The following is a 72,089-nucleotide window of genomic DNA, read 5'->3' on the forward strand; positions in this document are numbered from 1 at the left end:
AGATTGAGTTCCTTGTTGGACTTGTGCTGACCATGAGTCTGCTTAAGATTGTCTCTATCTCAGCCTGGGTGTCTCAGTCGGTTGAGTGTCCGACTTCGGCTCAGGTCATGATCTCACAGCTTGTGAATTCAAGCCCCTTATCGGGCTCTGTGCTGACAGCTCAGAGCCTGGAGCGTGCTTCTGATTCTGCGTCTCCCTCTCTCTCTGCCCCTCCCCCACTCATGCTCTGTCTCTCTGTCTCAGAAATAAATAAACATAAAAAAAAATTTTTTAAGTAAATAAAAAAAGATTGTCTCTGTCTCATAAACTGAGGGTTGCTGGAGGGAAGATGGGTGGAGTTATGGGATAAGTGGGTGATGGGCATTAAGGGGGGCATGTGTTGGGATGAGCACTGGGTGTTATATCACTAAATTCTACTAACGGATACAAACTATATGTTAACTAACTTGAATTTAAATACAATCTTGGAAGAAAAAAAAAATGGCAGAGAACTGAACAGGCATTTTTCCAGAGACAGACAAATGTCCAGCAGGTACCTGAAAGGTATTCAACATCTCTAGTCATCAGGAAAATAGAAATCAAAACCACAATGGGATATCACTTCACACCTGTTAGAGAGGCTGTCATCAAGAAGAAAAGAGATAACAAGCATTGGCAAGGATGTGGAATAAAGGAAACCCCTGTGCACTGTTGGTGGGAATGTAAATTGGTACAGCCACTATGAAGAACAGTATGGAGGTTCCTCAAAAAATTAAAAATAGAACTACCATATGATCTAGCAATCACACTTCTGGGTATACATCCACAGGAAATGAAAACAGGATTTTGAAGAGATATCTACACTGCCATGTTCTTTGCAACAGTATTCATAAGAGCTAAGGTATGAAAATGAACTAATGTCTAAACTTTTTAAAATATTTATTTATTTTGAGAGAAAGAGAGAGCTTGAGCAGGGAAGGGGCAGAGAGAGAGGGAGAAAGAATCCAAAGCAGGCTCCACGCTGCCAGCACAGAGCCCAACGTGGGGCTCAATCCCATAGACCATGAGATCATGACCTGAGCCAAGACCAAGATTCAGATGCTTAACCGACTAAGCCACCCTGGCACCCCTAATATCTATACTTTTAATTCAGATCAGAGGACCTGCCTGATTTGGAGAAATTTAAATGGTCCTTTCATGCCCGGCTCTTAGTAGAGATGTTATACCAGGAATATCAATCTCTGGTTCTACCAGGGATCAGCTGACTCCTCTCCTTTAGGCCCTAGTAAGGTCCTACTTGCTGGCCTCATCAGAAAGTCAGAGTTCTTGAGTCCTAGAAACAGTATTGGTCAGATGCAACTTTAGTTTGGAACTGGGGGAAACCTTAAAGATTTTCTAGCCTTCATTTTATTTATTAAAAAAATAGATTCAAAAAGGCTCAGTGACTTGTCCAGGGTTACTTTTCTTAAGTTTAATTTTTTTTTAAAAAAAGTAAACATTTTTCAAGTTTTCTTTGAAAACTTTTTATGGGAAAAAGAAGTAAAAATCTGCCCAAAGTTTTAAATACATTCTTTTAAAAGTTGCCATTTTCAAATTTGTCCAATACAGTCTGATTGAAAGACATTAAAATAAAGGAAGATGAACTTGCCCTTCTGTTTAATAAAAAAAGAACAGAGAGGAGAAATCTATTTATCAACATATATAATACTTTATGTTTCGGCAGTGTTCCTAAAACCAAGAAATTTAAGGAAAATAAAATAATGGAAAATGCATTCCAAATTTCACAGAATTTTTTTTAGAGCTTTCTGGAGAAAGTAGGTAAAGACAAGTCCACTTGTGAATTATGATATTCTCAGAAGATTGTTTAAAAGATAAATGGTTTTGTTCTATTTTTCTACAAGGAAAAAAGAAATCAGACTTTATGAAACACAGTGGAAAGTCCCATCCTTCCCATGCCTATCCTCATTAGTACAAGATAATGAAAGCCAGAGTATCACTGTTTATGATCCAAACTGCATGCTTTGGTTTCCACTAGGAGTTACTCTAAATTTCCTAATAAAATGTTTTTGTATTTCCATTTATTGGGGTGATTTCTTTGTAACTGCTACTATCGCACATGTTTATTGACAGTTAAAACGGTCTGTGGCTTATACTTTGTGTTTGAGATCACTGTTTTGCCGTCTTTTCATTGTCCCTTGCCCCATTTTTTTTATACATTAAGAATATCCAGTGCCAGGGTGCCTGGATGGCTCAGGTGGAAGAGCATGCTACTCTCGATCTCCAGGTCATGAGTTCAAGCCCCATGTTGGGTGTAGAAATTACTTAAAATAAATAAATTAAATTTTAAAAAAGAATATCCACTGACTACATCTTCATTAACTTTACCAACAGACCCAAAAATGAAAATATACTAGAACTGACCAAGTCAGAACTTGTAATCCTGAAGTAGTGTATAAGCATGAGAAAACAAACTAGTAATGAAGACAAGTATGATAGCCAAAAAAACTGAAGAAGGCTCTTGAAGCCAAGCTTTATTGCCAGAGAAAGTAAATGTAACATTCACTTTGGTTTTTGTATTCCTGGAATGCATTCCTCCTCTGAGGAAGAATAACAACAGTAATAAACCTAAATCAAGACAAAAAAAATTTTGAGGACAACTAATTATATCTTTTTTCTTCATAATACAGAGCAAATCTTAACACTCATGGTGTAACATATAACGGAAAAAGATCTCATTAATTAAAATATCTCACTACTATTTAAAGACTGCCTCTGGTGGCTTAGGTGAAACAGATATATAGTATCATTTTAAAAAGCCTATAATAGCCCCAAAGTTTTCTGCAAGTATTTTCAATCTTCTTTGTTTGATAAACTTAACTCTTTTTCTAAAATATAATTTGTAATTAATTTTGCAAGTATTTGTCATAACACATTCAATGTGTGGACCTCTGTCCCTAAAAAGAAAATTCTAAATTTATTTTATATAAAATATGAATTTATTTGGTTGTCTCATTTATATACTTAGCTTCTATAAAATTCCTTGCATTTTCATAAACTTCAGACAGCAGGACACACACAGAAGAGTGAGAAAAAGAGAAGAGGATTTTGTAATAGAATCCTGCCTGAGCCAACTCTCAGTAGTCTTTTGGCAAAAGGCCTTGTGTGAACTATATCCAAGACCTCAGTCTAAGGCAGCCAAAGGTTTCCGAAAAGAATAGGTCCAAAATGGCTTATTACCTTTCACATTTGACCTTCTACCTAGTTGCCTCATACTTTGTGAACTTAAAATCTTGTGAGAGAATGCTTAGCCATCCTGTTTACAAACACAGCCTATTTATTCCACAGGAACAGTTTGGCAGGACATATCCAGGTCAACTGACCTTGAGTTGTCACAGAAACGCTAGGCCTCAGACTCCTCTTATAATTAAGCCAAACTGCAACATTGTGACCAGCTGAAATCAGTGCTGGACTGTGTAGCAATCATTAATTATTCAGTTCACTTTCATGTTGTATACTTCCAAGTATTAACATACAAAATGTGAAAGCAATCATACATAAACTAGAAGTAGTATAAATGAGGCCTACATGGAAAAGAGAAAAAGCAGAAATTTTTAACTGGAATATTACAAGCTATTCTCAACTATTACACTGCAAAATTTGTAAACACACAACAAAAATCACACAATCTTTTAGTTATCTATGTGTTTTCAAAACTCCAGTCTGTCTTAGTCAGGCTTTGCCTTATATTAAGCATTTACCTGAAGAAATTACTTGATTAAATTAATTATCTCCAGAGGCAATCCAAGATGGCAGCACAGAAGATCCTGAACTCACCTCCTCCACAGACCAAATTTACAGATACATTTGGAACGATTCCCTCTGAAAAAGATCCAAAAAGTAGCTGTACAGCTCCTTCACAACAAATGGTAAAAGGGCCACATTGAGATGGTTAAGAAAGGTAGAAAGAGTCTCACCAAAAACCCCACCACCAAGTTGGTAACCCACAATTGGGTCAGATCTCAAAAATCCCAAGCTTCTCCCCGAGAAGTAAGGGGTTTGTCATTCTTCATATAAGGCACCCCAATCCTTGAGACCTACAAAAAAGAGACAAACCCCCAAAATGTGTGGCTTTGAAAACCAATAGGGTTCACATCTAGGAGACCCAAAGAGCTGTAGGGAACTGAGATTCTTCCCTAAAAGGGCTTATGGAGGGGTGCCTGGGTGGCTCGGTTGGTTAAGCATCCGACTTCGGCTCAGGTCATGATCTCATGGTCCGTGAGTTCAAGCCCCGCGTCGGGCTCTGTGCTGGCAGCTCAGAGCCTGGAGCCTGTTTCAGATTCTGTGTCTCCCTCTCTCTCTGCCCCTCCCCTGTTCATGCTCTGTCTCTCTGTCTCAAAAATAAATAAACGTTAAATAAATAAATAAATAAATAAAATAAAAGGGCTTATGGACAGACTTACTCCCTGTAGAGACCAGTACAAAAGCAGCAGTTTGAAAAGTTCTAGATTCTATGTAAAGGAGATTCATTTCCTAATCTTAAAGTGTCTGCCAGAGGGGCAGACGCCTGCTGAGACTATCTCTAGGGACAAAGGTGCTACAAGTCACCGTTTTTGTGTTCTTCTAACTTGCTAATGCCAGGGAGAAAATCCCAGCCCAGTGCTTTCTTGCTGCTCTGCAAAAGCCAGCAGGTGCATGCTGGCCCTGCATTCTCCTGATGCCTCACTAAAGCCGGCAGGCATAAGCAGTACACACAGGAGACACTCTGTGATCACCTGGCTCTGGTGGGTGATCTGGCTTCTGGGGGGAAAGGGGGTGGGTTACATTTCTAGGCTCCATGGGACTGAAAGAATCAGAGACAGTTCTTGGCAGGCTGCCACCCCAAGGGTACTGCACAGACACAAAATGAAACACACCCCAGTCCTCCTGTGAAAAGACCTATTTACTTTCCCTGGAGCTTCAGCCTGAGGGGCAGATTTCAGGTTTGCCACATATTCAGAGGCTACAGAGCCACTTAGGCAATCAATGTATGCAGGGGAATGCCATCTTCATACTCTCCCTCAGCCTCAATATAGTTCTGCAGTAACCTCCCAAAAAGGACTTACATATTCATCTGAAGCCCTGATATTTCCACCTGTCACCCAGGGGTCACCTCCAGATCACCTTATCTGGAAGCCAGCAAGGTTTAAGTTCCACAAGGATGTATATATCTGAATACTTAAAAGCTGCTGCCTGAGGGTCTCGTTTTCAATCAGCCGGAAAATAGGTGCTGACTGAGATCTCTCCCTTTGGAACATTGACAAGTCTTGGCACACCTTGACCTATCAAGTATAAATCAGGCTGCTTAGACAATCACGAAGGTTTGAAAGACAACCAGGTTTACCTTCCAGACTGAGAGAAGTACTATTCTGCGTAATACACAGAAACAAAACCAGAGTATTTCCCAGAGGAAACAAAGGAATATCTACCAAATGAAAGACCAAGATAAAACCTCATTTAAAAAAAAGAAACAGAAAAGAAAGAAACCTCAATGAAACGGAGATAAATAAGTAATATACCTGATAAAGAATTCAAAGTAATAGTCACAAAGATGCTCAACTAACTGGGGAGAAGAATGAATGAACACAGAACTTCAATACAAAATATATGAAAATACCAAAAAGAAGTCATAGAGATGAAGAATATAACAACTGAACTGAAGAATACACTAGAAGGTTCAATAGCAGACTAAATCAGAGCAGAAGAAATGAACACTGAGCTCATAGACAAGGCAGTGGAACTCACCCACATAAAGCAACAGAAAGAAAAAAGAATTTTAAAAAGTGAATGTACTTTAAGAGACCAATAGGAAAACATCACAAGAAACAACATTCACATTACAGGAGTCCCAGGAGGGGAGAGAGAGACAAGGGCAGAAAACTTATCTGAGGAAATAATGGCTGAAAATTTCCCTAACCCAAAAAAGAAACCAATATTGAGATCTAGGGAGCCCAGAAAGTTCCAAATGAGAGGAACCCAAAAAAATCCACACCAAGACATATCATAATTAAATTGTCAACAATTAAAGAGAAAGAGAGAATCTTGAAAGCAGCATGAGAAAACAATTTGTCACATATAAGGAAATCCTCATAAGACTATCAGCAAATTATTGAGAGAAACTATGAAGGCCAGAAAGGAATCGCATGATGTATTCAAAGTGCTAAAAGGAAAAAAAATGCAACCAAGAATACTTTAACCAGCAAGGTTTTCATTCAGAATACAAAAAGAGATGAGTATTCCAGACCAAAAAAAAAGCTAAAAATTGTTTATCACGACTAAACCAATCTTACAAGAAATACTTCTTAAAGCTGGAAAGAAAGGGAACTAGTATTAAGAAGATGAAAGTATAAACCTCACTAGTATAAATATATAATAAAGGTAGTAGATTAATCACTGATAAAGCTAGTATGAAGGTTAAAAGACAAAAGTAGTAAAAATAAGTGTGACTACAATTATCAGTTAAGGGATATACAAAACAAAAAGATGTAAAATGTGACATCAAAAACATAAAATGTGGGAGGAGGTAAATGCAGACTTTAAAATGCATTTAAACTGAAGCTGCTATCAGTTTAAAATGGATTTATATAAATATATAGGCTGTTACGTGTGAGCCTCATAATAACCAAAAATCAAAACCTATCATATATACACAAAAGATGATAAGAAAGGAGTCTAAGCAAAACACTAAAGAAAGTCATCAAACCACAAGCTAAGACAGCAAGAGAATAAGAAAGGAATATAAAGGAACTAAAAACAACCAAAAAATAATTAATGAAATGGCAGTAAACACATACCTATCAATACTTATTTTAAATATAAATGAACTAAATTCTTAAATCAAAAGACACAGAGTGGCAGACTGGATTAAAAAACAAGACCAATCTATACGCTGCCTACAAATGTAAGGGCACACACAGACTGAAAGTGAAGGGATGGAAAAAGAAGTTCCACACAAACAGAAATGAAAAAAACAAGCTGGAGTAGCTATATCAGACAAAATAGACTTTAAAACAAAGACTATAAAAAAAAAGAAAAAGAAAATATTACACAATGACAAAAGCGTCAATCCAACAAGAGGATATAACATTTGTAAATACCGATGCACCTAAAATAAGAGCACCTAAATATATGAAGCAAAAGTGAACAGACCTAAAGGGACATGTCGACAGCAATACAATGGTTGTAAGGGACTTTAATACTCCACTTACAACAATTGATTGCTCATCCAGAGAGAAAATTAATAAGGAAACAACACATTAGACCAAATGGACTTAATATATAGAGAATATTCCACCAAAAAACAGAATACACATTCTCTTCAAGTGCACATAAATTATTCCGTAGGATAGATCATATGCTAGGCCAAAAAATAACACTCAATACATTTAAGAAGACTGAAACCATAATATGCATCTTCTCTGAACAAAATAGTATGAAACTAGAAACTAATTACAAGAAGAAAACTGGAAAAAACAAAAACACATGAACAGTAAACAACATGCTATTAAACAACCCATGGGTCAACAAAGAAATCAAAGAGGGGATTTAAAAATACCTTGAGACAGAGGCACCTGGCTGGCTCAGTCAGTTAAGCATCTGACTTATTATAATAACATCTGGCTCCACCAATGTTTTCATAAGTTTCAAGATTTTATTCTTTCACGGGCGCCTGGGTGGCTCAGTCAGTTGACCATCTGACTTTGCCTGACCATCTGACCAGATGTCTGACCATCTGACATCTCAGAGCCTGGAGCCTGCTTCAAATTCTGTGTCTCCCTCTTTCTCTGCCCCTCCCCTGCTCATACTCTGTCACTCTCTCAAAATAAATAAACATTAAAAAAAAATTTTAAATACCTTGAGACAAATAAAAAAGCCAATACAAGTCAACAAAAATCTTTGAAAAGCAGCAAAAGCAGTTCTAAGAGGGAAGTTCATAGCAATACAAACCTACCTCAAGAAACAAGAAAAATCTCAAATAAACAATCTTTTACCTAAAGAAACTAGAAAAAGAAGAAATGAAGGCCAAAGTTAGAAGAAAGGAAATAACAAGCATCAGAGATGAAACAAATGAAATAGAAACCAAAAAGACAATAGAAAAGATCAGTGAAATTAAAAGATGTTTCTTTGAAATGACAAACAAAATGACTCACCTTTAGGAGACTAAGCCAGAAAAAAAAAAAAACAGATGACTCAAAATCATAAATGAAAGAGAAGTTACAATGATATCACAGAAGTACAAAAGATCATAAGAGACTACTATGAATGGTTATATGCCAACAAACTGGACAACTGAGAATATATATATTTCTAAAAACACAATCTTCCAAGATTGAATGATTTATAATCAGAAAATGTGAACAGACCAATCACTACAAATGAGATTGAATCAATAATCAAAGCTTCCTAACAAACAAAAGTCCAGAACCAGGCAACTTCACCACTGAATTCTAGGAAACATTTAAAGAATATTTAATACCTAGACTTTTCAAACTCTTCCAAAGAATTAAAGAGGAGAGAACATTTCCAAACTCATTTCACAAAGCCAGCAATACTCTGATAACAAAACCACCACAAAAGAACTGTAGGTTAATATCTCTGATGGACACAGATGCAATGAAATATTAACAAACCAAATTCAAAAACACACCAAAAGAATAAAACATTGTGATCAAGTGGGATTTATTCCAAGGATGCAAAGATAGTTCAACATCTGCAAATAAATCAGCATGATACACATTAACAAATTAAAGGATGAAAATCACCCTATCATCTCAACAGATGCAGAAAAACATTTGATAAAAGTTAACACCCATTTATGATTTTAAAAAACTCTCAACAAAGTGAGTATAGAGGGGCATCTGGGTGGCTCAGTCTTTTGAGCATTCAACTCTTGATTTCAGCTGAGGTCATGATCTCGTGGTTCCTGGGATCAAGCCCCATGCTGGGCTCTGCACTGACAGCATATAGCCTGCTTAAGATTCTCTCTCTTCCTCTCTCTCTGCTCCTCCCCTACTTGCATGCACACTCTCTCAAAATAACTTAAAAAAAAATAACTTAAAAAAAACTTAAATAAACTTAAAAAAAAAGTGAGTATAGAGTAAATGTACCTCAACATAATAAAGGCCATATACTTAAAGCACACATCATAAACTTTTCCTTCAAGATCAAGAACAAGAGAAGGATATACATTCTCCCCATTTTTATTCAAGATAGTATTTGCAACCCTAGCCACAATAATAAGGCAAGAACAACAAATAAAAAGCATCCAAATTGAAAGGGAAGAAGTAAAACTTTCCCTATTCATAGACAACATGATTTTATATGAAAACCCTAAGTACTCTGCCAAAATCTGTTAGAACTAATCAGCAAGTTCAGTAAAGTTACAGGGTCAAAATCAACATACAAAAATCTGTTGCATACACTTAACAACAAACTATCAGAAAAAAAAATTAAGAAAACAATCACTTTAAAATTACAATAAAAAGAATAAAATACCTAGAAATAAATTTAACCAGGGAGGTGAAAGACCTATACACTGAAAATTTTAAGACACAGATGAGAGAAATTAAAGAAGACACAAATAAATGGAAAGATATTCAAGCTCATGCCCTGGAAGAGTTAATACTGTTAAAATGTTCATATTATCCCAAAACAATCTACAGATTCAATGCAACCCCTATCAAAATCCGAACAGTAAACAATCAATCAACAAACAATCCTAAAATTTGCATGAAACCATGAAAGACCTTGAATCCCAATGGCAATCAATCAATCAATGAACAATGCTAGAATTTATATGAAACTACAAAAGACCTCAAATAATTAAAGCAATCTTGAGAAAGAACAAAGCTGCAGGCATTTGCAACCTGATTTCAAACTATATTACAAAGTTATGGTAACCAAAACAGTGTGGTAAAAGCATTAAAACAGACATATAGATGAACAGAACAGAATAAAGAAGCCAGAAATAAACCCACACGTATATATGGTCAACTAATCTGCAACAAAGAAGTCAAGAATATACAAAGGGGGAAGAATAGACTCTTCAGTAAACAGTGCTGGGAAAACCGGATAGCCACATGCAAAAAAATGAAACTAGACTGCTACCTTACATCACTAACAAAAATGAAGATGAAATGGATTAAAGACTTAAATGTAAGGCCTGAAACCATAAAACTCCCAGCCTACCATTACTAAAAATCTTTGGCCAAAGGTTAGCCTTTATGGGGATTTGCTCACCAGGTTCTCATTACCTTAAATGATAGGAAAACTCAAGCTGTGATTTTTGGTTAAAATGGTCCTAGGTTCTTTGGCAAAAGTAAATGCAAATCCTCTCTATAGAAAAGTAGCTTTATTCTAAGCCTCCAGGATTCTCCAAATAATATTTCAAGGGCAATGAGAAAGATAATACAAGGACACAAAACACAAGGAGACAAAAGCCTACACAAATAAAAAACAAATGCAAGAGACCCATTAATACTTTAAATATTAGAATTATCAGAGACAAATTATAAAACTATGCTTACTACATTAAAAAATGAATGGCATGCTTAAAAATATCTGCAGGTGTAAGAAACTACAAGAAGTGAAAAAGCAAATTAGGAAAAGAATCAAATGGAATTTCTAGAAATTAAAATGACTGTATTTATAAATTAAATATTTGCAAATCACCTCTCTGACAAAATATTAACACCCAGAAAATATAAATAATACAACTCAACAGCATAAAAACAAATAACTTGGTTTAAAAATGGGTAAAAGGGGCGCCTGGGTGGCTCAGTCGGTTGAGCGTCCGACTTCAGCTCAGGTCACTATCTCACGGACCATGAGTTTGACCCCCGCATCAGGCTCTGGGCTGATGGCTCAGAGCCTGGAGCCTGCTTCCGGTTCTGTGTCTCCCTCTCTCTCTGCCCCTCCCCCGTTCATGCTCTGTCTCTCTCTGTCTCAAAAATAAATAAACGTTAAAAAAAAATTTTTTTAATAAAAAATAAAAAAATAAAATAAAAATGGGTAAAGGGTCTGAATAGACATTTTTTCAAAGAAGACTTACAAATGGCCAACAGTTATATAAAAATACTCAACATCACTAATTGGGAAAAGCAAATCAAAACCATAAGGAGATATCATCTCATACCTGTTAGGATGGCTATTATCAAAAAGATGAGAAAAGGGAATATACATTGAAATATAAATTGATACAGGTATGGAAAAAGTATGGAGGTTTCTCAAGAATCCAAATTGGAACTACAAACTGTGGGATGTCTGGCTGGCTCAGTCAGCAAAGCAAGTGACTCTGGATATTGGGGGTAGAGTTTATCCAAAAAAAAAAAAAAAAAAGGAAGGAAGGAAGGAAAGAAAGAAAGAAAGGGAGGAAGGAAGGAAGAAAACAGAACTACCTTATGATCCAGCAATCCTACATCTGTGTACATATTCAAAGAAAATAAGATCATCTCAAAGAGCTATCTGCATCCCCATGTTCACTATAGCATTATTCACAATAGCTAAGATATGGCAACAACCTAAGTGTCCATCATGGATTTTTAAAAAGGAATATTATTTAGCCAACAAAAAAAGGAAGGAGGAGCACTGGGGAGGCTCAGTTAGTTGAGCATCCAACTCTTGATTTCAGCTCATAGTCTCATGGTTCGTGAGTTCGAGAGCCCTGAGGGGGGTTCTGTGCCGACAGCACAGGACCTGCTTGGGATTCTCTGTCTCCTCTCTCTCTGCCCCTCTTCTGTTCGTGTTCTCTCCCCCTCTCTCTCAAAAATGAATACATAAATATTTAAAAGAAGAAAAAAAAGGAAGGAAACCCTGCCATTTGCAATAATGTGGATAAACTTGGAGGACATTGTGCTAAGTGAATTAAGTCAGGCAGAGAAAGACAAATACCATATGATCTCATTTTTATGCAGAATCTAAAAAAGTCAAACTCATAGGCTAGAAAGTAGAACAGTGGTTGTCAGGGTTGGGGGGCGGGCGGAAATGGGAAGATGTTAATTATAGGGTATGAACTTTCGGTTATAAATTCTGAAGATCTAATTATACAGCATAATAGTTAATTATACTGCATTGTATACATGAGATTTGTTAAGACAGTAGACTTTAGGTGTTCTCAACCACACACACACACACACACACACACACACACACATACACACACACAAAGGTAACTATGTGGAGTGATAGATATGTTAATTAACTTTACTGTGGTAATTGTTTCACAATGTATAGGTACATTAAATTATCATGTTGTACACTATATGAGAGTAAATTTTTTAAAACTATGCTTTTTCCTGGTTTTGGCACCAAAAAAAACCCAAAAAGCAAAAACAAACAAAACTATGATTTTCCATTAAGAAGTTACTGTGATATACAATATACTTCAGAAAAGTTGTTTAGAAGCTAAAGTGTATACACAAACACAAAGCCTGACATTAGTGAAACAAATATTCATAACTGAAACAACGGCCAGAAATGATTAGTCATTATATTCTTGTACTATGAACTAAATAATTGTGTCCCCTCAAAGTTCATGCGTTTAAGTCCTAATCCCAATTTAATGGTATTTAGAGGTAGAGCCTTTGGGAGGTAATTAGGTCTTGGGAGTGAAACTCATGAATGGGATTAGTGCCCTTACAAGACATGAGAGAGATGATCTCTCTCCCCACCACGTGAGGATACAGCAAGTAGGTAGCCATCTGCAAATCAGGAACAAGAGCCTCACCAGACACTGAATCTGTCAGCACCTTGATCTTGCACTTCCCAGACTTCAGAACTGTGAGGAATAAACGTTTCTCATTTAAGTCACCCAACCAGTTTACGGGATTTGTTATAGCAGTCTGAACTGACCTGAACATATTGAAAAAGCAGCAACTAATTACTTATAGGACCTAAGAAAGAAAAATACAAGAATATGAAATTGTGCTATGCTTTCTTACAGAGATACAGGTAAAAGATCATGCATAAAGTAATGCAAATGAAGAAATGTTTGCCAAATCCTTTGGGAAAATGACAAATTTCTAAGCAACGAGGGTCAGTATGACCATTCATGCATCACATAATACTATTAATGCATTAGTAACATTTTTGTCTCTTTTAGCGGTGCATAAATAAATGGTACATCTTTCAATTGACGGTATTTAAGATTTATGAAAACAGTACTTGAAGAAATCAAAAATTTTCCAGAACTGATCAAAGACACCAATCCACATAATCAAGAAACCAAAAGTTCCCAGGCAATATAAATAAAAGTAAATCCACACTTAAAGACATCACAAAAAAACTATTTAAGTCTAAAAGAAAAGAACAGGACCTTAAAAACAACCACAGTGGGAGAAAAAAAATGAAGGTTACCTTCAAAAGAAGGTCAGATGCCAGGTTTATGAAGCACAAAGTTAAATATTGTTACAATGGCAATTCTCCCCAGGTTGATTCATATATTCAACACAATTCCTACCAGAACTTTGGCAGCCTTCTGTAAAAAATTGGTAAAGATAATCCTAAGATTTATATAGAATTGCAAATTACATAAAATTGCAAAATTTACATAGAATTTATACAGAATACCAAAACAATTTTGACAAAGGAAAACAAAGCTGGGGCACCTGGGTGGCTCGGTCAGTTGAGCATGCAACTCTTGATTTTGGCTCAGGTCATGATCCCACAGTCGTGGGATCAAGCCCCACATTGGGCTCCACCTTGAGTGGGGAGCCTGCTTGAGATTCTCTCTCTCTCCCTCTCTGTCTGCCCCTCTCCCCTACTCACACTCCCTCTCTAAAATTAAATTAAATTTAAAAAAAGAAAGACAAGCAAAGCTGGACAACTTATACTTCCCAATTTCAAAACTTAATATAAAGCTACTTCAGTTGTTATCGACATGATGTTGTACTGGCAAAGGACAGACATGTAGAGGCACCTGGGTGGTTCAGTCCGTTAAACGTCCAACTCTTGATTTCAGCTCATGTCATGATCTCATGGTCATGAGATCAAGCCCTGAATCAGGCTCTGCACTGACAGTGTAGAGACTGCTTGGGATTCTCTCTCTCTCCCTCTCTCTCTGCCCCTCCCACACTTGTGCACATACACACACACACACACACTTTCTCTCTCAAAATAAATAAATAAACTTAAAAAAAAAGACATGTAGATCAGTAGAATAGAACTGAGTACAGAAATAAACACTTGTATTTATAGTCAACTGACTTTCAACAAAGGTATAAAAGAAAGTCACAGAGAGAAAGGATAGCCTCTTTAATGAATGGTACTAGGAAAACTGAATATTCATATAAAAATTAACAGAAAATAAATCAGAAATTTGATTGTTAGAGCTAAAACAAATTTTTAAAAGAAAACACATGTGATTATCTTTAAGACCCTGGGCTAGGCAAAAATTTCTTAGATATGACAAAAAGATTTTTGATAAAATAGACCTCACCAAAATTCAAGTCTTTTGTACTTCAAAAGACGCCATTAAGAAAATCAAAAGACAAGCAACAGAGTGGGAGAAAATATTGCAAAATTTATATCTTATAAGGGACTTGTATACAAAATAGTCAAAGAATTCTTTGTATATAAGAAAAAAACCAATCTAAAAACTGAATAAAATTTCCAAAAAAAAAAGCATTTCACCAAAGAATATATATGAATGAATAATAAGCATATGAAAAGATATTCAATACCATTAGTGTAGGAAATGCAAATTAAAACTACAACAGAAGCAATTTCACACCCACTAGGATGGTTATAATATTTTTTTTTAATTTTTTTTTCAACGTTTATTTATTTTTGGGACAGAGAGAGACAGAGCATGAACGGGGGAGGGGCAGAGAGAGAGGGAGACACAGAATCGGAAACAGGCTCCAGGCTCTGAGCCATCAGCCCAGAGCCCGACGCGGGGCTCGAACTCAGGGACCGCGAGATCGTGACCTGGCTGAAGTCGGACGCTTAACTGACTGCGCCACCCAGGCGCCCCTTAATAGATGATAATAGGGGCACCTGGCGGGCTCGGTCAGTAGAGACTCTTGATCTTGGGGTCATGAGTTCAAGCCCCATGTTAGGTGTAGAGATTACTTTAAATAATAGATGATAATGTGGGGAAACAAGAATCCTTACACTTTGCAGGTGGGAATGCAAACACTTTAGGCAATAGTTTGACAGTCTCATATAAAAAGTTGGAAATAAATTTGCCAAGGGATGCCTGTGTGGCTCAGCTGGTTAAGCATTCAACTTCGGCTCAGGTCATGATCTTACAGTTCGAGAATTCGAACCCCGCGTCAGGCTCTGTGCTGACAGCTCAGAGCCTGGAGCCACCTTCGGATTCTGTGTCTCCCTCTCTCTGCCCCTCCCCTGCTCACACTCTGTCTCTCTCTCTCAAAAATAAATAAACTTAAAAAAGAAAGAAAGAAAGAAATTTGCCAAATGACTGGGTAATTCTACTCTTAGGTATTTACCCAAAAGAAATGAAAACATATACAAAGATTTACACATGAATTCTTTTAGCAGCATTATTCATATTCACAGTCAAAATCTGAAAAAAACTTAAATGTCCATCAACTGATGAAAAGAGAGACAAAATGTGGTATATCTATATAGTGGAATACTATTCATCAATAGAAAGAACAAATTACTAATACATTCTTCAACACACATGAAACTCAAAAATATGCTAAGTCAAAGAATGCCAACACAAGAGATCACATATTGTGTGACTTGATTTATACAAAATTTCAAGAAAAGGCAAATCTATAGAGACAGAAAATAGATTAGTGTCGTTTGGGGTCACGGAGAGGGAATGGGGATTAACAGGTAATGGACATGAGGTTTCTTATTAGGGTGACAGAAATGTTCTAAAACTAATCGATGATGGCTGCACAAAATTGCTGAATTTATTTTTAAAAATCACTGAATTATATACTTGAAATAGGTGAATTTATAATATACAAAATATATCTTCAAAGCTATACACACACACACACACACACACACACACACATCCATATATACATACATATATACATATGTGAAGGTCAGATCAATAATTGACATCACAAAAACAACAGCAAAAACCAGAAAACAGTGGAATGAGATCTTAAATATGATGACAAAAATTATTGCTAATCCTGCATTTTACACCCAGCAAAATATGGTTAAAGAATAAAATAAAAAGACTTTGTCAGAACAATAAAAACAGAGTTTGTCATCAACACTTTCTAGAAGAAATGCCCAAGAATAAACTACTAGTAGCAGAAACATATTCCAGATAGAAGATCTAACATGGAAGAATTAACAGCAAATAAAGTGCTAAATATGTGAATATTTGTACATAAATATAACATATAAAAAATAGTAACAAGTCTCAAGGGTTAAAAAATATACAAAGCACAATAACAATGTGTCAGGTGGGGGGATAAATGGGGTTAAAGTGTTGTAAAGTTTTTGTATTATCCAAAAGGAGGTAAAAGGTACTGATTAACTTTAGACTATGAAAATTATGTTTATTATTCATTCTAGAGTAACAAATAAATGAACAGAAACAGAGTGTATAACTTCTAAATTACATGGAAAATGGAAAATTTTGAATTATCAATTGTATTCTTCAGGGATATCCAGAGAAACAGAACTAAAACCAATAGGTAGGATGGATATATACATATTGGTTCATGAAGAGAGCTACAGTAAACAAGCTGGAGGCCCAGGACAGCTGATGGTGTAGTTGCAATCCAAGACCAAAGGCCTGAGAACTAGGTGAACCAATAGTATAGTTCCTGTCTGAAAGCCAGCTGGCTTGAAACCCAAGAAAAGCTAAATGTTTCAGTTCTATACAAACCTTCAACAGATTAGATGAGGCTCATCCACACTGGAAGGGCAATCTTCTTTACTCATCTACCAAGTCAAATATTAATCTCATCCAGAAACACCCTCATGAACACACCCAGAATTTTTTACGAAAGAATATTTGACCAAGTCTCTGATTACCATTCTGGCCCAGTGAAGGAGACAAAATTAATCATCATGTCAATCCAAAGACAGCAAGAACGGAGAGAAAAACAGAAAAGACATGTCAAACAGAAGATGTAAAGACAGCAAAGTCTACCATGTCAGTAAATACAATAAATGTAAATAAATTTAAATTCTACTTAGAATCTGCTACATGTCTAAGAGAAAATATGTTAATTCAATCCACTCCTTCACCAGCATCTACTCTGTGTTATCTATGTTTTAGGTACTTGGACACATCAATGAAAAGAACAAAACAATCAGATTATACAATAATAAATAAATGTCTTACATTCGTTTTTGTCTATCTAGAATATTTAAAAGACTGTGGTGATTTAGAACTTTAGATATTTGTATATAACAGGTTAACTTAAAAGTAAAGGAAGAGCTCAGTAATTAAACGAACAAACCATAGGGCATGATTACATGAGGTACCACAGACAAGGAAATTACTGAAAGTATTATGAGCTTATGGGCAGCCAAAACAAAAAGGGCAAAAGTTACATACTTTTAATTATTTGGCAAAAGCTTCATACTCTATGGAAGACAGAACCCTTTATTAGCCCTAAATTACAATGAAAACTAACATGGATCCTTCTATATTAGGGGATACCTAAATATATAGGCTGTCCCAAAAGATCCAGTAGCCTCGCTAAGTTTCCTACAAAGACAAGCAGATTCAAACAGAATCTAAATTAAGTCTGAATCCTGTTCCATCACTTACTGTTTGTACAACCACGGGCAAGTTCCTTAACCTCTCTGAACATGGGTTTCCTCATCTCTAAAATAGATCTACGATTGATGGAGTTAGAGAGAAGTTTCATAAAGTATCATGAAGTTTCATAAAGTAATTTTAGAAGAATTTTTGTTATTACTATGGCACATAATCAATAAACATAACAGCAATATAAACTGATACAGGCTAGAGTTTCTGCTTCTAGATTATAAGACATGGTGCTTTATTTTTTTGTTACCATATAATTATTTTTAATGTCCAGCATTTATAATATAAGGGCCAGAGTTTTCTTTGCAACTCAAGTTTATAACTTTTCGATTGTCTTGTGAGGCGAATAGGGATACTTCTTCTTGTCTAATCTGCTTTCTGGGAAGACTTCATTCAGGTCCTCAATGGTCATCTGATCAAATGGAATTGTGTTCTTCATCTTCTCCAGCTCTTTTTCATATTCCTCAATCCTGGCCTTTGAGAGAGACAAAAACTCAGCACAACTTTTCACATCTTCTTCTTCTTCAGCATCCACCTAAATGGTATATTTATTCTCTGGCACAGGAATCTTCAGAGCATTAAACTTCTTAAAATCATCTACCTACCCAGCCTTCACCACACTGGCCTTATAGTAAGCCCTGTTGAGAGCAGGTAGATTCTCAGGGAGAAGAGCCCACCTGGAGGTGAGGGTCTCATTCCAGGATGTCAGGGAGTTAACAATGGCCTTCGTGTCAGGGTATGATCTCCCCAAAACCTACTCAGTCTATGGCTTTTAAAGCAAGTTTTTTTCCCAGCCATCTTGAGATCCTTCACTGAACCCCATTGGCCCACCAAGACACAATGCTTTAGAAACAGTTCCACAGAACCAGTGAACTAAAATATGAAAAATTTCCAAAAGTGTTCTTAGAAATCTCTAAAAAAAAAACAGTATCAAATATAAATTATTTAACTAAAGAGATAATTGACAATTTTAGATCTTGAGATATAAGGTTTATGTACTAAAAATTTGCATAAGGCAAATTAGTAAAGTTGGGCTTTTGTTAAATGGGTTTGTCTTTGAGTTAACAACCACTTTGTCTCTTTCCTAAGCATCAACAATAATCATTATACGTGAAAGTAGAGTCCATTTGTGGTTTTGAATGCCATTCTTTTGCAATACTAGCACATAGAGAGCACTCAATTAATAATTCTTAATGAGCAAATGGCTATTGGCTATTATCTCTGGAATTAATAGTTTTCACTTCAAGGCAGTTGCCTAATATATTCTGTGGTGACAGTTTGATAGCTTGACCCCAGGCATTTTTGTGACTTGTGACATAAATACTTTTTAAAAAGGCCAACTGTGATGATTAATTTTATTCATCAACGTGGTTATAATTTATGTAGTGCCCAATTATTTAACAAAACACTAATCTATGTGTTGCTCTGAAAGTATTCTGTAGATGTTGCTACTATCTATAATCAGTTGACTTTAAAGAACAGGCATTATCCTCAATAATGTGGGTGGGCCTCATCTGATAAGTTGAAGACTTTAAGAAGAAAAATTGATGATCCTGGACAAGAAGGTATTTTGCCTCCAGACTGCAGCATTATCTCCTCAGTTTCCAGCCTGCCAGCCTGCCCTACAGATTTTAGACTTGCAGCCTGTACAAGACTGTGAGCCACTTTCTTAAAATAAATCATAAACATATATGTGTATATGTATATGTTATATGTATCTTATCAGTTCTATTTCTCTGGGGAACCCTCAGTGATACACCAATAAAAGTGAATGATGTTTTTTAGGCTCTAAAGTACTACATAGACATCAAAAGTAGAACACACCAAATGATACTATATATTGGCTTCAACCTTTTGTTTTAATTAAAACAAAATGTTTTTTCTTTGATATCAATCCTAGATTACAGATACCAACCAGCATCTATCACCTTTAATATTCATGTCCCTTGAGTCGTCTTGCATAATAATAGTGATTTCTCAGAATCAAAACCATACATCATTAAATCCAATTAAAAGGAGATTCTAAAACAATTCTTTTAAAGATTATCCAACACATCAACAACACAGACAACTGAAATCATACAGAATGCATTTATACTATATCAGTACTCATGTAATAAAAGATACCATAATTGTGTACCCCATACCTATTAATCTGTAGTTCTACCCTTTAGCATACACCTAAGGAAGATAAATAAAGACCTTATCAAATCTAGGCCCATGAAGGATTAACCAAAAATACTCAGTACTATTTATTTATTTGTTTGTTTGTTTATTTATTTATAAAGATTTTATTTTTAAGTAATCTCTACACCCAATATGGGGCTCAAACTCACAACCTCAAGATCAAGAGTCACATGCTCCACTGACTCAGCCTGCCAGGTACGCCCCGCCCAGTGCTATTTAACAAGTCAGTTTATATCACCAAAATAGAAAATGTCACTTTTAACATAAAAACTAGAATAGGTACACCAACATAATGTTGATCTCGAGAAATGCAACATATTTAATCACATAATCTGAGACACTGGACCATGTTACAAAAGTGCACATTTTATTGTCTTGTACATTTTGTGGGATAAGGAAAGCAGAATAAATATCGATTAAAGTATAAACTGGAAAACAAGTCTTTGGCAGATTTTCTTTATACTGGACATCCTGACCCCCTTTATACACTGACCAAGAAAGACAAATACCAGAAATTCCTTCTTGAATATTTTCTTTCAGTTTCCCTATAATCTCCAGATACTCCCATTCTCTCTCCCAATGATTGTCCTAATGCTAAATTGTTCAAAGGAAGCAATTAATTGAAAAGCAATCATGTTGTACATCACAAAATGGAAACAATCTAGCAATCTCTTTTATTTAATCAACATAAACAAATGATCAAAATAATTCAGTCCATTTCTGGGGCCTGAAAACATATTTTTTGTCTCCTCCTTTCCACCCCACTCTTCTTCTATTCCCAAGTCCTATGGCCAGGTCACAGCCGCAAAAGCCCACTTTATCATATACTGCTTACCTCAATCTACATGAAGAAGTACAATGATGCTGCTAGATTCCAAATGTACAGCTATGTCGAAGTAAAAACCATCAAACCAGGCTTGAAAATGGCAGTATTCTATTGCCTCAGTGGAGCTTATGGTCATTCTACAAAATCTACTGAAGTTATAAAACACTTAAAGTTTTTTCTATAATAAATTGATCCTCTGTCTCTCCATTTCTAATTCCTTAATTCCAATACCCAGATGGCTTATATTGTTAAAAACATCTATGGAGGATTAATCTTTTGGTCATAATTTTTAAATGGATGCAATAATTGATTATATATATAATTCACTGCCTAATCAGAAATAAAACTGTAATCTCATAAAAGATGTTTAATAGCAATTTTAACTACTAGGCACATAATTAATGCTTAGGGTATTAAAAATTAAACTTCAAGGTGGCTAAAGCATAAATTTAAAAACTTTAGACAATTTCAAAGAAAACAAAACATTAAAATAAAAAGTTCATAATTGTGTTTCTAAAAGTATGTGTAATAATACATCGCTATTCTACATTTTCATATAAATTAATAGTAGACAGATATTATTCACCAAAAAAATTTTGTAAAATATTTTTAAAGACAGTGGAATAGCAATAAAACATTTTTTAAATAACTGAATAGCAATAAAACCATTTTTAGTTATAAAGAAATCTTACATATAAAAGAGAGCAAAGAAAGTAAGTTAAAGGCAATGGAACGCTGCAACACTAATTACTCTGTTTTTATATAAGGGAAAATATGGCAGCACAATTTGGTGATTGTTATATATGCAAAGTTTCCACTAACGTTGATGATGTCGTCCTCATAAGAAATACACAACTACCTTACCATATGTAATTTTTTTTTTATTAGTAAGGGGATCCATAACAACACCGTTACATAATTGGGGCCCTACATTCCCATGCCTGACAATTTTCAATGAACAAACCTCACTAAGGCAATGACTGAATTTTGTGCAAGATTCTCAAATTCTAAATATATCACATTAAGGAACACCCATTTTATTTTCAATTGCTTGAGTGGATGGGATTAAAGCAAATGCAGTTGTACTATAGGAATTTTCTGCCACTCAACTGCCAGTGAAGTAATGCATGAAGAATTCTTATTAAGTCAAAAGAGAAGAGAATGCATTTGAAAGCATAATTTACCCCCTTGATTAAGTTTTACGAATGGAAAGATTCAAGATTCAAGGCACTATGGACCCTTTTCCCAACTCAAAGAGACCCTTTTTATTAATAACCATTAAAATGCTCCACATTTTAAAGTATGCAACATCATGGCCTCATTACAAATTAGGTATTTAGGGAAAACCGCATTTCCTTCAAAGGAAAATGTTAACAACATACAATTCCTTCATCATGCATTTTTAAATACTAAGGAAAGTTATGCAACTGTTTTCACAACCAAGGCTCAGGCAACTGCCCAAGAAGCCTATAGAATTGATATCAATAGGAGTTTTATGCCTGATGGAAAACCAGTCTACAGATTTTTTAATCTGAAAAATAATGTCATCACTGTGAATTCCACTTTGGAATACAAAAGCAAGGATTACACTGTGTTGTTAAAATGTTAACAAATGCATTTCATTCTTTGAAAAGGCTATATAATTTTCCTAAAATAAAGAGTTGATTGTATCTCTTATTACTGTTACAAGAATTTGATATATCACAAGGTTTAAGAGTTACAGCATGTGCCAACTATCAACCAGAAAAAATGAACCTGATTCATAATTCACTTTGAAATGTCTAGTTAGTCAATCAAGTGATTTGTAATCATGAGGACTGCCAGAAATGTAGTGAATAATGAGCTACAGTAAAATCCCTGGATTTTTTTTAGTATTCTTTTTCATTATGTGACTTTTGTTGCCATTTTTGATCACTGTTTCTCAGCAGCACACATATTTACTTACAAGTTTTTGACTATTAAATAGGTTAAAGGATATACAAGTTGAATGACCAGAGTATTTAATGTCTTCCCACAAAATTAAAAGTCTTACTGTTTGGGGTGCCTGGGTGGCTCAGTCAGTTAAGTGTCCGACTCTTGGTTTCAGCTCAGGTCATGATCTCACGGCTCATGGGCTCAGGCTCTTCACTGTCAGCATGGAGCCTGCTTCAGATTCTCTCTGTCCTACTCTCTCTGTCCCTCCCCCACACACTCTCTCTCACTAAATAAATAAACGTTTTTTTAAAAAGTCTTACTGTTTATAGCTTGAGCAAAGAAAATTACATTCCATCCAACTCCCTTCACGCACACCTCATTTTATTTATTTAGTGAACATGCTGTTTCAGCATAGCAAATTTTAATTCAGTACATTAACACAAATAAAATTAAACAAATAAACAAATAAATATTAAAACAAATAAAATCGCTTAACATAATATAGTTAATATCAGAAGCCATAAGCTTCCTTTTACTATCTTCATTGTATAACATTCCCTTAGTTAAAACTAATGTAAGCTGATGGCCAAAGAACATTTGACCTCTAACTAATATAATCTTATTAAATTATAAATAAACAAAATATAAATCAACCCAAAGTTCGGCATATAACTAAAAAGGTAATATGATAAATTAGTGTTTTTCTAAATGTAAAACTACTAACCTATGTTAGAATCTGTCATTCTGATAATACTGGCCATCATAACCATTTTAATCAGGATTACATGACATAAGAATTACAGTTTTAAAGCAAATAGAACTTTAGGGGTGCCTAGACAATGGCTCAGTCGGTTAAGTGTCCAACTCTTGATTCTGGCTCAGGTCATGATCTCACAGTTGGTGAGATGGAGCTCTGTACTGAGAGCACTAAGACCGACCACTTGGGATTCTCTCTCTCTCTCTCTCTCTCTCTCTGTCTCTCTCTCTCTCTCTCTCTCTCTCTCTGCCGTTCCCCCACTTGTGTGCTCGCTCACACTCTCTCTCTCAAAATAAATAAACATTTAAAAAAAAAAACCTCTGAAGCAAATGAAACTTTATTTTTTTAATGTTTATTTATTTTTTGAGAGAGACACACAGAATGTGAGCATGGGAGAGGTACAGAGAGGGAGACACAGAATCTGAAGCAGGCTCCAGGCTCTGAGCTGTCAGCACACAGCCCGACAAGGGGCTCAAACTCACAAATGGTGAGATCATGACCTGAGCCGAAGTCAGACACTTAATCGACTGAGCCACCCAGGCATCCCATGAAACTTTAAATGTGGTAAGAAATAGGTTCATTCTTTCACTTATTTTTCATCATTTTCAAACAGAAGGATCCTTTTCCAACTTTAGACTGATCATTATACCAAAGCACATGTGGATCTCCTTAAGGGAATTAATAGAGTCCTTAAGTCAAGATGTATTACACTTATTATTAAAATATATTATTTCAGAAAAAATTCAGCTATTGAAATTTTATGGGTAAATTTCCAATAAGTGGTTAGTTGTTCAAGATAACAAAATTGCAGACATACACTATACTGCCTCAAGGAAGGTAGTATGACTATGGTGAGACTTCAGGAACAATACTGTTTATAACACTGAATATCCCAGAAAAGTGTAGTAGCACTCCACCTTGGAATTCATTTTATCACCATTATCACACCAACTGTGAGGAAAATCTTTTCTTTTCCTTGTAACCTTGTAGGTTACCCATCTGTTTAATTCATTCACTTAACAAATGCTTATTAAGCATCTATATGTACCAGGAATTGTACTAAACCCTGGGGATATAAAAATGAATTAAACACATAGCCTTTGCGCTTGCCATTAAGATATGTAACAGTCTAGGGGCGCCTGAGTAGTTCAGTTGATTAAGCTTCTGACACTTGATTTTGGCTGAGGTCATGATCTCATGGTTCTGGAGTTTGGAGCTCTGTGCTGACAGTGCAGAGCCTGCTTGGGATTCTCTCTATCTCCCTCTCTCTGCCCTTCCCCTGCTTATGCTCGCTCTCTCTCTCTCTCTCTCTCTCTCTCTCTCTCAAAACAGATAAATAAATCAATAAATAATCCTTAAAAAAGAAAGAAATCTATAGTCTAGAGAGATATAATAAGTACAATAAAATATAAAGGTACATAAGTATAAAATATAAGGTTCCCGGTTTAACTGAGATAGACATGTAAGGAGTATACATGACATGGGAGAGTAAGGAAGAGGGCTGCCGGAGGCAAGCTTGAGACAACATGGAATGGACCACTAACAGAAAACCTTGTATGTATGCTAAAGAGAACACAATCTGTACCTTAAAATCCTTCAATGGTTTCTCTTGTTTGTGGAGGGAAAAATCATGGGATCATAGGTTTCCAGAATGTCTATTCAATTTATGTAATATGGCTTTCCTCAACAATGGTCACACTAACATTTCATATTGCATTATACACCTGTTAGAGAACTAATATCACCATTTTAGCCTATCTGCTTTATATCAACATGTAAATAATCTCCCAGAACAAGGATCTCCAGCTCTAGCAAACTTGCAAATTAAACAACAATTTTACTACCTGAAGAGCGGGGCAGACACTAAAGTTATAGCAAGTTTTCCAAGAAAAATTATGAAGAATCCATACACATGATAACATGCACGCAGCATACACACAACATGAAGTATACATAATATACTGGCAGACTGTCCAACGTTATGTCTACATAAATCACAAAAGCAAATGTTTCAGCCAGATACATTTTGGTGTACCTCAGTCAGTCGTACAAAATCACTGTGAACTGGCCAGACTGTGCCTCAAAAGTGAAACAGCGCATTCTCAAGTTGCGTAAGTAAACCTTTCAAGCAGCTTAACACAGCACTTATAAATAGGAGCTCTGGGCAGAAGTTCTGAGGCCACATAGTTCAGGACTGAAATCCTTGGTTATTCACTGACCTTACGCAAATTATTGAACTCTGGCTCTAAGTTTTCTCGTCTATAAACCTGAGATAATTATTCCTACTCCACATAACTGTTGTAAAAATATAATAAAATATAAAAAGCACTTAGAGTGGAACAAATTACATCAGTTTTAATAACAATTATATAATTATAATTATTAATTATTCAAAAAGTAGTATCACATCACTACACCTACAATAGAAATTATTCTAGTAAAGACAAACTCAAGTTTATACACTAAATAAGTTTAACTTCCACTATAATGTTAAAGAAATTTCCAAAGTCTAGTCCAACTGAAAATGTTTGAGCTAATGAGAAAACAATAATACTGAGACAATCATCTTAAAATAATGCTTTCAAGAAATGAGACTTCTGAAAACGTAATGAGTTATACTTAATAACTACTTATAAAGCATGGGAAGGGAAAGCCCAATCTTCCTACAAAAATATTGAGTGCCTTTTTGAGGAAAAGAAAACTATGCAATCAAACCTTTTCTCCAAATATAGTGCCGTGTTATTCCTTTTTATATTTTGTGGCCTTTTATAAGCCATTTAGTATAGATGGCAAGGCTGGTTATAATCAGGAACATCATGTACCTGTAAAGATCCTCTCCCTACAGAGAGACCTGTTTTTTGAAGTCAGTGAGCATCAGTCCTACCAGTCTTTGATTTGGGATTTGTTTATATCCCAAAAGAAGAAAAATTAAAAGGGAACAGTAACAACAAAAAAGATAGAATAGTACTAAAGCAGAACTGTAAAAGAAAATTTACTTTGACAACCTGACATCGGTGATGATTCAAGTGAAAACAACTTGAGTAAAGAGGGCCAAAGCAACATCAGTAACTGTTATCAAGTTACTTACATACAATGTTACACACATGCAGACACACACACAAACATCATGGTTAGGAAGGGTTAGGTCAAATCACAAATGTAATTTGTAAAGTGAAGTAATGATTAATGAATATGCATTAAATAATAATGACCTGAATTACAGATTGCTATTAGATATACTACTACCCCTTGTAATAATATTAAACATATATGGTCATCCACTATATAGCTAGGAAAGAAAGCCTGTGGCAAGCATCAACAATGGCTACCAGTTGAAAGACCAAATAATGTATTTGAAAACAGACGAGACATTGATACTGCAGTTATCTGAAATTTCCTGAAATGAGTAATATATTTTATTTTTTATATAAATTTTTTAATGTTTATTTATTCTTAAGAGAGCAGAAAAAGACAGAGCATGAGTTGGGGGAGGGCCAGAGAGAGAGGAAGACACAAAATCCAAAGCAGCCTCCAGGCTCCAAGCTGTCAGCACAGAGCCCAATGCGAGGCTCAAACCCACAAACCACAAGATCATGACCTGAGCCGAAGTTGGATGCTTAACCAACTGAGCCACCCAGGCGCCCCTGAAATCAGTAATATATTTTAAAATAAATAAGTAACATATGTGATTCTGTTCTAGCCAATATTCATTCAAATAAAAGTCAAGAATTATAAGTTAGCTAGCATGTGTTATATGGAAATAAGAATGGAGGTGAGAAAGAGTACTCAAATTGGGGCACCTGGCTGGCTCACTTGGAAGAGCATGTGACCCTTGATCTTGAGGTCAAGTTCGAGCCCCACACTGGATATAGAGATTATCCTTAAAAATAAATAAACTTTAAAAAATAAAAGAAAGAAAAGAAAGAGTACCCCTACTACTTTTAGGTATATTCATAAACACCAAACTGTCACTTCCACCCCTTTTTCATTGTCAGGTTGATTTCTGCGTGAATCTTCACTACACTCTAGTAATAAAGCATGATGGTTTAACATCCCATAAAACAAAGTTTAAACCAAACTATCACTTGATAATGCTGAAAACATCAAATAACACTAGTGTGATCTTTCCTGTGTGAAGATGACACTGACTCACCTTCAACAGAGATGAGCTTCAAGTTGTTTTTCCCCAAGGGAGATGAACTCGCTGATCTGGCCAATTCTCTTGCCAAAGCTCCCTGGTGAACAACAGCTTATATCTGCAAGATGAGTGTTACCAGTGGTCACAGAAAATAACAAAATAAAATTATTAACATAGAAATGAAACCTATGCCTTGGTCCCAAGCCACTATGTTTTAATGAACTAAAAACAAAGTCAGACAAATATATATATTTTATAATACTTACATACAAAATTGTACATGTATTTACTCTCATTCATTTTATTTGATCTTTCCCTGACCTAAAAATACAGTCAAAGGCTGACCTCTATTCCTGAGTAAAAATGTTCTCAGCTGTCTTACCTAAAACAAAGATTGCTTCTGACATGTAAAATCAAAAGTGTATAATGAAAATGCTCAAGACATGAAAGCATGCCAACTTTACATCCCTCATCACCAGTAGCAATAACTGAGGAAATTACAGAATATTTTTGTTAATGTTAGCAACATTTTCAATAGCATTAAATTCAGTATGACTACAGCCAAAATTACTGTGACATTTCCTAAAATCCTGAAAAATACTTCCATTTTTTATGAAGAAAAAATACTTTCATTACTAGCTATAGTGTTTATTCATGTTAAAACAGAAGTTTGTAATTAAATATTCCTGATATGGAATTTTATTAGTTACCAGATGAATCTCCTTCATAAGAGTTAAGAAGTTGGTTCAACATTACCTGAAGACATAGTTTTTAAGTATAAGTAAAGTTGATGTTATGTGCTTCTTTATTATTGAAAGGAATAAAAATTAGATTAGCATCTGTTAATAATCAATAAGGAGCTACTTACAACTAGATACAATTCAAACAAAAACACAATGCTAAGCATCTACAATGAGCAAGGCACTCACTATTTGGGGTTTCTGTGAACAGGTATAAGAATAACAAAGCATAATACACAACCTCAAAGAAATCACAATATCAGTATTATTAAAACATTCCACTTCCAGTTCTACATAACTGTTTGCAATAACCAACAGCGAGAATATAAAGGGTGAGATAGAAAGCACAGCATCATACCAGAGAATGGTAGCTACCACAGGGATGAGGCTCCTGGGCTCCTCTTGCAAGTGGATATAAGGAAGTCTCGATAGAAACGTTGAGAACATCTGCTACAACCTGTGATGCAGGCCCAATGCCACCTGTAACCAAATAAACTTTGTTAATTTAAAGTCACTATACAACCGTTTCCACTCACAATTCTATTTCAGTGGGTCGGTCCCCTTAATCAGTCTTCACTGTATTTCTTACCATGATTCCCCACCCACTCACCAAAACCGCAAGTTCTCCACTAGGCTGCAAACTCTTAAAGTTCTCCTTCATTATATTTTTTTTTCATTTTTTTAACATTTATTCATTTTCGAGAGATGGAGAGAAACAGCGTCAGTGGGGGAGGGGCAGAAAGAGAGGGAGACACAGATCTGAAGCAGGCTCCAGGCTCTGATCTATCAACACAGAGCCCGATGCAGGGCTCAAACTCATGAACTGTAAAATCATGACCTGAGCCAAGGTCGGACACCCAACTCAATGAGCCACCCAGGTGCCCCTAAAGTTCTCCTTCACTTTAGTTTCCCATTTCTACAATGCCCAGCAGAATACCTCACAAACTGTAAATGCCTAACAATTGCTTGATAACTTGAAATGAACTAGTCATCTTATTCCCTTATCAAAATACCACTTATTCTTGCTATAGTTCTATTCCTGGCAAGACAGTATTAGATGAAAACACAAGATTGTTTACTTATTCAGCAAACATTTTGCTCAAACACCTACTAGGTACAATGCTAAGTGCTATATATACTAACATAACTAGCACATGACCCTTGCTCTTAAGTAATTCAGTCTAGTAAAAAAGATAAAGATGGTAGACTCTGAAAACTATAAAAACACTGATTAAAGAAATTAAAGATGATGGGTGGCTCAGTTGGTTAAGCGCCTGACTCTTGATCTCAGTTCAGGTCATGATCTCATGGTTCGTAAGTTCAAGCCCTGAGTCGGGCTCTGCGCTGACAGTGCAGAGCTTGCTTGGCATTCTCTCTCTCCCCTCTCTCTCTCTCTGCCCCCAACCCGCTTGCTCTCTCTCAAAATAAATAAACTTTAAAAAAATTAAAAAAAAAAAAGAAACTGGAGATGATACAAGAAATGGAAAGACAATCCATGCTCACAGATTGGAAGAGCAAATATTGTTAAAATGTCTATACTACCCAAAGCAATCTACACATTTAATGCAGCCACCAAAATACCAACCGCATTTTTCACAGAGCTAGAACAAACAATCCTGAAATTTGTATGGAGCCACAAAAGACCCAAATAGCCAAAGCAATCTTGAAAAAGAAAAAGCAAAGTTGGAACCATCACAATTCCAGACTCCAAGGTATATTACAAAGCTGTAATCATCAAGACTGTATGGTACTGGCATAAAAACAGACACATAGATCAACAGAACAGAATAGAAAACCCAGAAATGGACCCACAACTATATTCTCAGCTAATCTTTGACAAAGCAGGAAAGAATATCCAAAGGAAAAAAGTCTCTTCAACAAATGGTGTTGAGAAAACTGGACAGCGACATGCAAAAGAATGAAACTGGACCACTTTCTTACACCCTACACAAAAATAAATTCGAAAGGGATGAAAGACCTAAATGTGAGACATGAAACTATAAAAATCATAGAGGAGAACACAGGTGGCAACTTCTTTGACATTGGCCACAGCAACTTCTTACTAGATATGTCTCCTGAGGCAAAAGAAACAAAAGCAAACATGAACTAAAGGGACTTCATCAAGATAAAAAGCTTCTGCACAGCAAGGGAAACAATCAACAAAACTGAAAGACAACGTTCAGAATGGCAGAAGAGAATTGCAAATGACACATCTAATAGATCCAAAATCTCTAAAGAACTTATTAGTAAACTCAACACCCAAAAAAACAAATAATTCAATGAAGAATGGGCAGAAGACATGAATAGACATTTTCCAAAGAAGACATTCAGATGGTTAACGGACACATGAAAAGATGCTCAACATCACTCATCATCAGAGAAATGCAAATCAAAACTACAATGAGATATCACTTCACACCTGTAAAATGGCTAAAATTAATAACAAAGGAAACTACAGATGTTGGCAAGGATGCAGAGAAAGGGGAACCCTCTTACATGGTTGGTGGGAATGCAAACTGGTGTAGCCACTCTGGAAAACAGTGTGGAGGTTCCTCAAAAAAGTAAAAATAGAACTACACTATGATCCAGCAGTTGCACTACTAGGTATTTACCCAAAGGATACAAAAATACTGATTTGAAGGAATACACCCAACTCGATGTTTAAAGCAGCATCATCAACAATAGCCAAATTATGGAAACAGCCCAAATGTCCATCGACTGATGAGTGGATAAAGAAGTTGTGGTGCATATATACAATAGAATATTACTCACCATCAAAAAAGATGACATCTTGCCATTTGCAATGATGTGGATGAAGCTAGAATGTATTATGCTAAATGAAATATGTCAGAGAAAGACAAATACTATATGATTTCACTCATATGTGGAATTTACAAAACCAAACAGATGAACATGGGTCGGGGAGGTGGTGGGAGAGGCAAACCATAAAACAGACTCCTAACCATAGAAAACAAACTGAGGGTTGCTGAAGGTGAAGTGGGTGATGGAATGGGTTAAAAGGGCGATGAATATTAAGGAAGGCACTTGTTGTGATGAGTGCTGGGTGTCATATGTAAGTGATGAATCACTAAATCCTTTTCCTGAAACGAACACTGGAACTTAAAGCCTGTAACACTGTAACTAGTATTTAAGGCTTGAAACTAAAAAAAGAAAAAAGATGTCGTATACACACACACACACACACACACACACACACACACACACACACACACACAATGGAATGCTACTTAGTCATGAAAAATAAATGAAATCTTGCCATTTACAACAACATGGATAGAATAGAGGATTATGCTAAGCAAAATAAGTCAGTCAGCAAAAGACAAATACCATATGATTTCAATCATATGTGGAATTTAATTAAAAAAACAAGCAAGCAAAGGAGAAAATGAGAGAGAAGCAAACCAAGAAACATACCCTTACCTACAGAAAATAAGTGATGGTTACCAGAGGGGAGAAGGGAGGGGGGATAGGTGAAATAGGTGATGGGGATTAAGGAGTGCACAAGTTTTGATGAACACCAGGTATTGTATGGAAGTGCTGAATCACTATACTGTACACCCGAAACCAATATTACACTCTGTTAACAACTAGAATTTAAATTAAACTTTCTTTAAAAAGAAAAAAATAAGAAAGATAAAGAAGGAAATTAGTCACTATGATACCCTGTCATCAGTTTATAGCCAGTTTTCTAGAAAGTGCTACAGATACTAAAAGAAAGGGAAAACTGGCTTAGAATAAAGGCTTTAGAGAAGAAATATCATGTGAAATGAGTATTTAAAAAATAACAGCCATTGAACAGAGGGACAAAAAGAAAGAAGACATTCTTAGTGCAGGGGAGAGGTGAAAAATTATAGAGGTGCAAAAGGGTACACAATATTCTGAGAAATTCTGAAAGCTTTTTGGAAAGTATAAAATGAGAAGAAAAAGGCATGAAAAAGATCACAGAGATGCCTATTATGCTAAATAGCTGGACCTCGGTCTGACTAAAGGAGGTAAGCCAGAGGAGTGATGTAATCATTAAAAAGATCTTGGCAGTAGTGTGAAAGACAGGAGGAAGGACAACAGGACAAGGCAAAGGACTAAATCACATGAGACAAAACTATCTTGACCTAATGGTTTATGGAATTATGGTGACCCGATTCATCATCAGTGGTCATTAGGTCTGTTCCCCAACGGGTCTCAAATTCAGATACATATTTAGAAACAGGTGTTGATTTATTTTAGTAAACTATTTAGGTGGTATAATCTCAATCAAAAAGCATGGCAGGAATTTCATAAGAATTGTATCAAGATGCCAAAATGTTAATAACAACTAGCACTGGGTAGTAGGGATATAGGTCATGTTTTTCTTGTTAATGATATATTTCAAATTGTCTACACAGCAAAATTAAAAATAAATCCTACAGGAATTTCTTGAAACTTAAAAATTAAAATTGGCCTTAACTCTAAAGGGCCAGAGCCAGGATTCCTTCACAATATAACTGGCCCAAAGCCTCCCCTTATCACCATGGCCCACTCTACATAAAATACACATTCCTAAAACAGAACCTCAACCCATAACCTCTCTGTTTCTATAGCATCCTCTTGCTCTGAATATCTGTCTAAATCCCAAATTCATCATACCACCAGCTATACTGATTTTGTAGTTGAATTTCCAAAAGCTCATTATCTGCTCCATACACTGTGACACTCCATCGTATCATTTATTGAAATCCTTCCTAAATACTTCTCCAGTCTGTTCTTCTTACAGTGTTTTAAGAATACTACGGTAAAATCAGTCCTATTCCAAAAGAATATTCAGACCTGACTCACTTATGGGCAGTCATGCATATAATTATACCAATGAATTGATAAACTGCAAACATTGATCACTATTAAAGAGTTTTCAAATCTATTATCTCAGAAAAAGTTGCCTACTGTTATGAGTTGAATGGTGTCCCCCCAAAAATATGTTGAAGTCCTAACCCTCAGTACCTGTGAATGTGACCTTATTTGGAAATAAGGTCTTTGCAGATTATCAAGTTAAATGAGGTCATTAGGATAGGCTCTAATCCAATATGACTGGTGTCTTTATAAATACGGAAACTTTGGACATAAAGACAGAAACATACACAGGGAGGTCACCACATGAAGATGACGACAGGGATCAGGATGACGCATCTATAAACTAAAGTATACCAAAGATTACCAACAAACCACCACAAGCCAGGAGAGAGGCATGTAATCGATTATCTTTCTCACAGCCATTGGAAGGAATTACCTTGACAACACCTTGATCTTGGACTTCTAGCCTCAAGAACCAGGCAACAATAAATTTCTGTTGCTTAAGCTACCCCTTTTGTGGTACAATGCTACACAGCCCAAGCAAAATAATATACCTAATAAGGGAAACTGATTTGTCCCCCTGGAAGTCACTAAAGACAAAAACATTCTGAAGACTGCAAATCAGTAATGATAAATTTCCTTGCTATTCATTTTTCAACCTCTAGCAAAGGTGGTATTTAATAGCTAAGTCAACCTAGTACCAAATGACTCTAAGGAAAGAGTTTCATCTATAAAGTACCATTTATAAAGCACATAATCAAACAGACAGAATATTATCCTATAGCTATTGGGACATAAAAATAACATGAAATTATATAGATTTTCCTTTGTTTTATAAAAGAGTTGCTCTATGCACTTTTATGTGCCTGTGAGAATACAATTTGACCTATAATCCAAAGATAATACAATGAGTTACTTGATGAGAAGCAGGGAAATCAGCATAGATCAGGAATAGGCTCTAGAGGGACACATACTTCAAATCCTTGCTATGTTACTCATCAGCTATGTGACTTGAGCAAATTACTTAACCACGGTTGAGCCTCAAATTCTTCACCAGTAAAATGGGAATTTTACAGTTTATATAAACAGATTAAACAATATATGAAATATGCTTAGCATATAATGATAAGAAGGTTTTACAATGTATATAAAAAGGAAAATTCATAATTAAGGATTTTTTTATACTTCTCTTGGGTAGGACAACTATTAAGCAAGTTTACATAAGAACAAAACTCTTCATCATACACACTGTATATAAAAATATAGTCTTTGGCTAGTTCCCTACTATAAAATGCAGAGGTTTCAGAATTTTAAACCTATTGGTCAAAACTCAAAACACATTTAAACTGATTAATATTGGGGCGCCTGGGTGGCGCAGTCCGTTAAGCGTCCGACTTCAGCCAGGTCACGATCTCGCGGTCCGTGAGTTCGAGCCCCGCGTCAGGCTCTGGGCTGATGGCTCAGAGCCTGGAGCCTGTTTCCGACTCTGTGTCTCCCTCTCTCTCTGCCCCTCCCCCGTTCATGCTCCGTCTCTCTCTGTCCCAAAAATAAATAAACGTTGAAAAAAAAAATTTTTTTTTAATAAAATAAACTGATTAATATTGGAACTAAAATACAAACAGGATCTTGGTGACTTTTGGCTCTGTCACAGACATCAGTTGGTATGCTGCTTTCGAAGCTCTGTAATACCACTCCCTTATTCCTTCAGATCACTAAGCTCTAGCCAGTCCAAACAACAACCCGTAAGTTGTCACACTAGACTGACATGAGCCTGAGCCTAATAGTATAGTACAATCCACTGGAACCTTCTACCAAATATTACTGGCTTTTTTGCCTTTTTAAAAATATCTTATAAAATACACATCTCAAAACTGTAGCTAAATAAAAAGGGACTTATTTTGGAATGTGCATATTTGTTGTGGGTTTTTTTTTTAATGTTTATTTATTTCTGAATGAGAGAGAGACAAAGCGCAGGTGAGGAAGGGGCAGAGAGGGGGAGATGCAGAATCCAAAGCAGGCTCCAGGCACCAAACTGTCAGCACAGAGCGACACAGAGCTAGAACCCACAAAGTGCAAGATCATGACCTGAGCTGAAGCCTGACAAAACCGATTGAGCCACTCAGGCGTCCCAGGAATGTGTATATTTGTTTTGAGAAATGTATAAATAATGCAAAACCTTATCAATCACTAAAATTCAAAAGGGCTGTATTTTCTCACTCTACATAAAATATAAAGTATACTTTGTTTATTGTAATACTTGTAAATTGAAACTTACACCTACATCCACCTATAATCAGATAGAAAAACTACAAGATTAAATCCAAAAAGACTTTATTATAGAGGTAGGGGTATTTTTGTTAAACTTTTTTATCAAAAACAGCTATCTACCTAGGTCAGATCTATTGGCAAATATATCAACAACTCATTTTTTTGTGTGACAGCCAAATAGTAACTGTTCTTAGCATCCTTTAATAAACTTTGGTGAACTATAAAAACATGTTCATTTGTAACGCTATAAAAACATGTGCAGGGGCACCTAGGTGGCTCAGTAGTTTGAGCGTCCGACTGTTGATTTCGCCTCAGGTCATGGACTGAGACGCACATAGGGCCCCACACTAAGAATGGAGCCTGCTTGGGATTCTCTCCCTCTCCCTCTGCCCCTCTGCCCTGCTCACAGTCCCTTGCTCTCTCTCGCTCTCTCTCTCTCTCTCTAAAAAAGAAAACAGAAACATGTTCAATGCGAAAATTCAGTATTTCCATTGAAGCTAATAGGAAGTCAAAACCAAACACAGATATTTTTCTAAATATCTATGAAAATATGTTTTGCCTTCATACTTAGTGTAGTTCCCAACTTTAATTTAAATATACTGTTAGTTGAGGGTTTTTTTTAATTTACATTGAAGTTAGTTAGCATATAGTAACAATGATTTCAGAAGAAGATTCCTTAATGCCCCTTACCCATTTAGCCCATCCCTCCTCCCACAACCCCTCCAGTAACTCTCTGTTCTCCATATTTAAGAATCTCTTATGTTTTGTCCCCCTCCCTGTTTTTATATTATTTTTGCTTCCCTTCCCTTGCGTTCATCTGTTCTGTGTCTTAAAGTCCTCATATGAGTGAAGTCATATGATATTTGTCTTTCTCTAATTTCGCTTAGCATAATATCCTCTACTTCCATCCACGTAGTTACAAATGGCAAGATTTTCTTTTCTTCTTTTTTTTTTTTTTTTGAGCTTTGAAAAAAATGAACCTGCTTCTTGCTAAAGCAGCAGCACAAAGGGTGCTTTTCAGAAACATTGTTAGGCAATTGTTTTTTATTTACAGAGAGATATTGTTAGGCAATTATTTTTTATTTACAGAGAGATAATTAGACTGGTATACTTAATTTAAACAAAATAGGGTATCAGGAAAAATTCTTAGATCTTATATTCTTTAAAAAAACTGATTTAAAGTTAGCAAATGCCACATCCTATTTGTTCAAGATACTATATTAATATCATTTTGGCTGATCCCAAATTATAACTCTAACAATTTTTCAAAAGGCAAAGAACAGCAATGGAAACCTAAATGTATTTTCTTTTTCTCTTAAAGTCTTCATGTAGTAATATTAATAAAATCACAAATACATTATATTAAGAAAATATAATCTGTTAAATTATTGGCAAAAGACCATATCAATAATTATTCCCTGAAGAGCAATGACTTTGCTTTTATCTATCTCACATGCAGTAAGCATGACAAGAATTCAATAAATAGGTGTTAACTGTCTATATCTCAAGAACAATAAGCACAACAGCAGCATAATTCTCCTAAGAATCAAAGAGTGAGAAAATCCTAAAGATCTGGGATTTCGAAACAGGCCATGAACAAAATTTTACAACATGCAAATCTAACGTTAGTAGAAGAAAACTCTACCCTTTACCCACAGAAAAATTCTGAGATCACATCTGAAAATTGTGTGTTGGCTGTGTCAATAGAAAATACACAGCCAATGCTAGTTTTGAAATAATCTCAACTTGGTCTAAAGTACAGTCATTAAGAACTGAGTACAAAAAGCGCAGATATTTAAGCACCTATAATCCTGATAGTATATATGACAAAAAATATACATAATATATAATCACATAAATATATACATACATACATACATAAAAATACATTTTTTTTCCAAATTCAGAGGTTTCTGTAAACAATACATCACCTTTCTTCAAAGAGCTACATAACTAAAATAGTAAAATAATATAAATGGACTATACATTGTTGTGTCTCACCGTGGTTTCTCTAGTGTTAGCACTGCTGGCTTGGTGATTAAGATTCCATATTCTCACCACTACTGTCCAGATTCATATTATGGTCAAGGAGAAACAAGTTAGCAAGGGGCTAGTTTCCTCTACTCACATTTTTTCTGCTGAGTTTCACCTACCTGATAGAGCAACAATGGAGAAATTTAATGAGTGGAGAAAAGTCTTTATATTACCCATTACAGACGTTCACCAGAACTTTCAACTAGACAAATGCCTTGCAAATATTTACAGACAGACATACACACACAGACACACACAGACACACACACACACACACACACACACACACACACTTTCTCTCCAGACAGATATGTTACAGATATGAAAGAAATAATATTTAGTATGAGCAAATAAAGCAATATGCTTCATAAAAAGCAATATGCATTTATAAATGCTAAATAAAAGGAGTACTGAATGTTGATATCTGATTACATTGGATCTCTCCTCCCCAAACTAATATGCTAGGGAAAATTTCCTACTAGCAGCTGCTGAACACATAAGATAATTGATCTAAAATAGAGAAAAATGTGTTACCTGCCTTGCTTGTTAAAACACAACTACCTTGAGAATATTTATAGCACTGACAAAGCTACGATTAGTAGCTTCATCTTCCCTAAAAAGAATGATTGCTACGATTACAAGTTTCCTAGTATGTATTTATAGAACCAAATAATTTATTAAACCAAGTTTTTGGTCTTAAAGCAACAGATTTGGGAACAGATAGTCTTATAATAGATACATTAACTCCATCTCTAGTTATATTGAAATTTTTTCATAGGAAAGGCACGGCACTGTGAATATTATGACTCAAGCTTACTCATCTCAACTAAGAATGAATTAAATTCGATAGAGTAAAAACCTGAAAGAACGTACATGCATGGAATTCTAGGTTGCCATTTTTAGAATAGGGTTTTTCTCCAAAGAGATTTTAAAAATGTGTTTCAAAATTATTCTATTTGTGCTACTCTCACTTTAGTGCTCTGATAAGTTGGTTGCTAGAGAGAAACAAGAAACAAACTCATTTTCAAATAGAAAGTCATTTGTGATTTGACCACAACATAAGCTACAAAAAAAAAAGAAAGAAAGAAGCAATTTGTCAAAGTCCTGACTGCCAAAATATATTGAAAAATAGATATATGTACACGTAAAGAGACACTTATATTTGTGCCCATTCCTATTTTCCTGGTCCAGTTACCATGAAGAGATCAGAAAACTGACCACACAGTAAGACAACTATCGAAAACTTCATTGTACCCAAACTACCATTTTTTCCAGGAAAGTCCAGAAAATAAAGAAGAAAACCGCAGCCTCTACAGGAGGCTACACATTCAGTCTTCTCCTTCTATAGGTAGCTTACAGTCTGATAATGGCTTCAATGTTTTCCCCTACAGGAAAAATACTCTTAGAGAAAAACCTTTTCTGCATACACAATCACAAAATTATAAAAGCCTACAGACAGTCTTTAACCACAGGATACCACAGTGGTCAGTTAGCCAGTACCCAAAGCAGACAATGTGAACTGAAGAGAAGAGTGCTTTGAATGGAAGTCAGGAGAACTAAGTTTCATTCCTGGCTCTGGATTTACTATATGGTCTTCAGTAAGTTACTTAAATTTCTCTGGGCCTTTTCCTTTTGTTTTATTTTAATTCATATGGAAAATAAGAGGTAATCAAAAAACTTTAATTATGCCTAGGAGGACATCAAAGAACATGTGGATCTGTCCACAACTTCACAGATGAAACGTGATCACTCACAGGTGATTAGACGAAAAAGGTTCCAACAGCTTTCACAGCTTCAACATCTTAAAATTAATTCATTTAAAAGGACAAGTCACTTACAACAAATCTTTAGACATGTCAAGAAAAATACTTAAGAGGCAAAAAAGATAATGATCAAATTTAGGATGATGATTATCTCTTCAAGAAGCCATCAGGGAGTAAGATCAGGAAGAGCTTCAATTGTACAGGTAACACTTTACTTCTCAAACAGTTTGGAGCACATGTCTGTTTTTCTTGATATGCCACATTTTGCCTGAAATACTTTCTAACCATTTTTTTTTAAGTAACCACCAAAACATCTTTAACCAAAAGCTGAATGAAATAAATGAAAACACTTCCCTGGAATATTAAAGGTCAATGGAAATAGTGTGTCAGTTTCAAACATTCTCCTCATGAGCTTAAAAGGCAAGTATCACTATGATCCCCTAATATGTGGGGGAAAAGAGTGCTGGGCTATAAAAAAAAAAAAAAAAAAAAAAAGAGGAGGGGGCATTGCCTGGGTGTCTCAGATGATTAAGGGACCACCTGACTCTTGATTTTAGCTCAGGTCATGATCTCATAATTTGCGGTATCAAGCGCCACTTCAGGCTCTGGGCAGATAGCTAGGACGCTGCTACGGATTCTCTCTCCTCTCTTCTGCCCTCCCCCGCTCACATGTGTGTGCACTGTGTGCAGCGTGCATGCACTCTCTCTCAAAATAAATAAACATTTTAAAATATATTTCAAAAATATGTACATAAAACTATTTCAAATTTCCAGCTTAGTAAAATATTAAAAGAACACACACAGCGCAAAACACAAAACGAACTGTATTATTAGCACCATGATTGAATCACTTAAGAATACTCAGATAGCTAATAACTTTTACTCTAAACATCTGCCTAAGAAAAATACATTCAAGAGTCACATCCGATAGCCTAGTGTTTAATCTTCAGGGTTGTTTTTACAGAGATTGCAATGATTCGCCTAAACTAATCAAAGGCCTGTCTAAACCTCTACATGGAACCTACCTGTAAAAACTAAATGCCTCTGCAATTTCTGAAATTTTCCAACAAGAAAGTACAGGTCATTCAGCAAAATATATTTACTGTATACTACCATAATAGCTATTTAATTGTTATCATTATGATGCAGATATATAATGGAAACAGATGTTCCTTTTTCCTTTCAGCAAAGCACAGGAAAAGCATAAACTTGCTGATATTGCATGGACTACTATCATAGCACAATAGAGGGGGAAAAAACATTAGCACATGACAATATTAGTTTTTACTACACAACTAATTGCATAAAAAGTATAACTTGAGATCATTAAATCAATGATCTACAGAAGGGAAACAAATAGATTTGTATAACCAGCCTATTTCACATCTGCAGTTGAGAAAATACTTCTGAGAGACTAAGTGTATGCAAAATGCTTTCAGAAGACAAGGAAAGAATGTTGTTCTATTTTCTTTGCTCATGTAACATAGATTACAATGCTGCCTCTACAGAGAAATTTTTTTCAATAGTACCAGTATAAACTGGAAGAACTTTTCTGGAAAACAATTTGGCCATCAATATCAAGAACCTTAAAAAAAGTCTATACCCTCATCCAAGTGAATTCTTTTGTAATAATATATTGTAAGGAAATAGCCAGAGGGATGAATAAGATTTATTTAAAAAGCCATTTATCATAACTTTATTTATAATTATGGAAAATTAAAAATCTAACTCTCCAATAGAACAATGAATAATTATACATGCTAAAACATTAAACAGTCAACATAAATGACTTTAATAATTTTAATTACACAGGAAATTTTCTACTATTTAATGCCAACTGAAAAAAGCAAGATACAAAGTGGTGTCTATCTATATATAAATAAAACATATAAATGCTTGGAGAAAGGCTTAGAGAAATATACAAAATGTCATTTTTAACTTTTGCAAATTATTATGAGCAAATACTAACTAGCTTTTTAATCACAAAAAGTTATATTTTCTTTAAATAATTAATTCTATATCTATGCTCTAATACTCTGTGTCCTTGTCCAAAGTTTCTAAAAATTCTTTGCACCAAATAGCCCTATAAGTATTTATAAGTAAATTTACCTAAATTTATGTTGACAAGTTACTTGATCCTAAAATTTGACATATAAAGAAAAGTGTTTGTCAACCACATAGACAACACATTTTTTTCCTGAGTTAAATAGGATGCTTACAAATTAGAGAAAATTTTTATGGGACAAATATTATAAATGCTTACTTACAAACTACCAATATGATGTGTTTTAAGTCACCAAGTCAAAGACATTTTTCAAATAAAACTATTTCTAAGCCAGATAAAGTAGCCTATTAATTGTTCTCTCCAATATGCCAATAAAAAGTTTGCCATAGCTTTCATTAGGATTCCTGGTTTCATGATTCTATTTTTACAAAAAGGAGCTGATTTGTCTTAGGCTATTACTGTCTATTACTTCTAGAAGTCTTGAGGAAAGGTGGGAACCAGCAAATTCTGGCAATCTGCCTAAAGAGAAATCAATGAAACAAATTAATCCTTCGCAGGCTGCAATGACACAGTAATCCATCATTCAGAGCTGCTTTTATATACCAAATCAGAGAGCAGAGGAAAGAGCCCTGGGGGACATCACAGACAACAACTTACACCAACACTGGGAAAATACTGAGGAATCAGTTTATTTAAAGAGGATAGATTTCAGTTGATTGCCTATTTCGTCAAATAAAGATTTTTTCTTTCACAGTGTAGTGAACCCAAGGCCCAATGACTTTATCTTCAGAATTCACTACCAAATACGCTGGCTGACATCAATAGGCGATGAATGTTTTTAAATAATTAGCATCATTAATCAGTATAAACAAATATCTGGCTAAAGTAATATTACTTTTTCCATTAAAACTCCAGGTGTTAAACACATTCCTTGTTTTCAGTACAGACTAATTCTAAATTCACCTACTAATCTCCAACTTAACTGACCAATTTCTGGTAAACCACATTGAAGTATTTCTTTCACACATAAAATGTAGCCATTTACAATATGGGTAATTTTCTAAGTACTGTGTCCAGTTTAAGGACTTGCAAATTTTAATTTCATCTCTTGCCATCTAAGATTCAACAGTAAATCAGGTTATAAATAACTTCTTTCACAATAATAAATAGTTCTTAAGCTTTTAATATCATTGGCAATGCTGAAAGATAAAATTAAACATGGTTTCTTTTTTCAAAATAAACATATCAATGTATGGCAGTACGTTCACATTGAGTATATTTATTTACACATATACAAGAACATATGCATCTAAATTTATTCATGCTTATGTAGAAACTTATGCACCTGGCTACATCTTACTCTAGTAAGATGTACTGAGTGGGATTATATTTCCTAGATGAAAACTAATGACAAGAACAATACAGTCACAGCAATATTACTATTCCTAAATACAAATGCATCATTTTTGTGGCTGAACGTGAGAAGTGAAAGAAAAGAATTTCCAAGAAATAAACAAAAACAACAAAAACCTGTCACGATGGTCTCTGAAATGTTGAAACCCAGAGCATCTAATCATAGATGCAAAATAGAAAAAGGTTAAATAAATGCTAACTAGTCAATTTTTGAGTGGCATCTTCGATTCTGTGGTCCATGGCCATGTGATTGCAATTCCTGGCCATGCTGATACATTTTTAATTCAATACATGGATCTAGTATTTATTGATTTAATAAGGTTAGGGTATTACATTGTGGCTGCTACTGATGAACTGTCAGCAGTTCTATCTAGTAAAATCTTACAGAGGAGTATCTATTTTAGGGGAGAGAGAGAGAACAGCTACGTAAATGTAACCCCTTCACTACCTGACAGTGGCAAGAGTAAGGTCCCTTCTTTCCTAGACTGCTTCGAGCTCCACACATCTTCTACGACTGAAGATGTTGGCTGCCAACTGACCGAGGTGACCATGAAGAGACTGCAGCAAAGCCTTCCAGGTACACCTTCAAAATGAGGGAAAGCAGTGATTTACATCCCCATCTCCACCCTCTGGCCTCTCCTCATAGGTTGTGAAGCACATACACACGCAAGGACATTACACATGCGCGGACACACCCAAAGACCTGAGCCCTTACCTTGTCACCTAACAGAGTTTAAAGGAGCCTTCAGTGACTTCTCTCTCTGGACCCTAACATCGTCCACTGCTTCGTTAGCATGCAGGCAGACACAAAAGAAGGGAGAAAATTCACTTTCTCGAAAACAGCTCTGCCAAAATGCAACCCAAGGAGAGAGGCTTTAAAGGCTCTGTGAAATAAGGAGGTACCACAGGATCCAGCATCAGAAAAGGGGAGAGAAATCCACCAAAGTTGCTGAAACACTTGGGGACTATTAAGAAAGCTTTTTGCACTGCTGTGCTACCCTGCTTGTGGGCTTATTTTCCCAACCTAGACACCTGGGAAGCATGTTGTGCTCCAGCTTTTCTCTGACTTTGAAGAAATGGATAATCTAAGGAGTGGTGCTGCTGCTGGGGTCAGTAAAACTATGCTAATTGGTGAACCTAATTGCTTCAAGCAGTCCTGCCTCTAAACAGGGAGAGCACAGTTGATGGAGTCAGTCTGTTCCTAATAAAATGAAGAAGCACTGAATTAAATTCCCAAGGAAGGCACTATAAAAGTTTCCACAGTGTAACCAAATGACTTCACCTATGCTATTACCCCTAAGATGACATCTTTGAAAGAAAGCAGAGCCCAGTCAGGCTCCATATTCATAAATTGGCTGAGCTTAGGCCAGTGAATCTGGATTGATTTAAAAAGGCTTTTTCATCCTTCCAATCAAATGAAGTCACTGTTAATTAGATACTTTCTGTTAACAATGTCACTCTTCTCCAGGTTACCTGCTCACACTTGCAGCGCCTCTAGTGCAACATCTGGAGCACCAGTTTCCCTGCAATCAGTCCTCACAAGTTTGGCTGGAGGGTGGTGGTATTTCCGTTTCTCAATCCCTGTCTGGAGGAAGATACTATTCAGTGCACCGGTGGCGAGATACACATACCAGCTCGCTAATTTGCAAGATTATACAACACTCTCTGAGAAAACTCTGCAGATACGGTCCCCCAAAACATTTTTTGATGAACTGCACGGCGGTTTCTCTGTGCTGTTCCCGCCTTGCAGAGGTTTTCAAAAACCCCAAAGGCCACAAAGTTAACTCCCACTGACTTTGCGGCTTCTTCAGGCCAAAACTAGAAAATCGGGTTTGAGGTTTCCTGGCCGCGCCCCAGGCCTTGCTGCCTACCCCTCTCAGCCCAAAACCTGAAGGGGACTAGGTGCTCAAGGCAGGGCCCAGCGTTAGTCAGCTCCGGAGCACCGCAAAGGCTCAGAGCGCTCTCGCCAGGGAGGGGAAGACTGCAAAGGCGGTCTCTTGCGACGGTGAGTCTCTGAACTTGACCAAGTTGCGGAGAAGTCGGCTCTCACCCGCTCCGGGCCCATTCCCAGGAAGCTTGCTGCGCCGACCCCGGGACACAAACCGCCAGCGCTGACCGACAGCGTGGGCCTGGGGTTCTCGCAGCGTGCGCCACTCGCCGGTCGAGCCCGTCTTCCTTAAACCTTAAGCCCGCACAGGCCCAGCTCGCGGGCTGGGGACCCCCAGCGCCCGCGAGAGCGCGACCCCTGCCCTCCGACGAGGCCCCGGCGCGCGGATCCCTCGGCCAGGGCCCCTCACCGCGCGCAGAGACACACTTGCGTCGAGCGCCCGGAAGCCAACTCCGCGAGCGAGGCTTCGTGCCCGGATGTGGGCCTAGCTTCCGGGAACTGCTCCCGCCCTGGCGGTGCCCAGGACTGAGTTCCCGGGCTTCGAGGGAAGGTGTGGGGGGCCGGCCTGGAGCCCCGACACCGGAGCCTGGTTCGCAGAGAGCAGAATCGTTCGCAAGGGAGCGCCCTTGTGGGGTGAGAAATGTGAGGAGACACACGGGAGTAAAGGCCCTCGACTGAGCCGGGGATGACGAGGAATCGCGCCAGGTGCCTCCCGGCCGCCCTCAGGGCCCACACCGCTCAGCCCAACGCTGATCCGAGGGCTTAGGCGGACAAGAGGCCGCCACAGGCAGCTCAGGACCCTGGCAGCCCAAAGGCGGCTCGTCGTTAGGAAAGACTCAGGGACCTGCCGCCAGGTCACGGACCTCATCTGGGCAGGGAGCTCCTGAGCGAGAGTCGCTGACCAGGGCGTGCACCTGCACCTGGGACCCTGCCCCTGACTCTGCGGCGCCCAAGATCCTTGAAGACCGCGGCCATGGAGTTCTCCCCTGCCAGGGAAGGCGGAGGGGCGAGGGGGTGGGGGCGGTGGACGGCAAGGCACCAGTGAGACTTGAATTCCTAGACATCAGTGAGGGCAGAAACAGACTAGATGAGGTTAGACAGTGACGGTGGAAGGACAGAACCATACCGAGACAGGCACACTCTGGGAGTTGGAACTCTTAATTACATTTCTTCAAATCTTTGACCCCAAAGCTTCGCCCGTGACAACGTATGCCTTCTCCGCAAGAGGGTTTGGGGAAATTAAGTTTCCTGGGACTCTTTGATCCCTGGTATGTGGGCTCACAGAGGAAAGCAGACAATAGCAGCCGCCGAAGCACCTGCGATCTCTCAATATAATAAAATCTGGACAGTAATTGGAGTTGTTTCTCCTTACGCTTCCAGAGGGAGCTCAAACCTGAAGCATCAAGGTTATCCCTCTCCAAAGAGTAAAACAGGATACTCGCAAAATCTGCTAGAGACACAACCGCTCGCACCTAAAGGGGGTTCCCCCTTGCAAACGGGAAAGGCGATGTGGATTTTTTGTTTTGGTTTTTTCATTTCAGCACTCGAGTGGCCCTACGTTGGGGGCTTGCTCAGTGCGGTACACTCCTTTGACGCTGACGACTACACTAGAACTGCGCAAAGAGAAATCAGGCGAGGGATAGGGAAGGTGCTGAGGAGAGAGTGTTGGGCAGAAGTCTGGGGAGATGGTGGGCCGGAGACACTCTGAGCCGGCGACGGGACCTAGCGCCGGTAAACCTCAGGACTCCCGGCCCTAGGGCTCTGGGCAAACCTGGCAAAAATACGGCCACGTGCTTTGGTTTTGCGTTTCAGGGCCACACACACACACACACACACACACACACACACACACACACAGCGGCACGTGTCTTTCTCTCCTGGTGCTGAGGTCCCAGAGGTTGTTGAGACAGCGTAACCCCGCGAGTTCCCGCCGAGCTCGGCCACTTGACCACTTCGCTCATGCTGGATGAAGGGTAGCTCTAGCGAGGGCAGAAAGAAACGCTAGCTGTGTGGGGATCCAGCCCCGTGCAGGGGAAGGGCTAATGTAGAGGCAGAGTCCGGGATGGGGCGGCATCCACCCTGACTCGGGGCTCCTCCCCGCCGCCATTCAGTGCGGTCACTTGTCATCCTGAGCTCTCCCGGGTCCTCGTCAGGCCCCCGCTCTCCGCGACCACGCGACAACCCCCGACAGCCCGAGTTGCGCGCCCTGGTGGCCCCCAGGTGCCCCAGCCCTGACAGCCAGGGCTCACCCCTCACTGAAGCCTCTAGATACAAACGGCACAAGCGCTGCTTTTCTGCCTCCAGATCCGCGTCGTATCCTCCCACCTATCAATGACTCGCCGAGGTTTGGGGTGGTGGTTGTTCTTTTAAAAGTATATTAAAGGATCATTGGCGTCTCCCCGTCAAGTCATTACGCCTTTATCCCCATCAATTAACCACACCTCAGAGGGCTGCTATTAAGAGCTAAATTGAGCTGCAAAAGTAGGTATCCCGTTTCAGGCAGATGTTGTCATCTCCCGCAGAGCTAAGCAGCCGGCGGGGCCAGACCCGCAGCTTCAGCAGCTGCCCGGGCAGCGCTGGACCAGGTTAAGGACTAGGAAGTGCGGGACCAGAAAGGCGGTCCCCGTCCTCCGTTGTGCTGGTGTGCCAGGAGCCTGGTAGAGCGGGGAGGGCCCTAGCTCCCGGACTTCAAGCGTCGTGCATGTCAGAGGCAAGAGTCTCCAGAGTTGTGCCAGGGAAAACGCCAAAAACGAGCCGTGCGTTTTTGCGCAGAGAAGTAGAGTGGAGAATGTTCGCAAAGCCGGAGCTCCCCTCCAGAAGAGGGGCGTGGAAGAGAAGAGGGCAAAGTAATGAGTTTGGTTGGCAGCCTTATCCCAGCAAACCTCACCTCCTCTTCCCGCCACCTTTAGCCTCCTTTTTCCCTGGTAGCAGGCCCCCAGAACCTCAGACCCCCTGGTGGAAGAAGGCGCAGTGTTGTACAGGGATGCTAGCTATACATGGAACTAGGGAATCTGGGACAGAAAGGTGGCATTTAGGACAAAGGGGTTCCATAGGAACCGCCGCGGACTTCTATACGGGTGTGTCTTTTTACTCTTCCTCACCCCCAGTCACTCCCTAGGTCTTGGGGCAAGGCTGTCCCACGAAACTGAGAGCCCCCGGAGGCTAAGGGAAAGAGGGAATAGGGGACGTGGCCCTCGCTGCAGTTACAGGGCTTTCCTCCCGACAGTGACCACAATAAATTTAGCCAAGACTAAAGGAGATTAATTTCCCAGCATAATCCAATTAAAAGATTTCTAAAGTAATCTTTTGCGAAAATGAAAAAAAAAAAGTGCGCAGCGAAAGAGGGGACTGGTTTTGATGACAGTGATTTATAACCTCCGCACAGCTGCGCTGGTCCCTCGCTCTCATGCACGCGATTTGACCAAAGCATCCCGTCGGTGCCTCCAGTCGAAACCCTCGCCTTTCTGAAAGACAGCCATCCATCACGCCAACCTGGGCTAGGGTTGCTTACAAGCACCATAGACTTTTTTAAGTGCTATTAGATTTATGGTCTCTTTTTCGACGCCCATCCAGAGTAATTAGCACATATGTTCTAAATAGATGATAGTTTTGTGAGCAATAAAGCAATTACCCATCGTTGGAGCTGACAGTTCCTCCAACTAAACTCCAACCAGCAGCTAATTGGAAAAGTCATTTCAGCTCCATTGTCTGCAATTAGTCCTGCTAAACTACTACACCCCAACTAGCTGGTTTGAGGTTAATTTATTCAGTGTTGTATTTGCAGGAACGAGACACCGGCACGAAGGGACTTGCCTTTTGCCCCTCCAGACTGCGCCCTGCAACTAGAGGAGCAGGTGGGTGTGAGAGGCCAATATTTTGGGGGTTGGCATGATTCTCAGGGGAGGTAGTGCCTGGCCTCCTCAGCTTCAAGGTCAGTGTCCAGCTCGCTGAACACAGCAAACAGAAAAAGCTATTGTTTCTCCTACTGGGCAGTAACTGAAGGAAACTGCTCAGTTTGTGCTACAAAACTTTGGTTAAAAATAAGCATAAAAGAGGGGGGAACATAAGCATAGTAGAGGTGACAGGGTTCTGAGTTCACCTTTCCTCTCGCATACCCAGTCCTGACCCTGCCACCAAACTGCCCCCTAAAGAATAAACGTGGACTCAGACCCACACAAAACAGCAAAACTCTGTGCCCTCATTGGGGAAAGACAGCGTTCAGGGGAAGAAAAGACTAGAAAAGTCAGGAAGCTCTGCTTCTGCCTTCAGCCTTTCTGAACTCAAAGTCACTTTATCCTTGAAACTGGGGGTTCTCCTTGACTTTTTTCCTTTTTTTTCTTCCTATTTTCCTTCCTTCTTATCTTTTTTTCCTCTTTCCTTTCTAAAGTTAAGCCCAATGAATCCAATATTTGTGCACAGTGAGTGGAAAAAAAGTGTTAAACGTCAGTTTGACACCCCACCGGAGCTTCCAAATATCCAGCGTCTGGGATTCTTCTACTTAATTTAATCTTTATTAGAAAGGGCGGCTCCTACCCTCCTATTCACCAGGAAACCCCGGGAAACAGATCTGTTGGGGTTCAGAATTGAGGACGGCAAGGAGAGGAGTTAAAGAAGGATTAATCCTCTCCCATCCAACCTCGAACTTTGGAACTTCGATCTCCAGTAGGCTGGGGGACGGGGGAGGGGTTCAAGGTCCCAGCCCTGACAGCCAAGGGTCTCTGCAATCTGGAGCAGGGGGGCAGGGAGGCTGGCAGGTTGAGATGGGAACTTGTAGCCCTGGTAACCAAGTATTCTTCTAAAGGAATTTACAGCAAAGTGTCCCAGGCTCTGGGAGCAATGCGAATCTTATTTAAAAGAACATTGCGGGGGAGGGGAAGCATTTCTTAGGAGGTAAAGCCCAGTGCTTTTCAGTCCTAGAAATCAAAAGTCCTTTTCTGGATAGTCATTTATACTTCACCTGAGGGCTGTTTCTCCTTTTTAAAGTAAATGTGATGCTTAAGGAAGACAACTTAGGTGGTATTTTAGTTAGCATATGAGACTTACTAGAATAATTCTAATTTCAAATTTCAAAACAAATTGTAACCAATTTCTCACCTTCAAAGGTTTGGAGTTATGTATCTATAGCAAGAAAAACTTTTAAATTGCCTAATGTCAGGCTCTTGTTTTCCACTTATTTATTGTGTTTTAACCAATTTAATTCCAAGAAAGACCGAAAAGAAAAAATATTGGGGAGAAATTGAAAGCAATGGTCTCGTGTTACCCTATCACCTCTCTCTCACCTGTCACACAGTCTCCACCCTCTGAAAAGAAATCCTCCTGTCAGTGTGACTTCCAGTTGAAAATGGAAAAGAAATGAGATGTTTTCACTAAAAGGCTGTCCATCGTGCTCTCAATTATTTGTTGTTTTTTTTTTAACTAATATGACATCCCGCAGAGTGAGGACAAGAAAGAACTGAAGGACAAGTGGCTCCAAGTATCACCTAGACTTGGTAGAGAATCTTCATGTGGGTGTGTGCATATTCCTGTGTAAAGGCAAAATAAGCAACCCAATCCGACCCTGCCCCCAGAGTGTATAGGAAACATTTACATACATATCCATGTACTCCGAAAAATCTCTAAGCACATGTGTGCAGAAATGTAGTCCTACGCAAGCTCAGCTTGCACACACAAGCTCCACACACATGTATTCACTTCTGGACTAAAGGCATTTCATTGCTCCCATAGTTTCTTTCCATTAAGAGCGATTAGATAATGTCCATTCAAAGTTGCTGATCCAGAGAGAAAATAAGAGTAGATAAAAGGAGATTTCAAGTGACCTCCTCGTCCCTTTCACACCAACCTGAGCCCTAGAATAGCCAAGGATCAACTCACACAAAAGCCCTTTCCTTTTGCTTTTCAGCTTCAGAAGATTTCATGCAAAGGGTTAAACAATAAAACAGAACTATCCTCAAGTTTTGTTAGATCATGCTTTTGGAATACTTTATTAACTCCTCCCATAGTTGAGCTAGGTTTATTATTCACCTCTGAAACGAGTAAATAAAATATACATAGCATAACAGAAGGCATAATTATTTATTGCTCCATGTGGTTTATATCAGTGGTATAGCATGCTCATTCTTTTTCATTTAAACTTTACCTAATCCCCCTCTCTCCTTGGTGATGGAGGACACTGTGATAAACATATCTTTCCACTGACAGTTTAGAAGGAAATGTCAGCTTTATTATTTAGATCAACCTTCTGATAGGTAAATACTATTGTAATATGACCATAGTTACCAATGGATCTGCTGGCTTTGTGAGTCAATACTTTTTCACCAGTTTCTTTTATAGGCAGTTAAGAAAGTGACATTAAAGAATTAAACATATCCGAGCAGAATTTAATCAGTGAATGTCCAACTCAGATCTACTCTGATGGGCAAATCCTGCAGTAAAAAAAAAATAGGTGTTCTGACAGCTAACTATTAAAAGAAATTATTATATGGTGCAGTTGATTTATTGTCAGGGTACTTTAACAAGCTTCAAACTCATTTCAAAATTCCAACTTTTCATCCAGACCCAAATCATTTACCCCAGGAAAAAGAACCACGCGGTTATTCTTCACTCTAGTCTCCATTTAAAATTTAAAAATACATTCTGTAACACAGAAGTCTCTAGTTCTTTCTTTCTTTTTGCATAAATGCATTTAGATAGCTAAGGCTTGATTTCTACAAAAAGTAAATATTTGTCCCTGGCTTCTCTAGTGTACTAGGAATGATTGTCACTTTTCCTCCGATAAAAGGCTTGATTTGCATCCAAAGGTCAGCACTTGCTCTCCTGCCACCCTCCCATGGCTACTCCTGGCCCTCTAACGGGAGGCCCAAGCAGAAAGCGGAAGTGCTTCCTTTATCTCTCTTTCCAAAACACATGCTTTAAATGGCTGGTTTGTGATAGAAAACTAAACCGTTTTCTAAGGTAAAGCACTTATCTCTGGACATTCTGACCCAAAGGTGACAAAGAAGAAATGCTCAGACTACCAGAGTGATAGTGAATATGCAAGCCTGCTCATCCGTGGTTCAACCACAAGGGCAGGCTAAGAGCAGCCAGTCCAACAGAAGTTCAGCTCCCAATTTGGCCTTCCCATCTTTGTTTTCATTTTGACAAAGGCAGAAGTTTTTACAACTGGGCAGCCACAATACAGACTGAGTTCAGTCTTGTGAGGGGGTTTTCCTGACTTAGGCAGCGGCTTTTGCTTATTTGTTTGGGTTTTGGTTTTGGCTTTTTAATAATCACAAAATATTAGGCAGGCATTCCTGTGCCTCTCTCTATCCTTCAAAGTATCATTCTAAAGACAATTTTAAATATATCTTCTTCAACTGTGTTCCTCCCAACCTGAATCTCATGCCAAGGGAGACTAATTGATTTGCACCTTTAAAACAAGCTCTTTGGGAAAGGTCTGCAGTAAGAGCAGTAGAACTGACCTTTCTCCCAACAATTGCAGGCATACTCATTTCTCCAGATGGGCTTGATAAAACAGGGTTATTTCTGTTCTGTGGTCTCTCTAAACTGAAAAATGCCATTTTAACAATTTAGGAGGTAGGAAAAACGTATGAGAGAAAATTTCCTACACATATCTGGTCATTTGCAGGGTCTCAACCACTTTTGAATTAGATATAGAAAATTTTTTGCAAGGCCACCTTGTTCAATGTGATTTACCAAAAAGCCAAAATGAATGATCTAGTGAGTTTGGGGAGAGCAACATGCCAATATCAAAGAGGTCATGGGATTGATGAAGAATAATTCAGCCTTCAAGGAAAGAAAGATTTGGGATAGCAGGGTGTTAATCAACTAGAAAGTCTGCTTAGATCCAGACTCTGGGGCCTGGAATGCAAGTCAGCACAGTATATGCCACCACCAATCTCTGCTTCTCTCCTTCTCCCCAGCAGGTCATAACTGTTTACCAGCGATCTGGCTGGGAGAGATCAAGTGTTGGGTGGAAGATATTTTAAAAAGTGATTCAGGCTGAGCCATAATGCTAGCAACCCACAAGGGAAATTGCAAGCTTACAACCTGATTCCTCTTTCCCAAGCAGAGGGGTAACTTCTCATCATCTCTTGGGGGAACCACACTAGAGACTTTATGCACATTGAATGGGCCTGTGGGGACCACATGGCCAGAGAAAGACTTGAAAAGGGAGACTGGGGATCCCAGACCCTGGTGAGCTTTTCCCCATCCCTAGACCAGCCTCACCAGGTGAGAGAGACCTTGGAGAGGACCGAGTATATATGGTCACTGGGCTGGCAGTCTCAAGTAGGGTACTGAGGCAAGGGCCACAGTGGGTCTAGGTCCAAGAGCTACCTCTATATGCTTAGACTTAAAGGCAACCAAGGTGGAGGACTTAGTTGAAAAAGGAGAGAGAGAGATCTGGAGAAGAGGCCTAAAATAAAGGTGGAAATTGCAACTGTGTTTTCTTCTCCTGCAGTTGAGTAGGCCTGGACACTTGCGGGGAATTTCAGTTTGTGGACCTACCTACTCCCACAAAATATGATTATTTTTATGTCCTCATGGGGCGCATAAGGCCCCAGGACCAGTGTGCCAAGTTGAACCAAGAACAAAGGAGAGCTTCGCAGAGAGAAAGCAGAGCTGCCCAGGACCTGAGCTGACCCCTCAGTCCCTCCATGGAAGCCATTTTGCTGGGGCTGAGGCTGTGAGCACAAGAGGAGGCACACCCACACAGTGTGCAAACGCGATACGGAACACAAGGTCCGTAAGAAGAATTGAGCCCTGAGTGTCGCTCGGGCTGTACAAGTCCCAGAGGGGGACAGCACCTTTCTTCCAAAAAGCTCGGGTTTCTTCCTGCCCCCTGGCAAGACAGAAATTTCGCACATAGGGCCGGCAGAAGAGCGATCTCTCCACTGCTCTGAAAAGCCGAGATTTTCCACAGCTACGGTCACCACCGCCAACAGCCCCCATCTTTTGGATTATGGCCGGTTACTACATCCCTTTTTCCCTTCCTCCTGGAGGAGGGGGTGGCTTCGCCTGAAGCTTCGAGGGCCCCAATTCTCCCCATTCCCAGGGTCATGCCGGATCCCAGGGGCCTCTTTCATGTTTGGAAGCTCAGGGTGGGGGCTAGCGGAAAGAGCCCACAGTGAGGGTGAACGGGCGCCACCGCTCTCAGGAAGTCTCAGCTCGTCTTAGCGCCACGCCTTGTCCCTAGCCTGCGTGGCGGGACCGAGGCCAACCCAGTCCGGCTGGCTGAACCTCTAGCCCATGCAGCCCCGGGGCGCGGCCCGAGGCGTCGACTCCCCCCGCCCCCTGCGCCCGCCCTGCGCGCCCTCTGACGCAAACGCGCGCCCCTGCCCAGCGCAGAGGAAAGCGCTCTTGTAGGTTTTAATTGAGGCTCTTCCTTTCACGCACACCCCCTCAGTCCCCACCCCTGGGAGGTGACCCCTCCCCGCCCCAGCCCTCGTGCTGCCGCGCGAGGAGCCAGGCTGGGCTTCGGGGCTAGGGATCTGATGCTCGGTCGCCGCCGCCGCCGCGGGTTCTCCACTCGGGAGAGCGGCTTGGTGTCCCTTTTAATCCGCTGACACTATCGCCCACATCAAAGAGGCAGCCATCGATCGCGTTACGTTAGGGGATCCCATTACAAACGGCGCCCGCAGGTGGGCGGCGGGAGCAGAGCTCGTCAGGCTCTAGCCATAGCCAGGCAAGGCGCGGGCAACCGGGCCAGCCCAGCCGGACCCCGCAGCCGGTTCCACCGCAGCTCCGGCTCTGCACTGGCGGCACGGATGCTAAACGCCACCCCCCCTCCTCAGCCACCGCGCTGGAGGCCCGGCAGCGGTTGCCCACTGGTGGGGGGGGGGGAGCGGGGGGGGGGTAGGATGATGGGGGTGGGGAGACCTGTTTTGAATTTGGACTGAAGCTCGGCTGGCAGGATCCTCAGCTGCAGAAGGGCGCGACGGCCGCGGTCCCTGTCCTCGCGCTTTGGCGGGACAGAGGCTGGGTGAGGGTGGCTCCTGAGCAGGCCCCGCGGAAAGTTCTCATCCCGCCCTGGCTGCCTGGACTCCGGCCCCGGCCTGCCGAGGCCAAGAGAGTCAACGCCTCCTCCCGGCCTGTCCGCGTTGCCAGCCCCGAGTTCAAAAGAAACAATTATCATTGCGTTACTTGCCTGGTGGAGAAGGACTTGGCGAAGTCTCGCTTCTGGTGCCCACGACTCACGGTCCAGGGTCCGAGGGTGGCTGGGCCCGCAGACCCGGCGTCCAGCGGGCCTCCGGTTCCCTGGAGCTCGCTTTCGCCGCCTCTTCCACTCGCTCTCTCTCCACGTTCTCTTTCCTTCTCCTTGTCTCCCTCTCTCTGCCTGCTTCCTCTACCCTCGACTGCCTTTCTCTGTACTAGATGGGGAGTAAAATTTAGAATTTGGATATAAAAAGCTTGTCCTTTCTTTTTTCTCTCTTTTTAATCTTCTCGTCTTTTCTTTCTTCCTTTTCCTTTTTTTTTCTTTCTTTCCTTTTTTCTTTTTTTGTCTTTTAATCGTGTTCGTTTCACCTTTTAATTGACCAGGAGACGTGAGAGCGTTTATTTGGGGGAGAAGGCCGAGGACAAGGAGCTCCTGCCTGCCCCATTCGCCTCCTCTCCGTCAGCTGCGTACAATGGGCCGCCGCTTGCAGAGTGCATTGACTGTCTCTCCATTATTCGAGCTGGAGGGGCTGTGGGGCAGGCACGGAAAAGGCTTTATTCTGCTCTTTAAAATCATCGCTAGTCACTAAGCGGTCGCTGACTCCCGACTTGGAGGCTGGAGTGACCGGGAAGCGCAAAACGCACCGCGAACACGCAGCGTTTCCCAAACCCCTCCCTGGTGAAATTTAAAGTGAGAACGAGTATTAAAAAACAAACCCTACCTCTGTCAATACAGCGTGGCCATTTGCTCCCACCTTTACCTGAGGGCGTGTTGAGGATCGGGATGCTGGAGCTGAGACAAACTTTTACGCTCTCCCGAGTCGAAGGGCGGGCAGGCGAGCGCGGCTCCCACCCCCAGCGGCTGCCGCGGCGGCTTTGTCACTCCGCACAGCTCCGCACCCGCCTGAGCCTGCCTAGGGAGCGATCTCAAAACGAGGGGGGTGCGAGTGTGCTATTGGAGAATATGTAACTAATAGAAGTATCATTTTCCCCAGTACGATCTTTCAAGGAAAAAAATCCATTGAAAGAATTTTCAAAGTGCTGTCTCCGTTTGGAGAAAAGGCGCAGGCTGCCTGCGGGGAGGGGAGGAGAGACCCGGCTGTGCGCCTCCCGGGCGCGGCTCCCGTCCGCTAGGTGGCAGCCAGAGCCAGCGATTCCTGCAGGCCCCGCGGCGGGACCCGCTCCTCCCTCCCGCCCCTCCTCCCACGACCAATCGCCTTCGGGAATCGGGGTCTCTCTCTCTCTCTCTCTCTCTCTCTCTCTCTCTCTCTCTCTCTCTCTCTCTCTCTCTCTCTCCCTCTCCTCGCTCTCGCTCTCTCGCTCTCTCTCTTCTCTCTCCCCATCCCTCCCTCCTCGGTCTCTCTCTCTCTCTCCCCCTCCTTCCCCCTCTCCCCTCTGTCCTCTCTCGCGCGCTCTGTCTCTCTCAGTCTCTCTTTCCCTCGCCTTCCCTCCCTCTCGCTCTCCCTCCCGCTCTCCCGCTCTCCTCCCTCTCCCCTGCAGCTCCCCCCTCGTCCTCTCCCCACTCCCCTCTCCCCCACCTCTCCCCATCTCCCATTTTCCCTTGTCGGTCGCTCTCCCCTTTCCTCTTTTCCTAGGACTCTGACTTAACCGCACTAACCGCCCCCCCCCCATGAGGACTTACTACTGTTTTATTAATAATTATTTAAGCGTTGTTTGAAGTTTGGAACTGCCTGAGAATACCAAAGAGGAGAAAAGAAAGGAAAAACCAGACTGATTGTAAAGTTTATTTTTAAAATCATCATGGGATGAATAGGAACCGTTGATTCAGATTGATTTTGTGGCAATAGCTGCATATTCCAGGAGTGTGTTTTGTCATAATTAAACCTTTAAAACCATTATATACTTTGGGCCAAAAAATAGGAAGTCCTTACTTTGTTTCTTAAAACGATATAAAATGAGCAGAATCCACACTTGGATTATGCTTATATATGCGAACGAAGAAAACAATTCAAACCCAGTATATTTCATGAATCATTAAAATGGTGAGAGTTTAATTCCCATTAAAAATTTCCCTAACATATTCAACGACACTGTCTTCACGCTCATAAAACCTAATTTTAAAAACTTTTCAGAAGAAATCAAAATAATTTCCTTCTAATTCTCTTTTACCCATTACAAGGCTTTCTCCCCCTCGCCATCCCTTCCCCCTCTAGTGTTCGTGTGCGTGTGTGTGTGTGTGTGTGTGTGTGTGTGACCATAGACGACCCATACTAATCAGGTCTCAGAGTAAATAGCAGCGCAGGGCGATCTCAATGTAAATTGCGCTTGTCAGAAGCACACCCCCCCCCCACTTTCCCTCCTCCTCCCCTCACCATCCCCGTCAGTAGGTAGCTAAGAGGGAGGGGGGAAAAAAAAAAAGAAAGAAAGAAAAAGAGGAGGGGGGGAGGGGCTCTCCAACCAATGGCGTGCGGGAGGCTTGGCTAACCTTAGACTCCCATTTTCTCTCCCCCCCGATTCAGGGCTCTGACCAGTCAGTCGCCTTTGATTATCAGTTGCCAGCAGCCCTTCTCTTGGCTCCTTGACACGAGCTCCATATAAGGCAGCGATCTCCATAGAAACGTGTCAGTTTCAATAGTAGTGTCAAAGTTCACTATATACAGACATTCGCGCAGATCCCCCTTTCGGAAACATTGCTCTGCGAGTCCTCCCGTTTAAACGCATTCAATTTTGGGGTCTCTCTCTCTCTCTCTCCTCTCTCTCTCTCTCTCTCTCTCTCCTCTCTCTCTTCTCTCTCTCTTCTCCTCCTCCTCCGCCTCTCTCTCAATCTCTCTCAATCTCTTTCTCTCTTTTCTTCCCTCTCCTCTCTCCCTTTTCTTTTCTTACATATTCTATTAGTTGTTTCCCTTGTATTCTTCTTCTTTCTCTTTTTCTCCCTCCTCCTTGTCTTTTACTCCATTCCTGCAGAAGAGAGAGGGCTAAACTTTAAAAAAAAAAAAAAAGGAGGAGGAGGCACCCCCTTCGTATTCTTCTTATCGTTATTTTATACATATATGATTTTTTTTTGGAGGGAGGGTGTTGGTTCCCGGCTGAAGAGCACTTATTTAAAATACTAAAAAAAGAACATTTTTGGGCGATCTCCAGGGTTTTTTTAACTAGCTCTGTGTGTTATAGCAGAAGAAGCAGAAGAAGGAGCAAGAAAGAGGAAAAGAAGAGGATTATTTATTCGACCTACTTTGGATGTCTCTCGCTTTTTTTTTAATTGAAATTCTTTTTCTTCTGATTTTTATTTTTTCGATTTTGCTGTGAATTCGTCGCCGGCGTGAATTATCTCGTATTTTTCTCCCTCTCCGTCACCTCCCGAAAGAAGAAGGCAGCGAGAACCCGGCGCCACCGGCACAACAAAAAGAGCAAAGTGTGTGATCCTCCTCGCCGGCTGCCTCCCTCTCTCCAGCGCTGCCTTCCTGAATGGCTGGCTGCGTCCAGCCCTGGACCTGGCCCCCCGACACCAACGCGCCCTGATCGCCGCCTGCAGCCTCGCCCCGCGCCCTGCTCGGCTCACCGCGCTCCCCTCAATCCCGAGCCCAGCGAGGGCTCCCGCCGGGACAGCCGCGGCGGCGCGGGCGGCCCCGACCCGGGCTCGCGCTCCGGCTGCGGCCCCGACTCCAGCTCGGACTCCGGCCCGGGCCCCGGCTCCTCCAGCGGCGCTCGCCGCTGCAGCTGAGGCGGCGACTCCAGCGGCGCCTGCAGCCGCGACCTCCTCCTCCTCCTCCTCCTCCGCCTCCTCCTCCTCCGCCGCCGCCGCCGCCGCCGCCCTCGCCGGCTTCCTCTATGTCGCCTCAGCCGGCGCGCAGCGTGTAGCCCGAGCGGCCGGCGGGCGGGCGGGCGCCCGGCGCGGGTGAGCGAGTGTGTGTGAGAGTGTGTGTGTGCGCGGGGGTGCGGGCGAGGCGGAGGGCGAGTGTGTGCGCGCGCCGTGGCCCATGCCCGCCGCCCCCGGCGCTGCGCCCCGCGCCGCTCCCGGCTGCCGCCTGTGCCATTTCTGATTTTGCAACTTGGGGAAGAAGAAAAAAGCGAGAGAAGGGAGCTTGCTCCGTGGGGGGGGGTGGGGAGGGGGGGGAAAGGAGAGCGTGGCCCCCCCAGGATCGGAGCGCGGGGGGAGCGGGCGAGGGGAGCAGGGGTGTTGGGGGGGGGAGCCTGAGAGCCTGGGGGGGCTGCAAAAAGAGAGAAAGAAAACAGCAGGAACCACAACAAAACGCCAGCAGGGCGGGCGGGCGCGCAGCAGCAGCGGGGCGGCCGAGGCAGTAGCGGCGGCAGCGGCGGCGGCGGCGGAGGCAGCGGCCGGTGCCCGGCTCGGGCTCGGCTCCCGCGACCCCGGGGCGCCCGGCGGGCCCCCCGCCCCCTCCCCCTCCCCCCTTCCCCTTCCCCTTCCCCTCCCAGCGCGCCCGCGCGCCCCGCGGCCCTCGGCGAGCAGCTCGGCTCCCCCCAGCGCTCCCCGGGCCCAAAGATATGGCAATGGTAGTTAGCAGCTGGCGAGATCCGCAGGACGACGTGGCCGGGGGCAACCCCGGCGGCCCCAACCCCGCAGCGCAAGCGGCCCGCGGCGGCGGCGGCGGCGGTGGCGAGCAGCAGCAGCAGGCGGGCTCGGGCGCGCCGCACACGCCGCAGACCCCGGGCCAGCCCGGAGCGCCCGCCACCCCCGGCACGGCAGGGGACAAGGGCCAGGGCCCGCCCGGCTCGGGCCAGAGCCAGCAGCACATCGAGTGCGTGGTGTGCGGGGACAAGTCGAGCGGCAAGCACTACGGCCAATTCACCTGCGAGGGCTGCAAAAGTTTCTTCAAGAGGAGCGTCCGCAGGAACTTAACTTACACATGCCGTGCCAACAGGAACTGTCCCATCGACCAGCACCACCGCAACCAGTGCCAATACTGCCGCCTCAAGAAGTGCCTCAAAGTGGGCATGAGGCGGGAAGGTGAATATTTCTTCTCTGCTTCTTTCCCTGAGCTTCGCCCGCCTCCCCGGCCCTCTTTCTTTCTCTCGCGGGGGTGGCTGCTGTATGGGACTGGAGCTCCTGCGGTCCCTGCCCCGTCCCAGCTTCCCCTGTCCCCGCTGCCTTCCACCCCCGGCGTCACCCCCCCCCCCCACCAAGCTCGCTGCCGCTGCCTCCCCCTCCCGGCCTGCGCTCCTCTCCCCGGCTCCTCCACCCCTCCCGCTGCCTGCTCAGGATTGTGTCCCTGGGATCGTGAGCTGTGGCTGAAAATCCCCTTCCTTCCTCTGTCTTGGATGTGCTCGGTGTGTGTCCCTTTCCCGCGTGTGCGTGAGGGTGCTTGGGGGCTGTGCTGGCATGAACTTGGGGAGGGGGTGCTTATTTCCCCCAGAAAACTCTTTTCTGTGTTTTTCATTCCACTTTCCCCTCCACCTCTTCATACCCTTTATTTAAAATTGGGGAGGGCTGGGGACTGGAGTACCCAGAACCATAGATTCACTGCTGCATCATCCTTTTGGAAGCTTAGCTTGGAAAAAGAGGAGTGAGATTTATTGCACTTGTAGGTCTAATTAGAGGGGAAGGGGGGCTTCTGGCCTGTTCACTGGTTCCCTCTCCTCTTCACCGAGCTGGGGCCGCCTCCTCCAGAGCTGTGGCCTTGTTTTCACCCCTCTACTTTGAAAGGAAAGTTTGTGACTGAACCGTCCTTTCATAGTTGTGTCATTTTTTTTAAAGCATGATACTCGTTTTATTTCTTCATCAAACTCCACCCTCTGCTTAAATACTGCATACAAATTACAATTTACAACGGCATTTACCGATCCTTCTGATTTGGCTATAATGCATAGACTGCAGCTGGCATGAGCTTCCCCTTCATTTAATCCCTGTGTTGTATGGGTTTGGTTTCTTTTAACACAACTTTTGATGTTGTATTTAGATATGCTTCATGTTCATGTGGCAGGAGATGCAGCACTTTTCTTATAAATATACTTAGCCGTTTACAGTTAAAGTTTATCTCCTGACAATCATTAAAGATGTCTTATAGTCAAATTAGCGAACCAGTCAATTTTGCAGAATGCAGATTACTCCTTCTTGTAATTGACTTTAAAATTATATTTTATATGCCACAAGAAAAGAAATTGAATTCCTTCAGATCTCAAGGAGCAGGCAAATATGACGACTTCATTTCCAGCTCCAGGGAGATTTTGTAGGCATCTGAAAAAAAAAAAAAACTGAATTGTGCTCTCATTTAATTGAAAAATAACTGCCAAGTTCAAAACTATAATTAGAAAAAAGTATTCTAGCTGTTATGTTTCAAGAGCTTAAATTGAATTGGGCTTGCATTAAAATTAGAATCAAAGCAAACTTAAGAAAATAGTGCACAACTTGAAATAAGACAGCTATGTGTACATGGACATATCTATATTAATTTGTTGGGGGGAGAGTTCAGTAGCCCTAACTTTTCCTAAAGTTGTCTTTGTTTACATGGCAATTTAAAGCGCTGGCACTGTTGAAGTAAAACATACACATTAAAAAAAAAAAAAAACTTTGGTCAGCTTTAAGAACTCAAAGCATGCTTACGTTTTGCATTCAGATGGTTAATGAATCCAGTGTTTTTGCAGTTGCAAGCTCGTGCATTCACTGGGCAAAAGCTGGCTGCAGGTTGCAGTGGCACCTCACAGGACAGACATTAATTCTATTTCCCACTTTTTTCAATAATGTTTGGCTACTGTAAGTTCAACTTTTTTCTTGAAAATTTTCAATTTTCTGTTGCTTTTAAGAGTGAACTTTGTGTGGGGCGAAGGGGAGGAGGGGACAGGGGAGGGGTGCAAGATACTTGTTTTCTATTCAAAAGTTGTAAGTGGTTATGTAACTTGTATCTATTTGAAGGATAATTCTATAGCATTTGGGGAGAATATGGAAACATTTTGAGCAAAACACTGCTTGCTTGCAAATGAAGAGGCGGCTAGGCATTTGCCTAGAACCACAACCTTTCTCTGGTGTTCGCCTGTTCTTTTTTGTTTGTTTTTGCTTTACTTTGATTTGTTTCATTCTGGAGGGGTGAGTGGTATTTCATTAACCTGAGTGTTACACCTTGGTGGTGAAGGGGTTGGGTGCGCTTTCTTGACCATGCCGGGCTGGGGGCCCTGAGGTCAGGCCTAGTTCTGGCAGGGTTGGGGTGGCCAGGGGCGCAGGCGATGGCTGGGCAAATTGAGCCGCGGAGCTGGAGGCCCTCACCCCAGATTTCCTCCGGGTGTGGGCTGTGAGTGAGAGCGAGCGCGAGAGAAGATGCACCGGGCGCCTGTGGCTGCAGAAAGAGCCTCCGCATTGTGTCGGGTGCGCTGCGGCACGCCGATGTTCGCAAGCCCCCTGGATGCACATTGCCTCTTTTCTCTCTTTCTTTTTGTCAGCGGTTCAGCGAGGAAGAATGCCTCCAACCCAACCCAATCCAGGCCAGTACGCACTCACCAACGGGGACCCCCTCAACGGCCACTGCTACCTGTCCGGCTACATCTCGCTGCTGCTGCGCGCGGAACCCTACCCCACGTCGCGCTACGGCAGCCAATGCATGCAGCCCAACAACATCATGGGCATCGAGAACATCTGCGAGCTGGCCGCGCGCCTGCTCTTCAGCGCCGTCGAGTGGGCCCGAAACATCCCCTTCTTCCCGGATCTGCAGATCACCGACCAAGTGTCCCTGCTGCGCCTCACCTGGAGCGAGCTGTTCGTGCTCAACGCGGCCCAGTGCTCCATGCCGCTGCACGTGGCGCCGCTGCTGGCCGCCGCCGGCCTGCACGCCTCGCCCATGTCCGCCGACCGCGTCGTGGCCTTCATGGACCACATCCGCATCTTCCAGGAGCAGGTGGAGAAGCTCAAGGCGCTGCACGTCGACTCAGCCGAGTACAGCTGCCTCAAAGCCATCGTGCTGTTCACGTCAGGTGAGGCTGTGGCCGCTGGGCGGGCAGGCCGCGCCGGGAGCGACAGTAGGCCGCGCTCCGCGGGGCCCGGCCTCCTACGCCGCGTCGCCGCGCGGGCCTGGCCAGCCCTCGCCCGACCTTGGGCCCGGCCGGGACTTGCGGCCCCCGCGCCCGGACGCGGCCCGCGGCGCCGCTGCCATCTTGGGAACGCGGCGGTGCGGGAGCCGAGGCGGCTGGGATGCGGGCGGCGGGCGGCCCGGCCTGGGGGCCTGGACCCCCACGAGGGGCTGCGGCGGCGGCGGCGGCGGCGGCGGCGGCGGGTGCGCGTCTCGTGTGTGCGTGGGGGGTGTTGGATCTGTCTGGCTGCGCGAGTGTGCGGTGTGTATGTGTGTGCGATGAGCGTGTGCGTGTGTGTGCGCCAGCGCTTAGTGTTTCTGGGGGAGGAGAGGGAAGGAAGAGAACGTGGGAATGTGGCTTTCTCCTCTGTGTGGCAAGCTCCCTGGATGAGTTTCCCGACACAGAGAGACACACACAGAGGTGGAAAGAGAAGAATACGCGCAAATAAATCATAAATAATCCCGCTTTATTGCTGCCTGATTTTCCCTTATCGGAAACCATTCATGTTTGCAGTTGCTGAGGTTATTGAGGGTCGTAAAAAACGGTTTCAATCTAAACAAGAAAGATAAAAAACAAAAGGAACACTGTAGATCCCGCAAGTATGGGAGGATTCCCGCCCCAGAGATAAATCTCATAGCCATGCAAAACACATGAACATTGGAAATTTAACAGAGTGCCTTAAAAATATCAAATTAAATGTAGGTGGTGGTAACATGCATGTTAACAATTTCTCTTATGATAGATGGTTCAAATTAACTTCCAGGAAAGTGCATTAACGTTGCCTTTGAAGGCTCTAGTCTGAGCCTCTGAGAACACTGCCCGCTTTTTATTATTGTAACCTGCAAGAGGGAAACATATAAACACCCGGGACAGCAGGTAATGGGGGGAAATATAAACAAAGCCAGAAAGGAGGCTGGTGGGGAACAGAGCTGCTCAGATTGGGTCTCCGGCCTTGCCCACTGCGAGTAGGGTTAGCTGCAGCTTTACCCCCATTATTGGCACTATTGTTTTTAATTTCTCCATTCAGAGAACAAATAAACCATCCTAATAAATCTATCCTAGAGCCAGGACCTCCAAAGGCCAAATTGAAACCATTCCTGAGCAGAGATGGCAAAAACCCCTTTCCCAAGGCCTTGTTGAACAGTAAGCAATGGTATAATCTATCAATATTTCCTGGCTTTCATGCGTGAAGAATCGTATTTACATTGTATTAAAATGACTCTTAAATTTGCACAATATTGTAATGTAGCAAATGTAGTATTAATATCGATCTGAACAGCAGATAATTTATTTAGACAAGAGCATCTCATTTGTATGCAGGGTGGCCAGAGCCATGGACTTGGACTGCCCCCCTTTTACTTTCAGTGCAAATGCAGGTCTGCTAGTGGGAGAGGGAGTTATTCTTTGCAAGAGGATAAAGTGCAAACCTTAAAACAAATGGAAGATTTATTGAATAGCCTCCTCAGTGTTTGAATGCATTTTATCTTAATAAGTCTTCTTGATGGAAACGTGTTTTTCAAAAGTGACAAAGAGCCTGGGAAGCAGCAACCGGGCTGCTTTAGCTCTGGCAGGCCTGGGGCCTGGCTGGCTCTCTACTACCCAGCTCTTTAGCCAAATTAATCAGGAAGCAAGCCAGTGTCGGGGAAGCTGGGGTTTTAAAAATCTCATCCAGTGAGGTGTCTTGAAGCAGAAATGTGACTTGGAGCTGGACAGAGGTCTTCTCAGGAAAGATCTTTCCTCCCTTTCCCTTGTCCCCTACTAAGGTTCTTTGAACTCCCTTGACTTTTCTGATCTCCTGCCCTTTCCCAGAGAGAGGCAAGGACCGTGCTGGCTGCAGGGAGGATTGTGGAATTATTCATGCTTTTCTTTCAACTTGCCATCCTAAAACATCCCCGTGAAAAGTGTTCCTTTTTAAAAAGTTTTCCCGAAGAAGTTACTTGAACAAAGTCTTCAAGGTGCAAAGGAGGCCGAGAAGCGAACAATAACATTATTTTGTTGGAAATTGCAAGCAGAATATCTGAAAATGGAAATGGAGCTGTCAGTAGTAATTCACCCCCCTCCTCCATACAACACATTTCCACTTTTGACTAAACTTGTTTTGATTGCTAGCCAGAAGGGAATTCATGGGAAGCCTTCTCAAAGTCATCCAACTTTTAAGCAAACTTTGAATGATGGAAAAGACAGTTTTAGACATATTGTCCAACGAGGTTTGCTCCGGCTAAGTATTTGAAGCTGGCACGGGGGTTCCCTGTGGTGGTTTTCACATTTGGCCTCCGGATGGTATGCTTAATCCTTAATATTCTGGACAGCATCCAAGGACTAGGTCATGACCTGAACTTACTTTTTTAAAAAATTCATTAATTCATACACCTAAATGTTCCCTCAAATAAATGGGACCTCCTCTGAAAGGAGCCATCTAGTTAACATAAATACAATAAATCCATTTTCACCACAATAATAACTTTGATTTCTAGTTATGGCAGCTGATTACATCTATATTTCCTGAACACTAAACTCTTCTGAATGCACAACATGAAATACATTCTCTGCACTACAAAGGCTAAGCCGGGAGGGCCTGAGCAGTTATGGTTATTTATTTACATAATTTCTTTCCCATATACTTTAGGAGAAATATTGACACTACCACATAAAAAGTGAGACATTGATTTTGTACGTTTCTACCCCCTTTTCTTATCTTGGGTATATCTCCTGGGGTCTAAGTATGTACTGCGTTACACCCCCTGCTCACCTAGCTTTGCTACCACAACCACCCAATCGATCTGAGAGCTCACACTATCTATCCATAGTTGGGGGGGATCCTGTTGCAGGAATATCCAGAGAGGGAATGAATATCTAGAGTGGGAATCCAGGCCTGAAGTAGGACTCCTGCTGGAGAGAGGCTACAGAGCTGGCCGGCTGGCACCTGGCAGCCAGGCCCAGCTACAGGCATTCTGCCTTCAGAGGAGGAAAGAAATCCAAGCAGCCAGCACAGGGCCCAAGTAAGCCTTTCCTGGGCTTCTCTCTTTTGGAGTGACATAGCTGGGAGAAGAGTAGTGTCCTTGCACTCTGGGGGCCCTAATTGTAAATATCAGATAAATATTTTACAGACCTGAGGGAATGCCATATGGGTGATTAAAAGAAAAAAAATCTGCTGGGGTATCAGTGGGTCTTTTTCATCCTGCATTGTCTAAGGCTGAAAGGGATCCTGTGGCATAATGGGCAGATAATGCATGTAAAGCAAGATATATGTAAATATGAGTCTGCATAGTGGCCTTTCAGCAGGGCCAGGTTAGCAATCAGGACCAAGGGCAGACCTCAGGGTCCCCTCTCTAAGCAGTGAAGCCCCAAAGTGCTTCTGCCCTCGCCCTTCTAGCCATAAAAATCTCACTGGCTTCCCCAGTCAGGCCAGTGTGGATGCACCCAAGTGGCTGGCTGGAGTAATTAGACATCTGAGAGGAACCCATTCTGGATCTGGGGTCAGAGGGGACCTGCCTTAGAAGTTCTTGAATTAGCACTGGTTTTATTTGTATTTTTGCTCAAGGCCATTGCCTTGTAGATGAAGGTGTTAGAATGCTTTGTACATCCCAATTCTTGAAATATAAAGACATAAAGCTGAGGAACTCAGCAGACACGGGTTTCACTTTGAATCATTTGGTGTGACTTCTTAGGGTCACATTTACCCATTCACAATTATATAACGTCCTTTTGGGGGCATTGCCATGCATGAGTTTCTTCCCAGATCTATATATTAGCAAACTCTGCCTTTGATCTCTAGTCAACCTCCTGACTGGCTAAGGGCTCCTCTGTGATCTTCCTGTTTTTAAAATATTTATTATTAATACAAGAAATAGCATGGGTGTTTGAACTCAGAGAGGAAGCTTTCACTTCATTCCTCTAATTCCCCCTTCTCTTCCATTTCTTCGCCTTTAGTTAGTTAGTTGATATAGTATAAACTGCTGTCTTGAAATATTTTTAGGAGACCGTGAGGAGCCTTGGTTGATATGAGATAAACACACAGGTTTTAAGATGCTGTCATTGTGTGCAAGTGCCTTTTTCCCCTTGGTCCTGCAACAGGAAGCCCATCTCCCCAAATCCCCCCTAAACTCCCCAGCTCCCAGTTTGGAAACAGCAACAGCAGCTGCCTCTAGCCCAGCTTTGTGTCTGATCGCTGAAGATGTCTCCTTCCTGCAGCCTGGAGTAACTGAGCCATATTCCTCCTGATTATTATACAGCTTACAGAGATGTGACCAATTTTCAATTACTTGATCTAAAGCACAGATAGAAGTATACACCCTCACCAAGGATTTGCTGCAGAGTTCTTGCTTGCATAGATAGTGGATCTCAAATCCTATAGTGCTAAAGCATGGGCTTGATCTGATTCCATGCAATGCCAGCCCATGACTCCTTCCCCCTCCCATGCGTTTGTTCACTATACAATCTAGGTTCTCCTTGAAGATTTTGGTTGGGGTCATTTGGGTTTGAGAGGGAGGACTCCAAGAAGCCTGTAAGAACTACCTCCAGGCTACATATTTCTTCAGGGCTTCTGAACACCCTGAAATCAGGGGCAAAAGGGGCAAAAGTCCTCACTTTAATGAGCACAGCGGAAAGATGCACCCCTGCAGGCGGAGGACAGGTTGCTGCGCACAGCAAACATGGCTCCAGCATCGTACATTATTTAATCCAAAGGTGAAAGAGGAAAAACAAAGAGACTAGAGAGGTTGCTGCCTCTGCATGTGTGTGCTTCTGTCTCCAGCTCCCCTAGGCTTGGTGGGGGTTTGATTTATTTTTATTTGTACTGGGGTCTGAGTGGGGGGAATGGTGAGGAAGGATTGGGGAGGTATGGAGAGGAAGATTTTTTTTTTCTTTTCCCTTCTCTTTCTTTTTCCCTCTTTTACCAACTTAAAAAAAAATGAATGGCTTGTTTGTGCCTTTGCTGTTCACTAACCTGTGTATCCTCTCCCCTTGTGTCTCCTTCTTGTGGCTGCTCGGGCAGATGCCTGTGGCCTGTCGGATGCCGCCCATATCGAGAGCCTGCAAGAGAAGTCGCAGTGTGCACTGGAGGAGTATGTGAGGAGCCAGTACCCTAACCAGCCCAGCCGCTTCGGCAAACTCCTACTGCGACTGCCCTCCCTGCGTACCGTGTCCTCCTCGGTCATCGAGCAGCTCTTCTTCGTCCGTTTGGTAGGTAAAACCCCCATCGAAACTCTCATCCGGGATATGTTACTGTCTGGGAGCAGCTTCAACTGGCCTTACATGTCCATCCAGTGCTCCTAGACCTTGGGCACTTCCCACCTGCCCCCACCCCCCTAGAGACTCAGAGGACCGGCGGGGGCCATGGACTCCAAAGCTTCGGGGACATCAGGTGGCTGTTGCAGGGTGCAGCCAGGCAGGGGGGAGGTGGGCTGGGCCAACAGGAGCAGCCCACCCTGCAGGAATGCAACCCGAGCTGCAAACCAGGAGAAAAAGAGACTCTCTTTAGGATCAGATCTGTGAACAAGTTGGAAAGGAAAGAAAAAGGACCTTGTGTCTGGTGAGAAAAGGAAAAAAAAATTTTGAAGAGAGGACCATGAGAATTTTAATAAAACAGAAGGAGACTAATGGACCTTCCAGGATTTATTGTGGACGGATGTGGATATATTCTGTACAGAAAAACAACACACATGGAAGTGGACTGAATTCTATGTAGAAACACACACACACGCACACACAAACACACATACACACCCCAAACATTGTTATTCATTTTGTAAAATACTAGTCTTTATTTTCATTTTTTTGTAAAATTTAAACATCGTATGCACATAAAAAAAGGAAACAAGAATTAGGGGAAAATAACATTTTCCAAATAATTATAAAAAAATTGTCCTGTGTCTATGTATCTATATCTGTTTTGTATTTTTTTCTGGTTCCAAACCAGATTTCCTGTGATTCTATACTAATAATTTTTGATATAACCCTTTGCTTCTTATAATGAGTGCGATATATGTTGTCGAGGCTGTTCTTCAAGAATTAAAATTGAAGTGAAAATTTAAACAAAAATAAAAGAATTTAGCAAAACCCATGTGTCTGGTTACTTGACAGATGTCATAAGTGCAAGAGAACCCTCCAATTAATTTTCACTGCAATTATTATTAGAATGGGGAGGTGAGGTGGAAACTTTTAAGGTCCATTACAAAGTTGTCTAGATTTATTTCCTAAACCCAAGACGCTGCCTTGGTTTTGTAAATGCAGGGGATCAGGCTCTGCATGGGCTGGGGTGGGCAGGGAGAGGGCAGGGCACCTTGGTTACTCCCAGCAGCTCATGTCACCTCTCGGGTGGCTGGTGCTCCGCATGGAGCTAAGCAGCCAGCTGGGGTAAGCTCAGCTCGGCCCCAAGTGGAGGCCTAGTCTCGGTAGCCACCAGCTTCAGTGACTGCAGGTGGGAACGTGCCTGGCTGGAGAGGCTGTGAAGAGAGGCATGGAGAGCCGACTGTGGGGGTCTAGGGAGGAGAGGGCCGCTCAGAAGCCTCTCAGAAGACCATTGGCCTCTCCTCAGCTCTGGGAGACAGAGTTAGGGCCTCAGCGCTGCCAAACCTAGCTTTGCTCCCCCTTTGGTCCGGAGCACAGCAGGCTAGGGTTTACCCTTCACTCCAGACCCTGTGACAGGGGTTCCCTGGAGGGCTCTCAAGCTCAGTTGAGCGAACAGAAAGGCCCTCCTGTGGCACTTAGGGACGTGGACCTGGAACCTGGGAGTTGGTGAGCTAGATAGGCTAGACTACACTATTTACAGAAGCAGCGTTTGGGCCCTAGTGGAGCATTCAGGGCAGAAACCTAACGCTGAGGCTTCACTTTGGGTGTGCAGGGGGCGAAGGTGGGGGGGAGTGCTGCTCTCTGTTACAGCTTTTGGAGCATGAATGTTTTATAGGATTCTAGTCGGTGTTGCGAGAACACATACTACCAAGGGAGCTTTTTCCTAACGTATTAATAAAGCCCGATCTTTTGAAATAACACCTCTCACCTCCTCTCCCGCCTCTCACCCCAAACAGGCCTTGGATGAGGCAAGTGCTTCACTTTCAGAAGTCATTGACAAAAGTTTTGCTTTCCTTTGCTGCCTGGGAATCTCCAGGTTCCCCCACTCTTTAAAAAATGTATTAACAAGCTCTAAGCCGCCCGAAGTCTTCCTGTTCTAGGTGCAGTGCAGCCTGGGCAATGCCGGGCTCTGTGTGGAGAAACCCCCGCAGGTCACCCGCCACCCGGCCTGAGACTTTGGGAGACTGGGCGGGTACCGCGTGTGGTGTGTGGGGCCGCCAGAGGCCGTCCCACCGTCCCATGGGTCCCCACCTGCCTTGGACCTCAGCCTTTGCACTATACCCAGGGGTAGTGTCTTTGGGCCTAGGCTGACTTCCCTGCACAGTGAGCACCCAAGGCAGGAGGGGCGAGGGAAGAGCTCCTATTTAACCCCTGACCGCCTCCCAGAAAGTCTCCGAGAGCCCTCCCGGGCTGCGGGATCAGGGAATGTCGGAATTGGGGTGGGGTAGGCAGCAGCCGGGCGCGGAGGGGGAGGGGAATCGAGCTGCCTCCAAACACTCACGGATCTTTGCTGCCTTTCTTGAAATGAGATGTAAATATATTCATTACAGTGTGATCCCTCTGATGAAAACAGATAAACATTTTTGTAGGTCGGAAACGTATTTTTCAATTAATTTCAATATGGAGGCCCAAGCACTAAGTGCCCAGTGTGGGGACTGGCCCGCAAGCCGAGGCCCGGGGTTTACGAGGCACTTGCTGTGGGGTCCAGAGGTGACAGCGGTAACCTGCCTCTTGCCTGACGCGGCTGGAAGCGCTGCCCATGGCCTGAGGGATCCGGCGACCCTCCTCAGCCTGGGTCCAAGACCCGGGCTGGCCAAGCACGGTGTAGGAAGCAGAGCAGGCCTTCCTACTTATGGCTTCACAGACCCCTTCGCAGACTCAGTCCAGGAGCCAGGACACTTGGGGCTGAGCGGAAGAGAGAGGGAAAAGGTGGTCTGCTCCCATTCTTGACGGGGCCGGTCTAGGGACCCGCAGGCAGAGGGTTTCTCCTGTGCTGTCTCCCTGGTACATACGGAAAGGCAGTTGTCTTCAGAGGTCTCTGTGTGTCCCAGCCAGAGAGACAGAGATTCCCCAGAGATTCAGTGGCCCTGTGGGCGACCCCGCGGTACACGACCGGCTGCCTGCATTCCGTGGTTTTTCACTCTCAGAGCGCGCAGTCGGGACCCACAAATCTGATCCTGCTAAGGCACGTTTTGGAGCCGAGACTGCAGCGTTTAAGCCATGGGTTAAACCTTCCGACCACGAGAAAGCGTCCTCTCTGCTCCCAGGGCGTTTTAAAGGCTCCTTGGCGGGGCTGACCAGTGTCCGTGGCCCAAGAGCTGGGGGGATCTAGTGGCCCCGGGGCCTCCTTGCTGTGCGAAGGGCAGCCCCAGTAGGGGTCGGGCCGCTTCCGTTCAATGTCCTGTGCCCCCTCAGATCCTGGAAGCCAGTGGGCAAAAGGAGACATGGAGCAGGTGGGAGTCTCCTCTGCCTGGGTGGCCGCCGGGAGGCCCCTGAGCGATGAGCCCGCTTTCGAAACGAGCGCCAGGGGGAGCAGTGGAACTTGGGTGTGAAGCCACAGGCAGGTGTAGGTCGACGGTCACCTTGGGGCTCGCAGTCATGCCTCGGCCTTCGGAGGTTAGCAGCCCTAAGGAGTTGGGAGAATAGGATTGGGCTAACCGGGTGGGATATGACTGACTGGGTCCCCAGGACCAGAGGAAATACAGCTTAACAGTTGGAGAGTGGCCCACACAAGGTGACTTCCCTCTCAAAATTACCTGTGACACATGAAAGTCAAACACTCCCTCTTCTAACCCAAACACTTGCTGGGCGACTGAGAAATTTAGGGGCTTTGAAGTCGGTTTAAACTACTTTAGCCACAAGCTTTTCTGAAAGCATCAAAAAAAAAAAAAAAGCCATCTTAGGACGCGCTATCCTCTAGGACTCTCTGCGGCTCCTCCGCCGCCTGGGGACAAAGAATGGTGCAAGGGAGTTAAGATGCGACCTCTGCCCCCACAGGCACACCCCACCCTGCGACCAGGCCTGGGGGAAGCCCAGGGGTGGGAATGGGCCTCCCTTCTGGCCACCGGAACAACCCTGGGCTTCCGGGACTCTGCCCCTTACGTTGGTTCAGGCCCTCGGTCTCTGGCTGTCGGAAAGGGTCTCACAGGGCTCCCGGAGGCCCACCGACCAGCTTTGAGCTCAGGGGCACTAGGGATATGGAGCTCCCTCGATCCAAACCCACCTGAGCTCGGCTGCTTGGTGAGTGCAAAAAGTTTTCTTTAAAAAAAAAAAATCCTCCTCTTCAGCATATAGGCAGTCCTTGTATCTCCTACAGTGCCAGAATCACCTCCTGTAAGCTACTCGATTCTTCAGAACAAATCACCTGAATGTCTCTACAAAT

At 41.7% G+C, this 72,089-nt stretch overlaps 1 protein-coding gene, 1 long non-coding RNA gene and 1 pseudogene across 4 annotated transcripts; 1 reads left to right on the forward strand and 2 right to left on the reverse strand.

The window, feature by feature from the left end:
* Positions 1-15,712: 15,712 nt before the first annotated feature.
* On the reverse strand, positions 15,713-19,879 carry LOC122479807 (annotated as a pseudogene).
* A 7,691-nt stretch (positions 19,880-27,570) lies between these two features.
* LOC122491193 lies at positions 27,571-55,845 on the reverse strand. The gene is made up of 4 exons (XR_006299300.1): positions 55,387-55,845; positions 44,098-44,209; positions 28,655-28,776; positions 27,571-27,674 (listed from the first exon to the last, which is right to left on the reverse strand). It is a non-coding gene; the product is annotated as an uncharacterized LOC122491193 (long non-coding RNA).
* Positions 55,846-59,023: 3,178 nt separating this feature from the next.
* NR2F1 (nuclear receptor subfamily 2 group F member 1) lies at positions 59,024-68,695 on the forward strand. 3 transcript variants are annotated; one of them, XM_043593628.1, is made up of 3 exons: positions 59,024-59,591; positions 62,018-62,542; positions 67,632-68,695. In XM_043593628.1, exons 1-3 carry the CDS (start codon positions 59,129-59,131, stop codon positions 67,910-67,912), a joined length of 1,269 nt encoding a protein of 422 aa, XP_043449563.1. In that variant the 5' UTR covers positions 59,024-59,128; the 3' UTR covers positions 67,913-68,695. The 3 variants fall into 3 exon arrangements, with proteins under 3 accessions (XP_043449563.1, XP_043449553.1, XP_043449570.1); XM_043593618.1 differs by having other exon boundaries at positions 59,027-59,591; positions 62,015-62,542; XM_043593635.1 differs by lacking the exon at positions 59,024-59,591 and adding an exon at positions 61,222-61,334 and having other exon boundaries at positions 62,015-62,542.
* Positions 68,696-72,089: the final 3,394 nt, after the last annotated feature.

This window comes from Prionailurus bengalensis, chromosome A1 (assembly GCF_016509475.1).
Source record: "Prionailurus bengalensis isolate Pbe53 chromosome A1, Fcat_Pben_1.1_paternal_pri, whole genome shotgun sequence".
NCBI lineage: Eukaryota > Metazoa > Chordata > Mammalia > Carnivora > Felidae > Prionailurus > Prionailurus bengalensis.

What these genes read in the sequence shown, in the direction of transcription:
- NR2F1 (XM_043593618.1), top strand. Translation starts at nt 59,129, where the DNA reads ATGGCAATGGTAGTTAGCAGCTGGCGAGATCCGCAGGACGACGTGGCC. An exon ending in AGTGGGCATGAGGCGGGAAG is followed by an intron (nt 59,592 to 62,014) that starts GTGAATATTTCT and finishes TCTTTTTGTCAG; the next exon opens with CGGTTCAGCGAGGAAGAATG. An exon ending in CATCGTGCTGTTCACGTCAG is followed by an intron (nt 62,543 to 67,631) that starts GTGAGGCTGTGG and finishes CTGCTCGGGCAG; the next exon opens with ATGCCTGTGGCCTGTCGGAT.